Source organism: Cupressus sempervirens, chromosome 5, assembly GCF_028749045.1.
Source record: "Cupressus sempervirens isolate cs-2001-9-10 chromosome 5, ASM2874904v1, whole genome shotgun sequence".
NCBI lineage: Eukaryota > Viridiplantae > Streptophyta > Pinopsida > Cupressales > Cupressaceae > Cupressus > Cupressus sempervirens.
In genome coordinates, this window is record NC_143122.1 from 200,596,386 (window position 1) to 200,668,474 (window position 72,089).

The following is a 72,089-nucleotide window of genomic DNA, read 5'->3' on the forward strand; positions in this document are numbered from 1 at the left end:
TCAGTCACTTTCAAACCACATAATTAGGTCAGTATATAGCTTATTCTAATCAGAGAAATCTTTTCACCCTTATTCAAAATTCACATCATACCCATCATATATGCATGTGAAACATATGAGATAACACCATAAGAAGTTTATAATGTGATATTATAATAAAAAAATGCAATGTAGCACCATAACTCAATCATCATAAGAAATTTATCAATTACACATTAAAAAATATCATGGAAAATCATGTATTCAACACATCCGATAAGTAGGGTGAACGATAAATGGTCACAAAATCAAGTGTATGAAAACAATATGGACTAAAAAATATATATCTAGTTACTTCTAACGTCATTGAGGCAACAAGAAGGTTTAATGAAGTAATTGCATCTGCTAGATTTTCAATTCAAATAACTAGGAAGTAATCTCATTTCCTTTTCTTAATCAAGCAAGAAATTAGCAAACCTAAAGAGCACATTTCCACTAACAATTTTCAGTCTAAGCCATCTCATACACGTGAAATCAATAACAATATCAAGAAAGTTGTGATGTGCTACTAGAGACACCAATTTGATAATGACATAAAGTTACAATTATAACTGAATGTTGAAAGGATAACTTTGTCCCCATGTGCTCCAATAATGGTATGGGCATTATAGAGTTGAAAATTAACACTCTAATAAAGAAGTTAAAATTTAACACTCAAGATTGGTTCAACATAATACAGAAAGATTATTTTTCAATTTTCATCTAATTTCACCTTGTTTTCTTTTCAAGAATAAGTAGTATCTCCTATGAACAACATAGCTATAGTATTCAAAGATTGTAATAAAGAAAATCAATTTTAGAAATGTGTTCATCTATACTCAGCACACTTCATAGAATAATGAATGTACTAGTTTAGTTTATAAATAAATATGAAGTTTCATCATATATTAGGATAGTAAAAAATTGTATATGAAGTCTTATTTTATATAAGAAATTAGTGGAAATGTATCCATAATAACAAGGACTATAGAGATTATAATTACAAATTAGTACCCAACTATCAAGGCTACCATTCCACCTATTTAAGCATTTATTCACTGCATTAACTCCCACAAATGACATCCAACAGTTGCACTATGGGACTCGTATTTGCTATCTATGCCTTGCTACTCTTGTGTTCCAAAACAGAGAGTTTGTCAATAGAGGGAAACAACACAATAGGCATAAACTACAAGAAATTAGTAGACAACATACCTTCACCAATGAAAGTAGCAGAATTATTATAAGGAAACAAGATGAAAAAAAATGAAACTGTATGACTCAAACTTAGAAATTCTTTAGGCATGCGCCAAGAAAGACATACAACTATGGTTGGGCATTGGAAATGAGAATGTAGTAGGGTTGATTACAACACAAGGGGTGTTGGCATGGCTAAATCAGAATTTGACTCCATATTTACCAGATACAAAGATTTTTGGTATTTTTGTGGAAACAAAGTCTACACTGATTCTAATGCATAGCTCAGTGTTAATCTGGTGCCAGCAATGTCGAACATACATTTCGCACTTTTTAGCCTCAGATTGGACACTTCTATCAAAGTATCCACTGCCCATTCTATTGGTGTTCTTGGTAGCAGTTACCCACTATCTGTTGGTGCTTTTAGAGAGGACTTGCAAGCCTTATAACACCACTCTTGGAATTTTTGGCAATAATTGGTTCCCCATTTTGGATCAATTCCTATCCATTCTTTGCCTACAAGGACAACTCAAGGAAGATTTTATTGGACTATGTGTTTTTCAAGCCTAACGAAAGGCTAGTACATCATGTTTACAAACAAAAACATCCTGCTATATACTCTTCAAACACACCAAGATGACTGAAATTTTTAGAGGAGCTAAACATAAGCCAAAGCACCATCAAAATGCTCCATTCCTAAAATTATTCAACACAAAATGGACATCCACAACTAAAATTTCAACATATTTAAAACCCAAATCCAAACAAAACCCAACTCAAATCACTATAAATTTTCACAAGAAAACCCAAAAAGCTACAAAATTATTTGTTTGTCTATTTCTATCTAGATTAACCAATCAAATGGCTAGGTACACAAGGAGTTACTATTTCTTGAAAACAATCATCATAGTATTTAGAATAGCATGAACAATTGATAATATTTTATATGAAACACAAGACCAAAAACTAAAAACTTTTCAATGCAAGAAGCACCTGGTAATTCCAATGATTTCTAATATTTCTTCTAGATATACCTTTGGTCATCCAACTTGCAATCATTCTCCCTTCTTTTAGTGTTGTCCCCTCATGTATCTTAACCACTTTAAGAAGTCTTCCCCCCAAAACTCATGTTGGGATGGTATTAGGAAGAACTCCTACAAGATGGGGATGGTAGCTCTGTAATCATCATCCATCATTTTGATTTGTAACCATCACAACCCTAAAATTCTTGAATTATTCATTTAACAATTTTAATTTCTATTAACCAAAGTAAATTAGTATCTAGTAAAAGAGCCAGGTGGCAGCACAAGCATCCCTTTATTCGGGTATGGGAAGAGCGAGCTGTAACAACTTGATGAGTCCTTTGGGGAACTACACCACCTTTTTTTGCACATTTTAGGCTTTATCCACTTGTGCCTTCTATGATGTGTTTTTCTCTATTGGTGGTTTTTAGATTTCCAGGCAGTTTGAAGTCAATTATGAGCAGTGTTTTGACCACTTTTGGTGGGTTCAAGACTTTGGGACAGAGGTTTCAAAGGGGGATGTCTTGTGCTTTAACGATTATTTTTATAATAAAAATCTATTTACCACATGCTATTCTATTAAGCCATTTTGTTTTTTTCTGTTGGAGTTATTATTGGTTGGGAGGAAACATTCCTTTCTATAGGGTGTGCACATTGAATTCCTCGATGTCAACACCCTTTAATTTTGGTGCCCTTTTTAGGTTTTGCAAGTTGTTAATTGGAAGTTGTCTCACCCGCCTTAGTTTTCCATACTTCAAGAACATGATTGGTGGTCTTCAAATGAAAATGGACATGTTGGCCCACCACTAGGCTCTCCCTACTCCATCACTCTACATCAACAGCATTGAAACCATTTTTTCCAACTTTTTTGGTGGTTTGGCCATGAATAATGGTTTTGGCACTTCTGAAGGAGGCTTTGAAATTTTGAAGGGGATATTGGGCCCTTTCACTTGCATTTTTTCCTATGTATGCCTTTGGGGATTTTATTCTACACATGCTTGTCTTTGGCACATGTGGATTTATTATCTTGGCCACTAGTTATTTTTACTAGCTCCAGCATGTTTCCCAATGAAGTTGACTTTCATCAACCTTTTTTGCTCATTTTTTGGCTATTGGATGATTTTCTATCTTTTTTTGTAAATTGGATTTTTTTTTGCCTATTAGATCATTTTCTAGCATTTTTTGCCTTGATGGTCATTTGAACATCAAATTTATTCTCGTCACATGCTGACATCTATAATACATCAGCATTCTTATTTTCCCTTCAAGATTTTTTTGTACCTACCTTCATATTTTTGCTCATATCTTTAGCATGCAAACTCTAGTTTGTGAAAAGAAGATATCTTGGATAGCTGGCTCTGAGCATGTCTTAGTGGCACATGTTTTTTTTTTCAGTTTTGATGTTTTCTTTGTGGTATTTTCTACTATCTAAGTTAGGGGTACAACTTTGCACTTTGGGAGACATATCTTGATCATCCAATCTCCAATTTGGGAATTCTATATATCATTGGAAAGGTCTTTCAGAGATCATTATAGTGATGTTGATTGTTTTGCCATATTCTTCTCCAAACACATTGTATTCATTTTTTTTGCATTGTTACATTTTGGTGGATATCTTAGCTATTTCAAGTCTAGGGATCAATTTTCTTACTTAAGGTATTTTTCATGAATTGTATTATTTGTTTTATTAGCACTATGTCTCTTTTGGTCTATTTAGACATCATTTGTATGCATTCTTGCAAATGGACTAAGATAAAGTGCCATATTCCATCTATATTTTTGTTTTAGTTATTTTGCCTTGTTTTTCCTTCTAATTTGAGCAATGTCATCTGAGGACGCTCATATATATTACTATAATCTAAATATTCACCATATCTTATGACTTATTGTACATGCACTACTCTAATTAAAGTGCCATGTGGGGTTGAATTTTTGCCTTTGTTTGCCATCTTCCTTTTTCTATTTTATCTTCTATGACATTAGCCACATGATGTATCTAAGATCGATCACCCTAGTACACACATATGTATTCTTTTATGGATCTTGACCATCATTCCTTGACATGCAATTATTTTGGCCCACTTTTCCAGTTGCATGTCACTTAACCCTTGTCAGTAGTATGGGGTGTTATGTTGATTCTATTATTTTCTTAGTTCGATTGAGTGAGCTATGTATTCATTATTTGATCCTATGTACTAGGAAATTTTAGTGTCTAGATACCTATGTATTTCAGTAAGGTGGATCATTAACCACATAGACATTCTTTCATTCCCATTTTTAGAGGCCATGAAGATACCTTCCATCTTTGATTGATTAGCTCTACAAACTTAGTCTTCTCTACTTGGTCATGTTCTATATAGTGGAGGTTCTTCAGATCAACATTTTGGTAGTGTTTACAACTTCATGATTTAGTAGTGTTCTTCATGATCATCTTTTGTTCCTATCTTCTCAAAAATTCCCTAGTTTGGAGGCTTCTTTAGTCCTTTGCTAGTTCTTTTCAACGTTATTTTCATTTCTTTTTGGAGTAGGGTTTTTCACATGTGGTTTTCCTTTATTTCTCCTCTTTTTAGAGATTTGGTTGTGCTTGCATATCTCATGAGGCTTTGTTAGCAAGACCTAAACTTACTTTTAGTAGTAGTTTCTAGGTTTTTAGCTGCTCTCTAAGTTTATCTTAAAGGGTAGTGTTAAAGTAATTAGAAATTTCCTAATTAACTCTAATTTTCTTAAGATAAACTTTAGGCATCTAATGTTTAATTCTTTTATTAATTATTATGATGTAACATAGGTTTCAATATCCTTTATAAGGATGATCCCTCATTATAAAAATTAATTCAATTTTGATAATAGAAATCTCTCAATTTTCTCATCAAGAATATCTCATCTATGGATTTGAAAATTCCAGCCTTCATAGCTTTTGCTTCTCTCTTTCTATGATAGGTGTTTTCATACTGGTAATTCCTAGGAGTTGTGGGGTTGATCTTTCATCAACTTCAGCAAATATTCAAAGCTTTTAAAACTAGACACCAAAGTAAAAAATTTGAGCCATCTTTAACAAAGTGATATAGTGGAAGCAAGCATTTCACTAGTGTTTCCAATTTTATCTTAATTAAAAAGGACATCTTCTTTCTTGTGCATAATATCAATATAAATAAAATACCTTCACATCTTAGCTTCCAATAAAAATCAACTAAAAACATAATTTTTCTTTTTGTTGAGAAAAATTGATTCCCAAGTCTTGATAAAAAAAAGTCATCATGTCATACATATTTTATTTTAACCACTTAAAAGTATGCTAAGTCATTATGAACAATCTAATATATAATTAGTAATGTGTTGTCTCACAAGTTGAAACAAATTAACCCTAAAACATATTTTACAACATAATATATACTAGATCAAAATAAAATAAAACCCTTCATAATATATATTATCAATTTTAATCATCAATTCTCAAGTTATGGATGCATAGAGATTGTATGGAAAAGGTAAACTTACATGAAGAACTTCAATGGAAATATCTACAATGGATTTCATAATAACAATATTCATTAGGAAAACCATTACACAAGGATTGGAGCTGAAGAAAAAATAATTAAAATAACAAGTTTTAGTGCTGCAACTTTTTGTTTCCTACTTGATTTATTTTTTGAATTTGGATGAGTTTGGAGACTCTTGATGGGCCAAGCCTAGTCTTGAATCCCTGCCTAGACCTGCATCTTGTTTTGACTATGACTGTGGTTACCCAAGGGAATGTTGATGTTGCTCATCCTATTGGGAGGATGCTAGTAGAGTCAACAACTCTGTTTGGGGGCCAAGAGTTTCAAACAAGCCATACAAGTGCTCTGTTGGTGGGCCAGGAGATTCAAGCAAGTCATACTAAGGCTCTAGGTTGAAAGGAAGTTGTTCTTGGAGAGAAAGTAGCTAATACCTTCTTGGAAGCTCCTAAAGTGATCAGTGGTGAGGAGGGGGTGGAAATAGTGATACTAGGTAGTTTGGTTGATAGTGAGTCAACTAATTTGAATCTTTGCCTCATAGGTAGATTTGTTTTGTTCCACCCATTGATTGAGATGGTCAGGAAGTGGGTTAGTTAGAAATGGAAGTTGAAGGGGAGTTTAATGGTTTTGGCCATGTTGGGAGGCCTATTTTTCTTTAAATTCAAAGCAACAAAAGACATGACAATGCTAATGGTTGGTTCTTGGTCATATGGTAAGCATGGCCTAGTGGTAGCAAAGTAGCATCCAATGTTGGACCCAAAAAAAGAGCTAAATAAGATGGCTCCAGTTTGGGTCAGGTTACCAAGCCTTCCACTCATGTTTTGGGATGAGAGGTTCCTAAAATCCATTAGGGATTCCTTTGGGCACTTTGTAGCTATGGATATGGTAACTTTGCAGAGGTCCTAGCTAGTCTTTGCAAGGTTTAGTGTAAATATGGCAGTGGGAACTAACTTACCAAATTCTATTACATTAAGCTCAAAGTGGGTAACAAGATTTAGCTCATCATTTATGAGAATGTAAGTTTATTTTGCTAGAAATGCTTACCATTGGGGCATTTGATTTTAGATTGTAAGAAGCTAGATAGGTTAGCTAAGGAGAATGTTGAGGGTGTTATAGAATGGAGGGATCCTCTCAAGACTCAAGGGTAGAGGGTATTGGCTTTCTTGATCATGATGGCAAGGTGGTGATTCCCCCTCCTAGGAAGGAGCTAGAAGTGAAGGTCTCTCAAGAGAAATGGAAAAGAGGTTGTATTCCCTTACTAGGAAGGAGCAAGAAGATAACCCTCATGCCATGATGGGGAGGGTTAGGATGGAAGAGTTGGAGGGGAAGTCTAGTTTGGTTTGAGACCCAGAGACTCTTTGCATACAAGAAGGAGAGTTGGGAGGTTTGGAGGACGGGGAAATTTCTTTTCCCTTTCTACAAGGTATTGAGGAGCTCCTTAGTACCCCTTCGAGGAACTTGGTGATTGAGGAGGTTTATAGAGGAAATATAGATAAGGCCTTGGGGAATAGCAAGGAGAACAACTTGAACGTGGAGGAGGTCACCAAGGTCCTTTGTTGAAATGAGGATGAGAAATCAAACAAGATTGTGGATTATCTAGCCCAGCTAGACCATATGGAAGGGAAGTACCAAACTCAAAGAAGAATGAAAAGAGTTTCAAGGAAACCTATGATGGTAGTGGAATTGAAGTTGGATGTAGGGAAGTTAGGAAAAAAAAATTAAAAAAGTGAAGCAGATGGCAAGGGAGGTGGCAAGTGGTAGGTAGACCACTTTGGAATCCTTGTCAAAAGGTAGAAAATGATTATTCTATTATGGAACATGAGGGGGTTAAACAAACCTCATAAGCAGTTTGACTAAAATAGTAGATGGAAAACCAAAAAATTGATATCTTACTCATCCAAGAGGTTAAAATGACTATGATTAATTTAAATAATATTGCAAATTATGTTTGGCTAGGAGAAAATCTTTGCTATAGTGAAGCAGAAGGTCCATCAGGAGGTGTGACTACCTTCTAGAACCTAGATGCTGGTAATGGAAGTTTAATCTATAGTTCTAAGTTCTATCTTATAACTAAACATAAGATGAGAGATAAGACTTGGAATATTGTTAATGTGTATGCTCCCAATACTAGAAGTGGAAGGCACAGCTTATGGGAGGAGCTATCTATTTTTCTCTCTCAAAATAAGAATACCTTTTGTATGGGAGATTTTAACTCCCCTCTATAGCTTTTGAAGAAAATTGGATTATGATAGATTTTTATGATAGTATGAAAGACTTGGCTGATTTTATAAATAATAATGACTTATTGGATATGGATATGCATTCATGTGGTCGAATAATAGGACGGGTGATGACCTCATTCAAGTCAAACTAGATAGACTTTTGGTCCTGGCTAGATGGAAAATATTAACTTCCTCTTCTCTTTCGGAACTACTTAGGATAGTCTCAAACCATGCCCCTATCCTTTTTAGCTAGAAGGAAGATCCCCTGGGGGAGCCAAGACCCTATAGATATGAAATAATGTGGCAATCCCATATTGACTTCAGATCTAGGGTGGTTGAATGGTGGGGGATTAGAATTGAAGGAACGACAATGAATAGACTCTCTATTAAGCTGGAGAATGTAAAATGAAATGTGCAACCCTAGAAGAAAAAATATTTTGGTGATATCTTCAAGACTAAGGTTGAGGTGGAAAGGAAGTTAGTCAAGCTCTAGAAAGTTATGGGGGAAGGCATACCCATGGACAACATTATCCAAGAGGAGGATAAATACAAAAAATTGTGGAAGGAAATGATGGTAAGGGGGGAGACTTATTGGAAGCAGAGGTCTAGGGTGTTATGGCTCAAAGTGGGTGACAAGAATACTATGTTTTTTCATAGATTTGTCTCAATTCAAGGTAGAGAAACACAATTGATAACATCAAAGATGACACTAATGTGAAATTATTTAAGCCTGAGGAGACAAGGAGCTAGGCAATGGCTTACTTCAAAAATTCTTACCTGGAAGAGAAAGAGACTTTAGAGTAGAGGATAGGCAATGGCTGATCGATTTGATGCCCAACATGATATTGGTTGAAGAGAATGAGGAGTTAGTACAAATGGTGACTGAGGAGGAAGTCCATAGAGCAGTTTTCTCTATGAAAGCTCATAAATCCCCGAGACCAAATGGTTTCCCACTAACATTCTTTTAGCACTTTTGGGAGGTTATCAAGTTGGACCTCCTTCAGGTGACCCATGATTTTTTTATAACTAAGAAGCTTCTTAAATGACTCAATGAATTTTTTATTGTACTAATTCCCAAGGTGAAAGACCCAAAGGTCCTTTTTGATTTTAGGCTAATCAGTCTATGTAACACTACTTACAAGATATTCTCTAAAATCCTGGTGAATAGATTGAAGCAAGTACTGCATAAGTTCATAGGAAAAACCCAAAGCAAGTTTTTCCTAGGGCGAAAAATCCTAGATGCTACTATAACAATGCATGAAGTCTTGCATTCTATGGAGAAAAGTGGTAATCCTGGTATGGCCTTGAAACTCAACATCTCTAAAGCTTATGATAGGATTAATTGGACCTACTTGTATAAAGTTATGGAAAGGATAGGCCTTAGTCTGAAGGTTATTAGAGTAGTGAAGTCGATGGTGGAAACTGTCAATTATTGTGCGATGGTTAATGGGTCATATTGGGGAAATTTTGGTGGGGAGAGAGGACTTAGGCAAGGTGACCCTATCTCTCCCTACCTATTTATTATGATTGCTGAAATCCTAGGTAGAGCATTTATGAGAAAGTTTGAGGGGGGATAATCAAGGCCATTAAACCTACTTCCACTCTACCTCTTGAAGTGATTCAACAATTTGTGAATGACACCTTTCTTAGTGGGGAGTCCTCGGTGAGTGAAGCCAAAGCTTAGAAGTTAGTGTTGGAGATATATGCAGTGAATGTAGTTCAAAAGATCAATTTCTAAAAAAGCAAGCTGTTCTTCTTTAATAACCCCCTAACCTACAACAGAGGATTTTTAATATTTTAGATTGCAACATTGTTGAGTTACTGGATATTTATCTTGGTCTCCCATTAACCATGAAAGATGTGAATAACTAATTTTAGAATGGGATTATGGAAATAATGGAGAAAAATCTAATTAGATGGAAGGGTAAAACCCTTAGTAGTGCAAACAAGTTGCAACTACTGATTTCCTCCCTCCAAGGATTACCAGTGTATTTCCTGTCCTTATTTAAAATTACTCAGTGTATGGTGAATAAATTGGATAAAATTCAATGTAACTTCCTTTGGTCTAGAGGGAATGAGAAGATTAAAATAAGTTTTGTCAACTAGGAAATGGTTTGTAAACCAAAACAAAAAGGTGGATTGCAAGTAAGGAGGATAACTAATTTGAACAATGTACTTCTCACTAAGATGGGGTGGAACCTAATGAAGGGAGAAGCTAATTGGTGTAATATTATGAGAGCTAAGTACCTTGGAAATTCGATGTTCTCTCACTACACCTAGAGAAATGATCTTCCTATGGGCTGCAAAATTTGGGGAAATATTGTGAGAAATAGAACCCTTTTGAAGGAGGGTGTTAAGTGGATTGTGGGGAATGGTAACCAAATTAATTTTTGGGAGGATCCATGGCTTATAGATAAATCTTTAATAAAAACTAAGTTTAGGTCTCTCATGTATTACCTGTAGGACTAGGGGGTGGAATGGTAGCTGATTTTATTTGTCAAGGAAGAAGGTGGAAAAAGGTGAAGCTACAACAAAATATAATGGTTAGAAGGGAGCTAATTGAAGAGCTAAATTATTTGTTGGAGAAGTACATAATCCTAGGAAGAGACAAGATTTATGAATTCATTTGGAAGGCTACCTCAATAGGAGAGTTCTTAGTTAAATCTACTTACAAATTAATGGTCGACAAAATCCTTGAAGCTAATGACTAGGGAAATGTTTCATTTAATCACTTAATCTTGAAGATCAATATTTTTTGGTGGACCACCATTTGTGGAAAAATTCTCACTATTGACAACTTGATAATGTGAGGTTTTCAATTATAAAATAGATTTCATATGTGTAAGATGGAGGAAGAAAATATCAACCACTTATTCTTGCATTGTAGGTATGCATCAAAGGTGTGGGAGAAAATTCTTTAGATGTTAGAGGTGAACTAGGTGTTTAATGTGGACATGGGGCAATTGGTAATGAACTGGCAAGGCCCCTCTACCCACCCCCTCCTTATTTGTCTATGGAAGATCATTCCCCCCCATGTATGTTGGGCTATTTGGAAAGAGCATAATAATAGGTTGTTTAGAAATGAGGAGAGAGGATGTTGTTGTGGTGGAAAGGATCTATAAATTGATAGTCAAGAACATTAGTTGCACCAAGTGGAGAAAAAAATCATTTCCTCCTTCTACCCTTGAGGTTAAGGTGGCCAAGTTCTGGTCATTGGTAGAAGGAATTATGGAAATCAATAATTCCAATCCTTTGGCTAGAAAAAGAACCCAGTGGAAATCCCCACCTACAAATTGGGTCATACTCAATTTTGATGGTGCAGCTAGAAAGGAGGGTTCAATGGGGGGAGGGATAGTCAGGGATAGTAAGGGTAGGATGTTGTTGGCATATACTGGTAAGCTAGGGGAATTTTCTAAGAATATAGCAGAGTGATGGCTCTATATTGGGGTTTAAAATTGGTCATAAGTGTGGGTTGGAAGGATGTGCAAATTGAAGGAGATTCTAAAATAATTATTGAGACTATCAAAGGTAATATGAGGGAGGGATGGGACATTAAACATGTGACTAGTGATATCAAGTACCTATTAACTTCTCTTAATAGGTTTGATTTGAATCACATCTTTCTGGAGACAAATAGTGTGGCCAATGAAATGGTAGTGATCAGATTAAAGGTGAAGGGGCTTAGATGTTGGAGCAATTTGAACACATTGCCAAAGTTGGTAAGGGAGTTAGTAAGCTATGAAGTGAGAAATGATGAGTCCTAGCTGGCTAATTTGTGTAATGATGTTGAGCTGGTGAGGAGGACATGTCCTCGAAGTGCAAGTGACAAAGTGTAAAGAATCAAGTATAAGTAATATTAATTATGCATGGCCCAAAAATTGGAAGTTTGAAATGGGGGATTTTTTATTTATTTCCCTAAATGTTTCATCATATGTTGTGCAGAGAAAAGAATTATTTTTTAAAGGTTTGATGTGTGTTGGGAATGATGGAAAGGATTGGGGGATAGATCATGGCAGCCAATACGTGATCTTTCTTACCAAGTTGGTTGTTTTTATTATTACTATTAATTGTTATTATCATCTCTACTTGTGGGTTTTTTTGCCTATGAGTGAAGTCTTTTTTAGAAATTGTGTCTAGGATTTGAAGAGAAAGAGAGGAGAGGTAAAAATTGCAGAGATGGGTGGAGATTTGATGTGCATTGAATTGACTGTGATTGATGAAAATATGAGGAAGCCCCTGGTGTGGTATATTTTGAAGGAGGGTGGTTTTGTCTCATTTATGGAGGCACTTAATGGGCATGATGAGAATTGCTCTATGCAATTTGTTAACTCTTGGTAGAACTATAGAGTTACCATAAATGGTATCTCATTTCATATTTTTGAGGAGGAAATTGCTTTGGTGATGGGCTTGCCCATGAGGGGTAGGAAATGGTATAAGGTGACAAAGGTGACTAATAATGTGAGCCTGCAATATTTCTTTATGGAAGATGAGGAACCAATTCGGCATAGAGTTGTTTTCATCTGGGAGAAACTTCCTAACCCATGGAATGAGGTTTGTTTGGTTTTAATGAAATATCTTACCCTAGAAGGAAGTTATGGAGTCTGTTACTACTATGACTTTCCTCTCCTTAATCATTTTCACCACCATGATTTCATTTCACTTCCTTTCTTCTTGCTACATGAGTTTAGAGGATTTTATTGTTGATGTGAAAGAAAAAATGAAAAAGGGGGTTAATTTTATAGTTTTACACTAGGGTTTAATTTTTAGGCTATATCAATTCCACCTCACCCTTGCCCCCCCTAAGATTGTGGAAATTGACATTCATGTCCATCTGAACCCTTGACTCCAAATTGTTCCCCTTAGGTTGACAAGTCCTAGAGCCCTTACCCCATAACCTTTGCCTAGTGGGTCCCCGGTGAATCCACCTAATGGGGAAGAAAGGGAGGTAGGATAAAGATAAGGAGAAGGTGGTGGTAGAGTTAGAGGATGAGAAGAGAGTGGGTAGGAGGAGGTCAAGGAGGTTAGCAAAATCCAATGCTAAGAGGAAGTTGAGGAGGAGTCAAACTTAGAGGATTCAGGATGCCCCAAATGGAGAATAAAAGAAAATGCGGTTAACTTTGGGGTGGGAGGTCTGGAGGAGGTAGAGGAGGAGGATTTGAAATCCTCTAGGTCAAATTTAGGTGAGGGTAAGGAGAATAAGGATGTGTCACATGTTTCGGCAATGGTTGAACTAGGGTGTGTGGACCTAACAAAGGATTAGTTCCCTAATATGATGGATAGGATGCCTTCCCCTGTAACTATCTCCTCCCCATTAAGGTTGCTTTTGAAAAAGATAGTAACCCCCTATTTGTGTAGGATACCACAAAGACTAACTTACTGATGTCCATCTAGGAGGTCCACAAAAGGTTGGTAATGAGATATGGGAGAGAATTTATGCAATGGAAGCAAGAATGGGTCTTTCGACCAAGTTCATAGTTAAGGTGACACATGCAGTGGCTACCACTCTGTACTTGCTCAAGGATGCCAATGGGGACCTACCTAAGGAGGACTCAAAGATGCTATTTTACTTCCTAGTAGAAGACTACATGAACATCTTCCTAGGGAGGAAGGAGGCCAAGAAATATTAAGGGCTCCCTCCTTTTCCTTTTTAATGTTGTTAATCTACAAGTTACTAGACTTATGTGTTTGTAAGTTTATTATGTTTTTGCTAATACTTTTTTTTTAGACTCTTAATTTTGATTACAAGAATTTTGTTTAAGCATGTTGATACTCTCTTAATTATGGTTGTGAATCTTTTTTCTATTTCTAGCAGCAATAGGGGTTAGTTTAGTTTTGATAGTAATCCACTAGTAGTTGATCATTTTTTTGTTATGGGCCAGCCCCCTTGTTTTGGCTGCTTTTAATTCAAAAAAAAATATTCATTAAGAATAATATATTAATTTGAAATGATTTTAAAATGTACAAATTTCTATATAGATAAAGGAATGAGGGGGAAAAATAGAAACAATGAGGTGCAAGGATAGGTACAAACACCCAAGAAACTCCAAGAAAGAGCCATGGAATAGTGAGCCCCCATGAAGGAGGAGGAAAAACCTAAAGCACCAAACAAAAAGGGAGGGACATACATAAGATATCCCTCACCATCTTAAGGATATATCTCCCTTGTAGATAGGTGACTAGAAAACCCAAAAAATAGGATCACCACCCACCTTTGACACAAGGCCAAATCCACTAGAATTCCACCATAAGGCCAAGCCAGCCAAACCAATATAAAAGCTACCTAAGAATGCATTAAGTTACCTCTCATACCAATCTAGGCTTTCATCAACATCCTCACCTCAATCGTTGGCCTCATCACCACAAGAAACCCTATCTGAAAGAGGACTGCCACTCTCATTCCTACCCATCAAAAGAGAAGAGTGTAACAAAAGAGAAGAGTGTAATAATAAGTTGATAATGGATATTGATACTCATATTATTCATTGTATATATCATGAAGGTTTTTCTTTGAGTTAGAATGATATAATTCATTGATCAAGCGGTAAGAATTATATTAATCATAATCTTATTGTTTGTGTGTCTCTAATACAGCATATTGTCTTGATTATCATCAATGAAAATTTTAAAATTATTATTTATTTTTTAAAATATATTAATTTCAATAATATAATTTTATTTTTACTTTTGATGATATTATTTCTCAAATACCAAATGTTGGAGAAATTTATTTTATGACTCATTTAAGTTTTTATTGTGGATTGGTCAACCTTCTCTATAATGCACCTTTTATTAAGAACATGTGATCAATAAATTTAGTTGTACTAATAATCTATAATTATATATTTTAGAAACTTAAAAGTGAGGGATCCTTATTTAGATTTCTTTGATAATTAAGAGGATAGGAGAGTGCAAAAATTGTGGTTAGTTGGTACAAATAAAACATTATTTTAGTATGAATAAATCATTATGGAGGGTTTAGAAACTTGACATGAGCCCACATGTGCACCTCTCTAGCTTAGAGCCAAGGATCAAGGGGAATGCACACTATCAAAATCACCCAGTTCATGATCCTCATCTCATGAGGTTAGAGCCATTCAACTTTCTCAATAGACTAATGAGATATTTTTTAAATTTATATATGAAGACATTTTTGTTGTAGTCACCAAACACAATACTTTAAAACATAAAATCTAAGGTGGGAGACATCTTTTAGAAGCTTGTAGTAATTTTTTATAAATAATTATAGTCATACAAGAGGAGGAAAATGTGAGGTAATAAATTTTTTTTTACAAAATCAATTAAATATTATTTGATACACAAATCATGTTTTAATAATTGTGAATCATCTAGCCAATACAATTTTATAGATAAAATTAAAGTTCCAATAAAATGTGTTAAATATAATACTATCATTTTCTACTATTAAGGATTAGGTTTTCTCTTCATGGATAGGGCTAAAAGATATATTCTACATAGATATGGTATCCCAATACTTTGTTGCCATCTTTTCATCCAAATGATGTAGGGATTCCACAACCAAAAAGGTTGGTTTTCTCAAGGGTTGGGACTTTTCACCATGACTTGGGTCCCTAATTTCAAGCCTCAACCTATAGATATTCAATTTTTTCTCTTTTGGATTTCTTTCCCTCTTCTACTGCTTGAGTACAGAGACCCTCAAATCATTGAATTTTTTGCTAACAAACTTGGGATTTTTCTTAAGCATGATCTTATCCCTTTTGACTGTTTGCATTTGGATGTTAGAGTTTGCCTTCTTTTAGGTATGTGGAAAATATTTCCTATTTAGTTTGCGATCAACTCTCAATGGGCTTTATGGAATAAGTCCATCAAGATCTAGGATGAGGTCACAATGCAAAAATTTCAATATAGACTACGTTGTTTCAATTCCCAATGTTAAGATTATGTGCCAAGCTCCATAGAAGTCTGTCTAGATCATAATTTTGATCTAGTATTATGTACTCATAAACTTTCTTTAAATCTTCATAAAGTTCATAATATCACCCTGCATCTTGAAACTTCACTAGGATATTATCAATTTTTGAATATTAGAAATCCAAATCTAATATTCTCCCTATTACTAAAATCAATCTTTCCTACCATTCAGAATTTTCTAATGAGTGTAAAAGGCTTTGAATCTCAAACTCCTTCAAGTTTCTCTATCTTGCCAATTTCAAAGACCCTTAGGCAGAAGTCTATCAACTTGGGACCCCTTCCTTCCCTTCATATTTTGAGGGGCTTTCTCATTAACACTCAACTTGCAGATTGGAAATCTCATTAAACCAATGATCAAATTCTATCAGAGATTGCATCTTCTATTATTTTTTGTAATAGCAAAGGAAGAAGGGATTATATTAGGTAATTAGAAAACTAGCTCATTTGATGAGTTGTTAAAAGAATCCCAATATTTGAACAATCAGGTTTCTTTAAAAATATTGAGTTCCTGTTAGATTTTAGAGATTGTGGAATCTACCCATGGCACTTTACTAGAACAACAACCAATGGTTCCCTCTCTTTAATATGGATTCATTGGGATTAGAAGAATGTATCTATCAATAGTTTCAAAATGTGACAGACAATATAGATTTTCAATGTTTGAATGTTAATATTGGTGAGACTGAGATTAACAATGCTCGACTTTCTAAGGATTCTAAGAGCTTTTCTTCTTCAACCCTTTTTTATCACCATCAAATCCTTTTAATTGCTCAATCTCCATCTCAATGCTAGTAGGTCCCCATAATGTCCAAATCTGGAGGTATGCCTAAAGACTCCAAGACTAAATTTGAAATAGCAATAGGTATCCAATCTACTTTGGATGATAGGTTTGTTGTTACCAAGTGTGTTACAAGGAGAACAAAAGGTTCTCCTTGTTAGAAATGAAGATCAACTCTTGGAATGTTAGAGGCATCAATGCCTCTGAAAAAAGATGTATGATCAAGCAATTGATTGACTCTATGAAAGAAGATATTATCATGTTATAGGAAACTAAGTTATCACAAGACATTTTTGCGAAAACACTTTCTAAATGGCCAAAGTGGTCTTCCTTCCACTCTCTTGGAATAGGAGCCTCAGGAGAACTTGTTGTTATTTGGAATCCTCAAACAATTTAGGGTCATCTTATTCAACAACATTCAAATTGGTAAATACTCAAGATGTTAGATTTTGACATTTCTTTTATCTTGATAAATGTTTATGGGCCTTCCTCAATGCATGAAAAATTACATGTTTGGAATAACATTACTCAATTGATCCAACTTCAGGATTCCTAGAACATCATTCTAGGGGGTGATTTCAATGCAATATTGAACCAATCTAAGAAATCTAGTGGGATTTTCCCTTCGATCAAAACTACTCATGACTTCTCTCCTTTTGTGGACAAAAAAATTTGATGGATATCCATCCTATACAAGGGTCATTTACTTGGACAAATAGGAGAGCTAGATTTGCACAAATTGTTATTCACTTGAATAGATTTCTACTCTCTCAAGAATGGAAACTTCACAACTTTCATATCCAATCAAATATTTTTTCATTGTTGGGTTCAAATCATTTTCCAATGTCTCTTTCTATCACTCAGATAGTTAATGGGGATAAAACTCAGTCTAATTCATCTTTCACGTTTGAAAGAATGTGGTGGATCACCACACCCTTTTTCCAAGGCTCCAAGATGTATCAATTTTCAAACAAATAGAAACATGTCAAGGTACTTATTAAGAACTGGAATCATCATGTTTTCAAGAATGCCTTTAAACATAAAGAGGTTGTCAAATTACAATTGAATGATATATATAAAATATCATTCAAAATGGTATGGGCAATGATAATTGGGTGACCCCACAGTAGTGGATGCCACTTTTTTGGAACAAACAAAATTTGTAATGCTAAAACAAATCAAATTTTGGTAGTTCATGCAAACCCTAGGATTTGTTTGAACCAATAAATTATGTTCACATGAGCCCTATTTAAATATATGTTCATGCAAACACAATTTATGGGTTCATGTGAACCCATGGGTTCACATGAACATCTAAATCATTATTTTTGCCTTGTAATTGATATCTTTTTTGATAGACATATTTGCGTGAATGCTTGTTCACACGAACATAGAGTATATGTTCACATGAACATAGTATTCACACAAACGTGTTTTTAAAAAGAAAAACTTTTTTCTTTTTCAAAAAAAAAAAGAAAAATATGGCCTTTTAACCCTCAATATTAGAATCAAATGACCTCATACTATAAATCTAAAAATTAAAAACTATGTTTCTCAAAGAAATCTTTCCAATGACTATAATTTTAATAGGTATTATATTCATTAAGACTTTCAAATATGAGTTTAACTCATTATAGGTTGATTAATGATTGAACATCAACTGACTTCAACACTTTGGGAAAAATTATAAATTGGATCTTTTTTGAAAAATCTCTAGGAAATGGATGAAAATGTTAGATTTCTATTGAAAAAAGAAAAATTTATTTATTCAATATACTGAGTTCAAGTTATGCTTCTCAAAATGAACGTGTGTTTGAATTACAATTAATGTCACTTTAAAACTTCATATACTATACAATATGAAACCAAATTGAATCAAACTAAATGTATCCTCTAGACATAGATATTAAAAATCCAACATCAAAAGAATTACCTCATTATCATTTGTAGAAAAAAGGTTATGCTTGTCAAAATGACTATCACTCTTTAAAAATATTGATTTTCATATGTACCACTTTTTGAGGGAGAAGAAACTTATTTACTTTTAAAGAAAAAAAATTAATTTTTAAATATGGTTACAAAGTAGTAACAAATTGCTAGAAATCACTACTCTTATTCATCTTCAAATTCTTAATACTTTTAGAGATATAGTCACTCGAATTGGAGGTTTGTTTTAAAAATATTGATTTTAGTGTCAAAATTGGTCAAAAAGTGGAACCCATTATTGTGGGCTCACCCTTTATGTTAGGAAGAAGAGCCTCCAACATGAAGGGGAAGAGTTTTATAATAGGGAAGAAGAATATTGGAGACAAAAATTTAGGGAATTGTGGCTTCAACAAGGTGATAAGAATACTAAATATTTCCATGCTTTAGCCAAACGAAAGAGTACTGCTAAAATAATTTTTCAAATAAAAGATGTTGAATCAAGAAACATATTAACCAATGCTCAGCATATTAGGGAACAAGGAGTTAAATTCTTCAAAAATCTTCTTGCCCCATCTAAATATCCAACACCTTTGGATTCTTAAATTAATGATCTCCTTGAAGCTATTCCTACAATGGTGTCTCCCTCAAAAAATTCTATGTCCATGGCCCCATTCTCCATTCTAGAAATTTGAAAGGTAGTGTTTTCATTCCCCCTAGACAAAGCCCTAGCACCAGATGGATTCACTACTCTTTTCTTCTAAAGTTTTTGGGATACTATTGTTTAAGACTTGTTAGTTATTGTTCAGGAATCCACAAAGAATAGAACCATGCTCAAGTATTTCAATTCTACCAATATTGCATTAATTCCAAAAACTAAGGATCCTAAAACCTTCACTAACTTCTGGTCCATATCATTGTGTAATTTGACATATAATATTATCACAAAAGCTATTTATTTATGATATTTGCATCTTGTCCCAAGAATTATCTCTCCTGAGCAAGGAGGTTTTTTTCTAGGTTAGGAAACTATGAAGGGAGCTTTAGTTGCTGATGAAGTTCTACATTCCATGAACACTTCTCAGTCTTCCAATTTTGCGATCAAACTCTATATGATGAAGGCATATGATAGAGTTTGTTGGACCTTTCCTTTTCAAGTTCTTCAAAAAATGGGTTTTTCAAAAATTTGGTGCAAATGGATAAAAGCATGCATTTCATGGGCTTCATTTTCAATTATCAGCAATGGGAAAGCATCAAGCTTTTTCTCCTCTTCACAAGGTATTACACAAAAAGAGCCCTTATTTCAAATTTTATTCATCATTATGGCTAAAGCTTTCAATAGGACCATCAAGCATCACAACTTGTTAGGCAAGTGAAAGGAAGAAAACATTCAAGGAACCTCTATATCCATTACTCATTCTTTATTTGTTGATGGTACACTGTTATTTGGTAGCTCACAATTTTCAAAGGCAAGATAGATTAAGCACATTCTACAATTATACTCTGATATTTTAGGGAAGAAAATTAATCCTAAAAAATCCAAAATCTTTCTCTTCAATACTAACAAAGTTATATTAGATAAAATTGTGTGGATTCTAGGATTTTTAGAGGACTTTTTATCTTCTAAATATCTTGGAATACCATTCTTCATGGGGTCGAATAAGACAAGTTATTGGACTTCTATCCTTGAAATAATTGAAAGCAAAGTGGTTTTATGGAAAGCTAGATGGCTCTATTTATTAGGCAGAATTCTACTCATTAAATTAGTACTTGTAGCTATTCTGAATTATTATTTAGCATTCCTTAAAGCTCCACCCTCAATTCTATTAAAAATTCAAAAACTAATTAGAGGTTTCCTTTGGATAGGTAATATTTTGGCAAATAAGAAAATCCCTCTTATATCTCTCCAAGATATGGCACATACTCCTATAGTAAGTGGTGCAGGGGTTCATGACTTATCAAATAGGAATGTTGCATTTGGTGGCAAGCTAGTTTGGCAAATGTATAGAAAGTCTCAGACTATCCGGTGTCAAATTATGCAGCAAAAGTATCTAGATAATAATGATCCATCAAGAATATCCTCAATGCTCAATCCTCCAAAAGGATCTATAATTTGGGATTTTATGGTATCTTCAAGAGACATTGTTCTCAACTATGTAACTTGGGAAGTAAATAGTGAGGACAAAGCTAGCTTTTGGAGGGCTCCTAGAATGGTCAACCACCTTCGATCAATTTTCCCAACAAAAAAGATCTACTATTAACTTCAAAATATTTGTGGGGGACTCAAGTTGTTCACTTTATATCTATAGTCTTCCTTTTTTTAAGGAAAATTATATGGAAGGATCCAAATCAGCTCCTGCTCTCTAAACAAGACCAAGATTATGTTTGATCCATATTAGATAAAAAAAAAAAACAAGCCTTCTTTTGAAAGTATGAAGATAAATTACTGTGGTCCTTAGCCAAGGATGGTGACTACTCAATCAAAGAGGGATATAAGCTTATCCAAATAATTAATTCAGAAAAGAGTCCTTCACGAGCATATTCATTATGTTGGAACAATGTCATACTATTGAGAGTTGGTTTCTTTGCATGGCTTGCAATCAATCATAGGATACTAACAAGTGATAGATTACATAGATTAAATATTGCTTTAGCCTTCAAATGTGTGTTATGTAATGATGAATATGAATCAAGTGATCATCTTTTCGTTTGTTGTCATTTTTCCTATCAATGTTGGATGTTTTTTCTCAAAAAGTTAAGCTTCTTTACCCCCCTTCAAAATAACATATGGGATATTTTTCAAGCATGACCAACCCTCAACCTTTGAGCCTTATTTGGAGGAATATGGAAGTATTCCTCAGCTTTATTCATATGGGTTATTTGGTGGGAAAGAAAAAAGTAGATCTTTAGAAAAGAATCTTCTTCTATTGATAAGGTGTTAGAAGTTATCAAAAAGTCAATTGCAGAAGTAATTACTGCAATCTTAGTAGATGCAAGATCAATCCTATTATTACATCTTGGGATGGAAATATCCTTCGAGAATGCAAAACATTATTTATTCCCCTAGGATGGGTATTAACTAGATCACAACCTAAAGTAGACTGGTTTGATGTCCATTGGCATCCCCCCATTATAGGATATGTGAAGCTCAACTTTGATGGAGCCTCTCAAGGAACCCTAGCTCAATCAGAGTTAAGGTCATGTATTAGAGATTGTAATGGGGAAGTGTTAGCTTTTACCATTTCCCCCCTACCAAATGGTACTAATAATCTAGCAAAAGCTCAAACTCTGTTCATTGGATTAATCCTTGCCAAGAAAGGAAATTTTCACTGATTATAGATTGAAGGTGACTCTCAGGTAATCATTAATGCCTGCATTAAAAGATAAACATATCTTGGCATCTTAAGTATATCATCCATTAGATTTGGAATCTATTAGACTAGTATCAGGATATATGTATTTCTCATACTCTACAGGAGTGAAACAAAGTTGTTGATTTCCTTTCAAATTTAGAGTGTGCTGGCATCATGATTTCAAAACATCATTTGAGTTTACTCATTTATCATTATGGGGAGCTACAATTACTTATCTTGAGTTAGATTTATTCAAGTGTGAGTAATAATTATCTCTCATTTACGTTTATATGGCACAATTTCTTTGGTTATATATCCAATAAAGATTTCTTATTTTCATTTAGTTAAAGCTACCAAGCTTTCTGTTAAATGGACATCACATTTTTACTTCATGTTCTCTTAAGGGATTCATGGTATAGATCACATGCAATGAAGTTAATTCAATTTCTGCTCAAGCAATATATTCACATGGTAGTTTGTCCTTCAAATCCTTCCATGTGTTGCCAACTGATGGAATTTACTCTTATAGATTTGTGCTTTTAACTATCATTGCCCAACTTATTATTACCTATCATGCTTCTAGATTCAGTGCATTACAAAGTTACTCACTTGAGGATATCGAATCCCATGGAGGTTTGTGTTAAATGTGATTCCTGTTCTCAGTTTGATGGGTAAATTCTAACCTAAAATTATAGGATTTAGCTCTAACCATTTGTGGATGAGAATGTTCTGCCACTGCATGTAGATGACTTTGTCATGGATGTAATGTTGTGTGTACACTCTCCTTCTATTCAGTGAGCTATTATGCATGTAATTGTTGATGATATTCTCTCCCCCTCTTCTAGGTAGTTTCTCTTTCCCTCCAATCTAGTGTCAATTTTCCTATCTAACACCATGGATTTGCAATAGGGTAAAAGTACAAAGGTATGTCACCTTTTAGGCTAACTCATTAGAATGACTCAACTTGAGTATTTTTATCCAAAAATCAATTTTTTTCAAACATATGATCCAAATAAAATCATTCTAGCTAAGTTATATATGGTCTTACACTTTTCCAATTGGAAATATCTATTAAATATATGTTTTATACTAGTTTGTATCCAATTACTAAAGAAATAAAATTATTCTAGAAAATAGGGATTTCAATAACTCTTACTATTTTAATGATTTTTTTTAGTAACATATAAACACCATTTTATAGAGTTCAAATTCAAGAATATTCATTTATAGAGTTTATAGTGTTATAATTAGATATAGTATATTGTAATTAAAACATTCTACAAGCACACATTTTAACACTTGAAAAGGTGTCAATTTTGAGAAAGGAAAAAATTATTAAATGATTATCAAAAAAATTTAAAAATCATGTGATGTTCTAGATGAGAAATTTCTCTTCTAGAATATATAATTTTTCTTCTTGTTAGAATATATTTGTTTTGAAAAATGTGGTGGGAGATCAAAACTATTGATTTTCAGTGAGTTGAAATTTGAATCATTATAAAAGAGGAAATATAGGTCTATAGGAAATATAGGTCTATACTCTATAACATAATCTAAGTTCAAACGGAAATAAGTTTGGGTAAGTGCAAGAAGTTGGGTCTCACTTTTGGGCAAAAAGTGGAAGTGTTTTTCCTATTTTTGAAATTTCTTGTCAATTGATGTCAAAATTTGAGGCATTTAGAGATTGACAATTAAAAAAACTTTAGAAGTAAAAATTTTTATGTTTAAAAATCTAGTTTTTGAATTTGTAATTTATATATGTACCCATATTATAGATTTTTTTTTTGGTATGGATCTTTAAAAACCACTTTTTCAAAATGCTTGTTTCAGGACCATACCACACTCATGTACGGACACCATAATTTTATACAAAAAAAGGGAGTTACTAACACATCTAAGATTGATGACACTATTTTTCTTTAATTTTTTATTATTAATTATTAATTGGCTATAAAGGTAAATTTTATAGCCTCTCATGTACGAACACAATAATTTGATCAAAATTTCACTTTTTTCAAAAATCCTTTTTTAACCTCAAAAGAATTGTATGTAGATTGATGATATATAAATTAATTTAAGAAAAATTATAAAATAAAAAAGTTATTAGAGTTTTAGTGAACTTCACTATTTTACATTTAGGTACCACCTTTCATTAAAAAATAATACAAAAATAGTAAATAAAATCATAGCACTATAAAATTTATATTTCTAAAATTAGAACAATGAGAGCTCTAATGGGTTTTTGTTTCATAAAAAAATTTGATCGGGAAGACCCTCTAAAGATTATGGCAAGGCATGAATTTGCCAGTTCAATGCCTTAACCAAATCTTGAGAGGTCAAGACATAGGCTTGGTCTCGCCAAGCCTATCCTGAACCAAAGTCTAAGGTAGGAGAAAACAATATCACCCAATGTTGTAAGAAATAGGTACCCATTATTTGAAATTCAAAAAATATGTAGTTGTTTTGAAAAAGTCAAATCGGCATAGAAAATTCCCCCAATAAAACAAAATTTTAAATTTTTAGAAATGGGTACCCATTTTTTAAAAGTAAAAACTAAGTACTAGTTTCTAAAAAATACAATTTTTTTATGCTTTCAAAAATGGGTGCTCATTTTTTAAATTTAAGATCGGGTGCCCGAGCCTAAAATAGGTACCTATTTCTAAAAGAGAACAATCTCAATTTATAGACTTCTATGGAATTGAGACCCAACTCCTTGCTTCTACTTGTTTATTTCCATATAGTTTTATGGTGGGAACTAAGCCTCTAATTTTCAATATTTTTCACCAACTAAAAAGTTATCTATAAAAATTAGGAAATTATATCAATTCTCATTCCAAATAATTATTAAAATTTATAATCCTAAACATCATCCATTTCTATACATTTCATTAGTTTACATATTTTTCAAATTCTAAGTGATAATACTAGTTTTATGTTAGTAAAGGTGAACAATTATACTTTTGTTAGCCTTTTCCTTTACAAAATTTTGACATAGGTTTGTGTTTTTACCCTATAGTCAGTTTCACTTTTGGAGATACTTGTTACTAAAGTTGTTCACAAACAATTTTGGGTTGAAAACAAGTTAAAAGTTTCAATGCAACATTATGATCTCTGCGCGGGTCATGCTTTGGTGCCTTTTTTTTTGCGATTTGAACTTCTTCAGAAATAGGAATTCATGGAAACTTTTGATGCACTCCAAAAATCCTTCAAAAAATAAAGCCTATGATTCATTAAATCCACTTTTCAAGTTACTATGAGGGCCTTGTGCTTGAAAATGCATAAGGCATATAGGGTTTTCACTACTGGACCTTCTGGAGGTTCCAAACAAACATTTCTCACAATTGTCCAATCGTAGGTTTTCACCTTGGTCGGCCCCTGATTTGCAGGAAGGTTCAGATGGTTTTTAGTTCATGGGTTTACCTACCTTGTAGGACCTGTAGATTGTGACCTCAAGTGTCCATGATGGATGCTACCCCAAAGATGGTCAGTTTCTTGAATGGCCACAATCGTTACATGGTGTTTAGGAGCAAGGATTGAACATGGATTATGATATTGTGCCTATCTACACATAGGATGCATTTCATGGGTTGGGATGGGGCTCTTCACCTCTACCCATTCCCGAATCCAATTAAGGTAGAGTTTATGTTGCTTTGAATACCTCAGTTTCATTTTATTGGTTTGAAAGTGTAGAAATGTAGGAGTGAGATTTCTTGGCTATTAATAGTTATCAGTTTTTGAAATTTTGAAATTTAGTCATTTAATACTCATAATATGTAATTGGAGGAAACATTATCTCCAAATTGTAAACAAGGTATCTCTGCTTCATCAATATGGAAATTTGTAAATACATATATTTAAATATTTTGTATTTATTGACGATTCTAGGTTTTCTTACTAATTCTTTCCCAGTTAAGCTTTTGAATCTGATTTTATTTAATAAATATATTTAGTGGCTTGCCCACTTTTGCCAAAAAATAAATTTAATAAAAAAATCTTATCTAATTAAAAGTCATTCCACATTTAAAACATAGTATGCCTTAGCTAAATAAAAAAATTCAAAACTTTAATATAAATAAATAAATAAATAAATAACTTTATTCTCAAGAGAAGCACTTTGAACAATTGGATTCAAGAACATTTGAAAAGCTATATTAACTCAACTAAATAATCTTCTATTATGAAAAATTGATATAAATAGTTCGCAAATAGTTTATTAGAAGATATAGAGGGACATTATAATAAAAATTATCCACAATCATAGAGTTAGAGAAAATATCCTAGAGAACCCATAGTTTCCTTGATAGCATGATTAGTTTTCCCTAACTTGAAGCTGGATGGGTAATCCTTTTCTTGGAAGTGGAAGAGGTTCACAAGCCATTTGCATTAAGAATTATCATAGACCATTTATACTTTGATATCAAATGATACACAAATATCTTCTACATGTATCCTTACAAAATCATATCCCACACAATGTCAAGCTCCTCCTCTAAATGACATAAAAGTATAAGGTAGGGGTATATTATCAAAATGACTTGGGTCAAATATTTTTCTCTTTAAATAAATCTCCATTAAAATGGGTAGTACTGATCTTCCAAACTAACTACAAAAACAAGTATTTATCAATTATTTTGTTATATTATAGTAAGAAAAAATCATATAAAAAAATAAGAATTTATATAATTCAAAGACTTGAATACTGGCTACAATATTTATATTTATTTTCTAATCAAAATAAATTTTACTAATAAAGACTCAAAGTATTGAAACCAACATCTATTTAACATTTAGAGAGAATATCCTAGAGAACCCATAGTTGCCTCGATAGCATAATTAGTTTTCCCTAACTTGAAGCTTGATGGGTAATCCTTTGCTTGGAAGTGGAAGAGGTTCACAAGCCTTTTTCATTAAGAATTATCATAGACCATTTATATTTTGATATCAAATGATACACAAATATCTTCTACATATATCCTTACAAAATCATATCCCACACAATGTCGAGCTCCTCCTCTAAATGATATAAAAGTATAAGGTAGGGGTATATTATCAAAATGACTTGGGTCAAATATTTTTCTCTTTAAATAAATCTCTATTAAGATGGGTAGTATTGGTCTTCCAAACTAATTACAAAAACAAATATTTATCAATTATTTTGTTATACTATAATAATAAAATATCATATCAAAAAATAGACAGTTATATAATTCAAAGACTTGAATACTAGCTAAAATATTTATTTTTTATTTGCTAATAGAAATAAATTTTACTAATAAAGACTCAAAGTATTGACATCAACATCTATTCAACATTTAGAGTAAAAAATATGATATTAATTAAAAAAATTGAAATGATACACAATGTAATATGAAGTTATCTAATTTAAAATATATTTTTTAGCAAACAAGAGCTCTGCAAATACCGAGTCCCTGCCTTATGCAAGGAGAGAGTAGTAAGAAGCAATAAGTGATTAAGCAAGAGCCTACAACACAATGGTAAATTGTGATCCTCTTATCAAAGAGGTCTTTGGTTCAAACCTACCTCTGCTTAATAAAATAATAATTAATAATAATACATAATAATTAATCTTGGCTTCGACCTCTTACCAATAAATTAAAAAAAGCAATAAGTGATTGAGGATATGCAAAAAAAAAATTTGAGAGATGAAAAGTTGGTAGAGATAGTCGTGTTCATCAATAGGGATCTAATATGATTTAACCAAATAAATAATAACTCTATGGGATATTGAACTATAATAGATATAGATAGGTCATATTTCATCGAATTAATTCATAATATTAAGCATACAATTAACACTTGTATGTGTAGGGATGTTCTACATTTTGATTTAATTTTCGAGATGAGATGTACAATGAGGGTGTTCCTTTCAAATACCCAAGAAATAAAACCACTTAGGAGTAATTTATTAATGCATCTAATGCTAAATTAATTGTAGAGAAAGAAATCTAGTTTTTTATCGATCCTAATGCCAAGAACTAGTCCTTCAATTATCATAATAAAGATTTGATTAAATGGGAAAACCTATAAAATATAATTGCAACAAAATTAGAGATAGAGATAGTAGTATACAAAGGTGAAGGATATAATATGGCTGAAGAAATGAAAGATAAAATATCTATAATAGGAGGCAATTTTGAAAGAAATAATTTATGACCTACCAAAATTTAGGATGTTGGGAACTGACAGTTTGCAAATCTTATACTAAATAATCCATCTAAGAATGTCAATATCATGAACAAAATTAAGGAGTATGGTTTCTTTTGTTTCTATTGTGGCTTCACAATGGCTTTACAATGCATGCCCTCTTTGATTTTTAGGACAAGAGAACCAAATCCCTAGAATAGGACATCTTGCTAGGCCACTCAAAGGATGGACCTCTTGTAGGTATAAGATAGGTCAAAGGTTAGGTTAGTCTACATCATTCAACATCAAAAAGTTAGGAAGTCAAAATTCTTCACTAAGGGCTAAAAAGAGAACATATGTACACTAGGAAAATGTGTGCAGTGTTTGCTAACTAAGGCATCGCCTTTTTAAGCACAAATGCATCGTAAGTGTATATACACACCCTCTCTAGATGTATTAAATCATCCTAATACCTATAAATTCATAGCCCCTCCGTTAGGCACTCACTTTTACTTATTAACTCCAAAGCTTTACTTCTTCATACCTACACCATCTCAACCTTCAAGCACCAAGGTGAGCATTCACCATATCTTGCACACCATTAGGGGTATGCATGGTGTACCATGTGTGTCAAATTCATGTAGACTCCAAGTTAAAGTATGTGCATCCCTATCTTCGTACATTACACAAATCATGAATGTGTGAATATGTGCAATTATGCATCGAATACAAAGCATAGCCCATTTTTCAATAGTCTTGTGCATGTTGTGCACATTATACATGTGTACATGTGTACATTTGCACTATTCATCAAAGAAAACCCCAAAACAATGCACTAGTTGTTGGTATCTCTAACCATTATTTTATGTTAGTGTTAAACACTTAATCATTTACAAGGAAAAGTTAGATGGTCATCACGCGACCAATCTACTCTTAATAAACTAAGTAATGCACAAAAGTGTGTATGTACCAAGCTCTATAGGAGCCAAGTAAGTGTGTGGTCATTGCATATTTTCTGTGCAAGCTAAGCTTAACAACAACTAAGCATTTTAGAGCATACATGTACCTAGTTACATAGTACATGTCGAGCACAATACAAACCAAGCAACAACAATAATGAGTATCAAAATATAGTAAAGACCAAGCAATGTACAACTTTTACAAAAATTAGGAATGGTACATATTTTAAGGTAAATCATTTTCAAGATGACATAGAAGGAACATTTAATATATGGAAGAGGGTGAAGAGGAGGTGGAAACTTAGTCAGTGGAGCCTATGGCTAAGAAAGAAAGGAGGTCAAAAGAAAAGGATGTTGAGGGGATTATAGATTCTAGGTTAGAGCTTCCTACTCTTCATCTTTCCCCTATTCATCCTCGAGAACTAGACATGGAGAAGAAAAATGGTGAGGGAGAAGAGGTGGTCATTAAGGATAGGCACATGGCTTGGAGAGACTTTAATGTAAGAACTTCCAAAATGGGTATAGTAAGAGAGGTAATGAACCCACAAATTTTATAAGAGAAACAGGGTCAGCTCTAGTTAGAGGATCTCATTGATCCAGCAATGGTAGCCATAATGGATAATTCAAGGGGTATTGGCATAAATTTGCTTAATAATGCTAAGAACAACATGATTGACAATTTTAGGTCAATCAAATGGCTTTACCATGAGTTGGAGTAGTTTAGAGAAAAAATAGGCCAGCTAGAACAGAAAAGGAAGATGCCAGATTGTGGGAATTTCAATGATTAGGGGGATCATCTTAGTTTGGCTAAGAAGAGAATCCACAATTTGGAAAATTACAACCATAATTTGGTAAATTATATGCTTACCATTCTAACCTCTATCAATGATAATATCTCATCCCCTACTAGAATGTTGAAAACAAGGGGTCTTCTAGATGAAAGTGAGGACAAGGATAGAAAGAGCTAGGATGGAAGAGGAAGTGACTACTAACATTACCTTCAATAGCATGGAGTAGGATGTTCAGAAGAAGTAGGACCAAGTAGCTATGGAGATTAACAAAGCCTATGAAGTAGTGGAAATGATGCAAGAGTTAGAGAGAAAGATAGAGGATTAACAATGGTTTTTATTTTCTTGTCTTTTAGAATGAATGATTAATGTAGTTATTTTTATCTAGTAGGTTTCTTAGTCTATTGTACTAGCCTTTAGGTTGGCCTTCATTCTCTATCTAGGCTTTTTCTACTTATTATCAGCCTTGGCTTTTTGTCTGTATGTTGAACTAGCCCTTTGGTTGGCCTTCTTTTACTAGTTGGGCTCTTACTACTTATTATTAGCCTTATGATGTGTTTTAACTCTTGGGTTTCAGGATCCCTATAAAACCTATTTTTCTTATCAAAAATATTTAATATATGTAGAGGTTGTTGCAAAGAGTGTTATGCATTTATAAAGTGGATCACAGATCCCTATTTTGTATGGTCAACAATTCAGATGAAGAGGAAAAATATGGTTCAAAATATAGAAAACTCTTTACGAAACTCTTTAAAAAAAGAATATCTTAACCTAGATCGTGTGTGAGAAAGAGTGTGATGATTATGATAAGGTGATGTGAACCAAGAGGAATGAAGTGAAAGATCAAGATCAAAGCAGAAATAAGTGAAAATGTTATGTTATCTTTTAACAGAGTAAGTGACCTATTCAAAGAAGTGAAGAGGGAAATAAAAGTATTATCAAATTAGAAGACTTGAAATCCTCTTACAAAGTATACCGAGAGTCAAGTACTAAATCAATTTTAACCAACTTGAATCAAGGTAAATCTCTTAACAAAGTGGTCTTAACTGATCTTTGTAAATCTCTTAATAGTATCCTTAATTTTTTGTAAGTGTTAAATCCTATAATTAGGTGAGACCTAAAAGTCTCTTAAACTTTTAATAGGGAAGCCTCCTCACAGGGTGGATCATATATTATGATCAAACATTGTAACCATAACAGGTTAACTTTATTACTACAATAGTGAAGATTTGTGGGTGTCATCCCCACCCTAGTTTTACCTTCACCTTGGAGGGTTTCTAGGTAACAAATATGGTCTTATATGTTTATTGTCATGTATGTGATAGATCAAATTTACATGATTATAGTAATTTTATTACTACAATTATTACATGCACAAGTTGATGAATGATTGAATTAATGAAAAACAAAAGTGCTTAAGATTTTGATTCAACCCCCCTTCCCTCTCAGTATCTTGCTATCCTATTTATACCTTCATCAATAAAAAAATTGGTATTAGAGGTTTGGTTCTTTGAGAGAAGTTTAATGGCTTGGATATTAGATCTTGGAGATGGAATCTTTTAAATTGGATAAGTTTATTAATAATCAGGTGATAGACACCTAACTCATACTATAAAAACTTGAGAGAAAAAGACAATATCTAAAGGAATCCCTAAAGAGGAGAAAGGAAATAGCTATCTAGATAAAACATTTTTCCTATGAAGAAGTTGAGACAAAAGGACTATTTGAATAAATAAATCCAAATGACCAAGCATTTTTAGATCTACCTGAAAAGAACAAACTCTTGAATGAAGAAATAAGAGAGCTGAAATAAGAACATGAAATCCAATTAGTAAGATTATGTGAAGTGACTGAACAAAAGAAAAAAGAAGAAGAAGAAAAGACTATGGTTGAAGAAAACAAAAGGGTAATGGCTACCAAACTTGAAGAAAGGATATTAGATGTGCAAAAGCTTACAAACACTCAACTAGACATGATAAATCAATTGATGTTTGTAAATTAGCAATTCAATCATAAGGATGTGGAAATTGTAAATATGAAATCATAGAAGGAGATACTAAATAATAACCTAAAAAGTGAGAAAGAATCTATGAAAATATTAAAAAATTCAAAAGAAGAAATCAAATACTTTGAAGAAGTCATCAAGTCATCTAGTAGTGTTGATGGATCAAGACATTCATACACTAAGCAAGGAGAATCATCCAACAATGGAGAACTAAGGAATGCAAAGTCAAAGTAAAAACAAACATGCTATCACTATGGAAAACTTGGTCATAATACAAACATTTTTTGAAGCAAACATACTATGAAAATCCTAAACAAAAGTTTAATGGTTACTATTTTTACTACAACAAACAAGGAGACCAAATATGTGAGTTTAGGTCAAGAATCGGAAATGCATCTACTACACCTAAATTTACAAGACATTACTATAATTGTCAAAAGTATGAACATAGAGCATATGAATGCAAACCACAAACAAAACCTTTTTTGACAAATTAAAGGAAGAATTATGCACCTAACAATGCATGTTCCAAATGTCACAAGTTTGGACATATATGCAAGAATTGCAGGACTCAAGTGCATACAATAAATCAAGAAAAAGAAAAAGGAAAAGGAAAAGTAAACATTGAGAAAATAAATAAGGAGATGAATAAAAAAATGGAAAAAGAAAGAAAAAGATGGAAATAGTAGAGAAAATGATTCAAAGGTCACCCAATCCAATGGAGAAGGTGATCATATCATCTCAAATTAAGCAAGAGAGGTATGTATGGAACTATATGGTCAAGTGATATTTCATACATCAGTTCCTTACATAAAATGTGCCAAAGTTCATATTTTCATATATAAAGATGCATAATTTGAATGGATTTATTAAAGATTGCTGAAAATTAGTAAATATTATCTATGATGATTGAGAATTGCAACATGGACCAAGTACCTCAAAGTGAAATGGTAGAGACCGTGTGATATGGAAGGGACCAAGTTGTAAAGACAAGACCTAGTTCAAAGACACCAATATTGACCGAGATAGATGGCTTCCACCTACCTAAGTACATAACATTATTGAAGACCTTAAATCAATAAAAAGAAGGTATGTATCAAATTTTAAATACATTATCTCATACCTTGAATATAGATTTCAAAATTACAGAGTGAATTGGCATGTTGAGCAATTAGAAAAATATTTCAAGATAAATTTGGATAAAAATCTTGAGCAAGTAAAGATCTGAACTATGTTGAGTAATTTAGAGGAGAAACCCTAATAGAGAATATGGTAGCTTCATATACTTTTGGAATGATTCAAGTGGTTAGTAAGTTTCAACTGGTGAAGAGTGATTCTTGTCCTCCACCAAAGTTTTGTGCTATTTTAGAAATTGCAATGAAATGAGATTCAATGGGTGCAGTATCCTTAATACCACCCAAAGTTATTATGATCCATGACATTAGGATTTGATACATGTGTAAGATCAGAGAATTAGGAGAATACATGAGATCAAAGAAGCATATGAGAAGTTGTGTAATGATGGTATCTTGAAGGATGAATTTAAAGTTGTTAAAGAAAAAGGTTAACTTGTGCCCTAGAATTTCCAAGAAATTTCAAGATCAAATGGATTAAAATTATTTTGAGAAGATGTCATGATATGAAGTATTGGCTATAGGATGGACTCATGGAGATCAGAAAGAATTCAATGTGTAAGTTTGGATCCCTCATTGTATGTATTTTCTTTTATATCTATAAATATTTTCCTAATGTTGGTGATGTTGTTTGGGAAAAAAAAAACTAGTGACTAGATAGATAAGAAAATATATTACTCAGTTGGTAACAAATTTTGAGAATGTTTTGATTAAGTAAAAATGGGTTTTAAAGGACCCAAAACCTTTACATCAACAAATTTCTAGAGAAAATCATGAGAGAAGAACAATAGAGAAAAGAAACCAAAAATAACATGAGGTCACACAAGATAAAGCTAGAAAAGATAGCAAAAGTCCAGCAAAGGAACAACAATCAACTAGCTAAGGAGTATTTATCAGGTTCATAGCCCACTCCACTAGATTATGCATGGTTTCAGTAGCAGCCTTCACCTTGTCTTTCTTACTAGTTTCCTCAATCTTCTTTGAATGGGCCCAAGTACATTTTCTTGGTCCTTGAGAATCAACCCCTAGAGGGGAATCCTGGCCCTTATTTGCCTCATTCTTCTTTAGGAAAATAGTTACATTATCCACTAGTTATTTAAGCTATTTATCCATGTTACCCATCATGGTTTCAAGTTTGGACACCTTCCCCTAAATGATATTGATATCCTTATCCATGACCCTTTTCTTAGCTTCCATCACAAGGATCTTATGCATTAGGTTTTTTACTTCTTATGCATTAGGTTTTATCCATGACCCTTTGAGAATGTTATGGATGTTTATTTTGAGCAATGTGAGTAGAGAATGAAGATGAGGATGAGGATACTTGAAGAATTGGTCATAAGGTATTACAATGACATATGTTTTCTTGTAGACATAGATAAAACATTTGGCCTAGCTATAACTGTTTTACTATGAGATTGATATTATATAGTAAGTGCAAACATTGCTCTAATATTGAAGGAAGAAGTTGACACTAAGGCTGAATCTCTTGGAAGATATGAGGAAGAAAAGGTTAGAATAACTATAAATATCAAAATAGCTTCAAAAGAGAAGAAAAGGAAAAGAATGAATGAAAACCTAGAAGCTAAACTAGGCACACTAGGAAAGGGGAAGGAACCATTATAGTTTTTTGGTGCTCAAAATTGCCTTCCCGATTTTGAGCACCATTGAAAAATCAAGCCCTTAAACGCTTTTAAAATGCATATGTGCCTGGTTGTACCCAGCTGTCCATTTGAGACCCCTAAGGTGTTTAATGCTTCTAGCACCTTTCATTCAGCATGCCTAAGCACTTTGTGAAGTTAAATTGAGTGTTTGATTCATTTGGCAAAGTCCCGTTTCAAGCATTTGTCAAATTTACAATTTTGCCCAAAGTGTCAAACAGCGACAGGAGGATGTGTTTGCATTGGAATATCTCATACTCAGAATTGTTTCAAGACTTACCACTTTGGGAGTATCTAATATCTATACCTGAGAACCTATGTTTCAAATTTTGAGTTGTTTTGAGTCCGTTTGAATAGGTTTTGAATCCCTCAAAGTTGGTTAGTTACTGTTTTCATGCTTTTGCACTTTGCACACATTTTCGAGAAGCCTTGTTTGACGTGCTATAACTTTGACCCAATTGAATAAAATGATAAATTTACTTTTGCATTGCATGGTTGACGTTAGAGACTTCTTATGTTTAAATTTTTAAGTCTTGACGAATTCGTTTGATCAGTTTTCAAACGCGATTCCAAACACAATTTATGACTTTTTATTGGTGTCAGCACTTGCAGATTTATCAGTACCCCTGTTCATGGCGTTATAACTTGAAATCTGTGATTTTCAAGATCAAATGGTTTGTTCCCCTGTATTGTCCACTAAAAATACTACAAGTGTGCTAGTTTTTAGAACTTGATGAATCCGTCTTCACACTTTACCAAGGTCATTTCATTCACAAAAAATGATATTTTACTGATGTCCTATGTCCTGCAAATCTAGGTAGCCTACTTTGAACATCCCCCATTTCTGCCCAGTTATTCGTCATAAGCCTAAATCGCAGATTTGTATTGTCCTCATGACAGAGAACCAACACCTCCAAGAATAGCATACCTTATTTCCAGAACTAAAGGAGATGGGCAGAGGATGAGAAGGACTTTACAGGCTCTTTATCATCTGCAAAATCATTATTTGTTGCATTTAGATCTTGAGGCCCCTCCAAGGGAAAGGATTGAGCTAGAAAAATATGTAAAAACTGAGCCTACATTCATGGAAGCAAACAATGTTCATGTTGTAGGTAAGGCTAATCTTGTTACATATAAAGGACCGACTATGATAGCTTCTACAGTGCATGTTGTGGCAATTCTACTAAAACAAAGTAAAGAATGGGATAGGTTTATCAACCTCAGTGCATTTGATTATCCACTGGTTACACAAGATGATTTACTTCATGTCTTCTCTTACTTGCCAAAAGACCTAAATTTCATTGAGCACACAAGTGATATTGGATGGAAATTGTATCAAAGAGCTAAACCTATCATTGTAGACCCAGGGTTGTACCAGTCAAAAAAAAAAATCGGACATATTTTGGGTTACTCAACATCGGTCCATTCTGACTGCATTCAAGTTGTTTACAGGTTAAGCATGGGTGGTTTTGACACGTAATTTTTTGGAATTCTGTATATGGGGTTGGGACAATCTCCCTCGAACAGTGCTAATGTATTATACAAACTTCATCTCATCACTAGAAGGCTATTTTCACACTGTTACTTGCAATTCTCAGGAGTTCCAAAATACAACCATCAATCATGATTTGCACTTAATAAAGTAGGATACTCCACCCAAGCAACATCCCATAGTCCTGTCCTCTGAACATTTCGATGAAATGGTGCAAAATGGTGCTCCATTTTCTCGTAAATTTCCCAAGGATGATCCAGTTCTAGATAGAATAAACAAAGATCTCTTGGGTCATTCTAATGGGCAATACACACTTGGGGGATGGTGTATGGGGACAGACAACAGAGATCCATGTCAAGTGAGAGGCGATCCAACAATCCTTAAACCTGGGCTTGGTTCCAAAAGACTAGAAGGCTTATTGGTGAAATTGCTTGCTCCTAAAAATATTCGTGATAAGCAATGCAAGTAACCCGTCTACTAAAAGGTGTTGCAAGGGATTATTAAGCTAAAACGTCTCCTAATTCAGAAGAAAATGCCCATAGCAAGTGAGGAGCATTGGCAGTCAGTGCCAAAGAAACAAGCTCTCATGCACGCTGAAGAAAACCATCACAAAGTGACCTCGCACAAGAAGCACAAAGCATCTGCAGGGAAGACAAGTCATATTTAAATCCCACATTGAGTGGGAAATAGGATTCTTAATACTTTAAATATGAATCAACTTAATATGTTGGTTGTATTGAGAAAGAGGCTTTTGGAAGCCATGATGCATGTCGGTCCCAGACAGATGTGTGGTGACGTCAGCAGGGTCCATGAGATAAAATTTTAACCGAAAACATAGCCAAAAAATGATGATGTCAGCACAATCGAAAAACCCAAGAATTTTGCTAGTCACTACCTCGCTAGCCAGAAAATCTTGGCAACTCTGGCTAGCGAAGTAGTGAGGTTGTCGAAAAAACATAAAAAATTGGCGAGATCCAAAATGTTGCATGGGTTCAATAGCAGTGTTGTCAGCGAATCGTATGTTGACAAGTGGCAGTGACAGAGTGATTGGGCAGTGATGTGGCGGGCAAATGGCAAAAGTGCACCAGATTGTGCCACATGGCAGATTTGACAATTCGTGTTATCTCGCTAACCAAAGTTGCTCACCGGTTAAGCATGGCAAAGTAGCGAGGAGATGACGCATGGCAAATGATGTAGATCAGTTGTCCAATCAGAGTGCACCATGTGGCATTGGTCAAACCTAGAGTTGACTCAAATTTGGAAGGGCTAGGAAAAATAAAATGATTTTAAAATTTTCATTTTAAAATTATTTTTCCAACAAACTGACGTGACATGCAGGGTCTTCTAAATTGAAATTTTTATTTCCTAAAGTTTAAACTTTAAACTTTTTGAAATTATTTTAAATACAGACCTAAACAATCTTAACCAGAGGAGTGTTTTTCAAATCAAGATTCTGGGCATTTCTGGAAGGCAAAGTATGCCTTATCATATATTGCTGGAATCGGGAGAAGACAAACTTTCCAATTCTGGAGTCAATTTTTGCACAGGTATCAATTAGTTTGAGCTACACAAGGTTTTCCATCAGGTACCTGAAACGCAATTATATTCATACTAGGAAGTTCAGTTTTGATTTTTTGTCAAGATAATGACCTGGATATGCATAAAAGATGGTAATAATGCAGTTGGGGTTGAATTGGTTACATTAAAATTAGTAAAAAATTCATAATTTCACCAAAATTGCATAAGGTTTTAGATATTTTAGATGCAAAATAATTTCATCATTAGGCAGAGATATTTCAAAGCAGTTGCAATGTAATGATGAAACAGAAAATCAAATCAGATGGGATGAAAGAAGAAAGAGGTTACTTAGTTGCACATGATTGAATTTCAAGTGGACACTTGTCATCTTAAGAACAGATCCGAGAATTCTTTCTCTTCTATATCTTTCTTTCTTTCTTTCATTATGGGGGTTCCAGTTTCTGGAAAGAAGAAGTTCATTGCTATGATACCATTAGGGATTCCAGTTTTTGCACTGTGAGACCATTGGTTCCAGTATTTTGACATGTTTCCATGACTATGACACCACTTTCTTCAGTAGAACTCTCATGCGAACAACATTATAGAGATAATATAGATAGTTCTGAGTTATTAGGTTGTTTCATGTTTCAATTTTATGCATCTAAATGTATAGTTTCAAGGAAATGAATACATATGAGCAACAATTTGACTAGTTTTGTTCTGGTTCTTGTCTCCTGTCTCAGCAATCTGTAAGTCTTATGTGGTTTTGGAACAAATATTTGAGACCCATTTGCATCCCTTTCAAGTTGTATGTTTGATGTATTTTTCTGTTGGACCAAAGGGCCAAGTAAATGCTCGATATGTTTAAACAAGGTTACTGGTTGTTTGAGAAGGATATTTTGGGAGAAAGAGACCTGAATAAACAATGATGTCTGAATCACAAGGTGGTTGGATAGATCTGATGTATGGGTATATAAGATATGTCCTAATGTCACAGATGTATGTTTTGAATTCATGGAATTGCCCAATGGATTAGGCACTGATCAGTTATAGGATCACTGGTTATACTGTTGCATTTTTTAGGTTTTGTTGAATCAACATCTTTAATCAAATGAATTTCCCTTTCATGTTGAAGAGCTATAAACAGAATGCCCTCACTCAGCTTATGAATTTCATTGTTTTGCATCTAGCTACTACAGATATATGTTATTTCATAAGTTATTAGGAGAAATAAGGGTTTCTATCTACTTTGTATTAGATTCAGGGATATGTTTTGCACTGGTATGGTATCAATTGAATCTCAGGTCTACCTGCCTAGGTTTTGCAGAGCCTGAAGAAGAAGAAGGGTCTAGCCTTATAGTTGGCCCAGTGTTTGAAGTGATATGTTGATGATGGGAGTTAGCTGCCCCTAGATGCATCAGTTTCTCATTGGGATAATTGAAAACCTTCCAGCATTTTCAAACACCAACATAGTTAACACAAGGTCTTGGAGAAGATGAAGAACAAGAAAATAGTGATGAGGAAGAGGAAGAAGAAGAAGGTGACAAGAGTAAAGCCCTAGTTGTTTTTACTCCACCAAGAAAGAAGGATCAAGGAACCAAAAAGAAGCCAAAAGTGACACCCCTCTTTTGTTCACCACCATCTAAGACACGGACCAGGGAAGCTACTAATGTTGAGCAATCTACAAAGAAAATTGTAGTAGAAACTATAGAGCTTAGTGCCCCTAAATCTAAAAAAAGGAGATTGGTCAAAGAACCACCCATAAGGAAAATAAAGTCTATTGAAGAGGTATGTCCATATCTAAGAAAAGCTTTAGGATTATCCAGCTTTAGATTTATCAAATATGATACACTAGATAATACTTGTAGAACCAAAGTTGAGGAGGCTATGATAGACATGATTGTAGATCAGAAGCTAGCTCTTAGTAAAATTAAGAAGAAGATATCCAAGCACTTATATGAGAGATTAGAAAGAAGGTGGTAGAAGGAAAAAGAAGAAGAGAAAAAGATAAGGAGTGACACATTAGTTAGAGTCATGCCTGATCTATGCCAAGATCAACAGGAAACATTTTTGGTAAAGTATAGGAGCACATTTGTTCCTATAATATAGAATATTTTTTAATTTACAAAATCAAATGGAAGTTGTAGAACAAAAAATTTAATTTCTTTGGAAAAGCATTTTTGAGGTATCAACTAAGGGAGCAGAGATAGAGAAAGAAATTGTGAACATCAAAGATGATTACGGAAGTAGAGAAAGTTTAGGTATGCCAAGTCTGCAAGGTAGCATGTCACTAGTACATGTTGACACCCATGACACTCTAGAGGTCAAGCAATCAAGGCTCATAAGTACTAAGATAGAAACAAAGGTAAAAGACACATGTATAGATAGGAAGACTATTTCAACTCCTCACATTGAGGAAACTAAAGAAGTAAGTAGAGTTAAACCGAGTACCATTGTTGTCTCTAGCACTTAAGCACAACATGAAACTCTCTCACCAACTCCCAAAGTAATGCCAAGTAGTAGCACTCCTTCACTGAGCAAGAGGAAAGCACTAAAGGATGCTTCACCATATATCAAAGTTAGTCTAGAAAAAATTATTGAGATTTCATAATTTGATTTAGCAAATCTCACCTTGGAAAAAACAATTTTGTTGCAAGTGGTTTTAGAGAAGAAGAAATGAAAGGAAGAGCTAAGAAGAGAGCATAAGAAAATGTAGGTACTCTATATTGTGAAAAACATTTTTGTTGATACTTTTTGATATTCAAAATTTTGATGAAGAAGCCCCAATCATTAGCCATCTTGTAAATATTGTTGAACAAGTGAATGTTAGTAATATGGAAAAAATGAAAAATTGATGGATTGTTTAGCTAGAAGATTTGAAAATAAGGTTGTGGATAAAGTGTATTTAACTATTACAAAGAAAAAAGTGCAATTACAAGAGAGTGTACAGGTTATTCAAGAATTTATTTAAAAAGTATAATATTTGTACAATATTTTGTTAGATGTGCCAAAATTCATAAATAATATTTAGGCACAAGTACACAAGATTCAAGTTGAGATGAAGAGATCCAAAAACATTATTTTCTAGTCACCAAGTTCTACTATTGATCATTTCAATAATTTCATGAATGCTCAAGGCACATTGGCCAAGCTTTAGACAAATGAAAATAACATGAGATCAAAATTGATCTCTATTCAACTGATTTCAATACCTGTTATAGAGGTCATGCAAAGGGAGCTACAATCTTTCCAAGATCTTATCAAAGAAGATCACAATCTTTTAGTGGATGGTAGCTTAATTTACTTGGCTCTAAGAATACATCTACAAAATCACATTTTGGAAGTAGCAAGAACCACATGGGATCATGCATTGACCATGATTACCCATATTCATAAGACATCCATTGATAAATATGGATTTCTTCCACCCATTTAATCCCAATAGCAACGACATGCTTGTTAAAAAAATATGGATGAAATAGATATTTTTGAAGGTGGAAATAAATTTGTTGTATATTGTTTATTCATTATTCATTTTTGTAAAATCCATAAGGCTTAGGGGGAGAACTTGTTGGAAATCTAATTGAAAAGCTCATTGATGAAGATCAAAGAGGGAGATTATTGCAAAGAAGAAAGTTTGTTGTTAACAGAATGTTTTCAATCATTGTTTTGTCATTGATGTCAAACCTGCTATTTGTAGGAATGACATTTTCTTATAAGATTCAAGTACTATCACTTAGTTGGTTGATGAAGAAGATTTGATTAACAAGATGTAACAAGAGTACCTAAGGGAAAGGTTGAGTTATAATGTTGTAATGAAATGCAAGGATCGGTTAAGACAATGGTTAAATGATGTATTAATAACATACCCAAAGATAAAGATGTTGGTCACACTTAGAAACATTGGAGGAATAAGTTGTAACAAGGTTGATTGCAAAGCTTAAACTAAGATCATTAATAAGTGCCGAGTAAGTTAGTTGAAGCCAATAAAATTCTTAGTTGGAGTTGAGTATCAAGAAATTCTAGTGTGTTCTGAGTGATCTTTAGGTGTTAAATGAAGTTTAGGTGTTGAGCATCAGAAAATCTTAGTTGGTGCCAAGTGATCTTCAAATGCTGAGCATCAGGAAAATACAGTTGATGTCGAGTAACACAATATGTGCCAAGCACCAGTATTTTAATAGTGCTGAGCTACTACATTATTTTAAATAATGAAGATTTTCCAAATCTAAGCCAACAAAGTGGTTGCCTTGAATTTTGTGAACTAGTTGGAAGATAAGCATGATGAGTTGGTGGCACAAAATTCTATGTAAACCATTTTTGGGTGAATTCAAGAGGATTATTCAAGAAGTTTCTAGAGGAAACAAAATATGGGTTAGATACAATGAATCCTACCTAATCCATATCAATTAAAATAAAAAGGAAGGAAGAATCGAGTAAGAAAAGGAACTCCAAGACTTCTATTTAAGGAGTCACAGACCAAGAAGAAAATGTTGTTGATGCTACTAGTACTAAAGAGCCAAATTATGAAGTGGTTAGAAGGGTGTCAAGGAGAAGACATCTAGAAGAAGAAAGAGCACAGACACTCTACTTCTACAAGTGCTCAAGAAGAGATGATTGCACTGGTACATTAAGCATGGAGACTCAAGGAGACTAAGCTTGAAAAGGAGGCCAAGCTGTTAGAGTTGCAGAGATTGAAGTCCAGGCAATAGTATGAGCTGAGAAGTGATCTGAGATCTACAAGTTAAGTTGTATGTTGTAGTCAAGTCAAAGATTTTCTAATAATCTCTAGCAATTGTATTAGATATGGTAATCCTATGGACTTAGATTCATTTAATAGCCATTTGTAAATCCTTTAATAGGGTGGCATTCCAAGTGAATGTTCTAAAGTCCTCTAACCAAGCCCACTTCTAATAGGGTGGTTAAATCCTCTAACAAGGTCACATTCAAAAATGTGTTGTAAGCCTTTAATAGGGTAGGCCTTTCATAGGGAATCACTTTAGAAGAGTGAGAATTGAGTAGCATGTTATTGGTGGTTTTTCCCAAATTGGGTTTCCATGTAAATCACTGTATAATGTGCTGATTTTTTATGTGTTATACTTGGATGTTGATTTACAGTAACTTGCTTATTACAAAAGTTAATGCTTGGATGAGTGAATGGTTGAATAGGCTCATTATAATTAGTGAAAAAGTTTGAATAGGACATTTGGACCTTGGATAACTGATCCACACCCCCCCCCCCCCCTCCCCTCCCACTTATTGTAAAGCATTTCTCATAGAACTCAATATTATATGTATTTGTAATGATGTAAATATGACAAAAAGTTTTTTTCCACTAATATCAAAGGGGATATTATTGGTATCTCTAATCATTATTGTTTGTCAGTGTCAAAAACTTAGTCATTTACAATGCAGAGTGAGACGGTCATCACTGCGATCGAACTACTCTATATAGGTTAAGTCATATACAAAAATACATATGTACTAAGCTCTATAGGATCCAAGTAAGTGTGGTCACTAAGTATTTTCAATGCAAGCTGAGCTTAATAGCGACTGAGCATTTTAGAGAACACATGTGTCAAGTTACATAGTATGTGCCAAGCACAATACATATCGAGAAACAATAATGTCAAGTATCAGAAAATAGTAAAGGCTGAGCAATGCAAAGATCTCATAAAATTCAAGAATGATATAGATTTTGAGTTAAATCATCTTCACGCCAACATGGAAGGAAAATTTAATATATGTAGAGGTTGTTATAGAGAATTTTATACATTTATGATGTGGATCACATATCCATATGTTGTATGATCAATGATTCAGATGAAGAGGCAAAATATGGAAGAATCTAGAAAACTCTTTACAAAACTCTTTAAATAGAGAATATCTTAACCTAGATTGTGTGAGAGAGAGTGTGTGATGAGTATCATAAGGTGGTGTGAACCAAGAGGAATGAAGTTAAAGATCAAGATTAGAGCAGAAATGAGTGAAAGTGCCATGTTATCTTTTAATAAAGAAAGTGACCTATTCAAAGAAGTGAAGAGGGAAACAAAATTATTATCAGATGAGAGGAGAGGATCAATTCATAAGGAGAAGATGCAAAATCATCTTATAGACCATATTGAGAGTTAGGTACTAAATTAGTTTTAACCAACTTGAATCAGCTTAAATTTCTTAATAGAGTGGTCTTAACAAATCTTTGTAAATCTCCTAATAGAGTACTTCCTTTTTTGAAAGTGTTAAATACTCTAACAAATTGAGACCTTATAGTCTCTTAAGGTTTTAACATGGCAGACCACTCATAGGGTAGACCATATGTTATTATCAAACATTATAACCATAATAGGTTAACTTTATTACTGTAGTAGTGAATATTTTTGGGTGTCATCCCCACCCCAATTTTACCTTCATCTTGGAGGGTTTGTTAGTAACAAATATTGAGTTATGTGTTTATTTTCATGCATTTAATAGATTATATTTACATGATTATGGTAATTTTATTACTACAAGTTTTATATGCAAAAGTTGATTGATGAATGATTGAATTGATCTCCATTAATCAACAATAGGTCTGCAATGTGCACTTATGCAAGAGCATAATGTGTTCCATGTTTACTATTGCACTAAATAATTCTTTTTTAAGTTCCCTCAATTCTACTCATTTTTCATCTATTTTCATTTGTCCAACTTAGTTACATTAGGTGTCATTGTGATTTCCTATATGTGATGTATGCCTTTTATGTGGGTTAAAATGGCATCCTTGTCATACTCCATTGAAGTAAAGATCACATCTAATATATTAACATTCAAGTTTCAAGGTATACCAAAGAAGTCTCAATTCATTGACAAGCATTCAGAAGTCTATGACATAGAATTGGAACACATAAACTAGAATTCATTCTTGGTCCTATGCAAGAAGTCATGGGAGAGATCATAGATGATCTCATCCTTGATTCTATGTGGGTTGGTAAACACATCCTCACATCTTGTATTAATACAATCCTCTAATTTGACTATGGTAGTCAATCACCACTTCATGCCTAAGGAGAAGGTAGCAAAAATAATTACTCAAAAAATCATCCTGGACATCCACCAAGATAACATTGAGAAGTTTTTCCACTTACCAATCATACATAAATATGAGAAGATAACTCATGATTTAGTGGGTAGGGGGTACTTACACATGAACAAGATGCCAAAGACTTGTTGCAAGATAAATGCCTTCTCTCAAGACCCCCTCCAAAAAGAAGAGATGGGTAAGTGGACATCACCTGTGGGTATATGATAGACAAAATTTTCTACTATATAGTCCTTCTATGAAGAATCATGGTTCTCCTTGTGAAAAGTCATTTGGAGACATGGATGGTCCAATTTATAGAGACTATAAAGAAGAGAGTCATCTAGATTGACTGGATCACCATTATCTGCAACTCTCTAGACAAGAAGCTCATTTCAGTGAAATTGGATCCTCAATTTTACATAAGCTCTTATGCGGTCTACTTGCTAGTAGCTCAACCAACCACTAATACATTTGAGTTCAATGTTTAACCTTTACTTTTGACCAAGACTTTTTGGCTTGATTGATTTTCTTTTGTTTATGAGCCTGACTTGTTTAAAATTTTGACCAATGTGCGCTCATAAACACAAAAAGGCTTAATGTCATTTGATATTATTTGGGTATTGTGGGTACGAGGATTGGAGGTTTGTGAAAGTGGGAGAATTTGGAAGTGAGTTACTTTTTGTTGGGGGTTCTTCAACATTGTCCCTTACCTTGACACTTTCTTTGAATTATTTGTTGCAAGTTCTTACACTACAATGGCATTTTGACACATTTTTGGGAAACATTAATCCTTTTTTATCCCCTAAACATGTATGTACTCCTTATATACTAATGTAATTTTGTCTTTCATTTCTCTATTTGGTATTTGACAACTCATTTTTATCTTTCATGCGACTAGGGTTCCATGGAAACATTCTTATCCATTCACTCATTTGAACAAAGGTTAATAATATAGCCTTTAGTAATAACCAAATCATAATCATCTAACCTTCACTAATAATATAGTGTCATTGAAATTAGGATATTTGAGTCTCAAACATTGCAATAAGAACATTTATGAATCCATGACACTAGTATAAAGACTTTGATGGTCTCAATCTAATTACCCAATCTTAGGTACAATCATGAAGAAGTAAAATAAAGGATCATAACTATCTTATTTTTACATTGCATTTGAATGCACCTTGATAGTTGAGATATTTTTTTTTGCTAAATTAACATATTTTTGAAATATGCTCTACACCCATCCTATTATCCAAGATCCATAGAACCTCTCATCTTGTGCAACATCTTCCATAAACCTCTAGTGTAATATACTCTATTTTTACTTGAATATATTACACTAATATCTTTATGGAACCCTTTTTTTAAATGTATTACTAAGTTCATCTTATATAAATTATCATGGCTTGCTGGACATAATAGTCTTCATCTAGTTTAATTCCTCTCCAACCCCATATCTTATGTTGTTGTTGATCTTTTGTCTAGCTATACACTTGTTCTCCTACTTCTCAATCCTACCATGATATTGTCCAAGGTTTTCTTGCTTCCTACAATTTAGGAGGACATTCATCTCTATGTTTCCATCATTACTATGTTTGTGCTCTTAATTTCAAGAGGAATCCTTCCATCTAAGGAAATCATTAATAAACAGTTGCATAAGAAAAAAAAAAATAGTTTCATGGTTACATTTTTCTCAAGGTTTCATAGGGATGGGGGTACTTGGGGTACTTAAGGTACTGGTATGGGTATGGGTATGACTATTCTTCATAATAGGGGATGGGGGTACTTGGGTTTTGTCAAAGTTTATTTTTAATTTTAATTTTATGTTTATAGAAAATATAAAATTATGAGTCATGAAAATGGTTTTCCAAAACAAGAATAGTAATAAAGTTTGCAAATGTAATGTATTATTTTCAATTTCAGATTTTCTATATGTTTGTAATAATAATTTATGATAAATATTTAGATTCATAATAGAGAAGACATACTTTAATCATGAACAAGATGATCATAAATCATAGGACAATGACATATTGCAAATTATAAAATTTTGGCTTGATTAGTGATAAAGTTTATTATTAATCAATACTGTGTCAAAGTTTCAAAGTATTTAGGTATTGAATTAAGCTTGATAAACAACAAGTTGATACACAAAAAAAAAACCCAAAAAAAAAAATCTTAATGAAGGTCCTTAGCTATGATTCTCTCCACTGAGTACCTAGTGTAATATGTATTTTAGATTCACATTACATGCTAATCAATCCAACTATCTTGAGTGATGTGAACAGATCCACTCTGTTAGTTTAGGCCACTATGCCCAAACTAAGCAATGGCTTCTCTTGAGCCTATAGGGTTGCTTCCTATCCCTATTCCTAAGAGAATACCTCCCAACTATCCTCTTTCTTAGAACATATTCACAACAATTGATATTTTCAACCTCTATCACTCCAAATCTTGAAATGAAGGAATTTTCCATTTACTCGAAAAAATAGGGCACAAAATCCAATGTAACATCTAGGTCTATCACTTGATCACCAATATGATGGTTCTTAACTCCTCTAACCATTGCAAGCTTAAACTCTTAGACCCAAATAATAGAGCTCTATTTCTTGCTAGCAAAACCTCAAATTTGACCTTCTCCTTTCATACCAAGAATCTCCACACCTTCCTCCTTCTAATCAAGAAGAAATTTGGGCCCAATGTATGTAACATGGATCCAAATCAAACAAATTTTGACCTTACTAGCCCATAGCTAGTTATCCTTTACTCTCCTATGGCATCCAAATCAAACAAATTTTGACCTTACTATTCCATAGCTAGGTATCCTTTACTCTCGTAGGGCATCATGAGAACCTTGAAAAACTTGCACATAAGACCTTTCAAAAACCATATATATAGATATTTAGGAGCCTATTTACATTATTTACAAATAAATCATAGGATCCATCATGTGGATGTTAGCATGAATGTAGAATTATGGGTAAGATGTCTTAAATCAATGGCATTAGATCTTCAATGCCAATCTTTAATGGATCTTAACATAGGAAGAGGCATGGATGAATGTGAATGGAGAAATCTTCAACAAGAGGGCTCCATAGAGATTGAATCTTTCAATATCTAACAATGGATCTCCTTGATGAATTTCATCTTGAATACTTGAATTTTTGAATCCTTGATAATGGATAATCCAAAATAATGTCTTCTCATGAAAAGTAGATAATAGATAGATGTCAAAACTTCATAGTAGGAGGCTTCCTTGTATAGTGATCTAGGGTACAAACTTCAAGAGAGGCTGACATTGGAGAATTAAATCCAAATTAAGATTAACTCCTATAAATTATCCTACCTTAAATTTAATTTAAGATTTTACCATGCTGAAACCCAAAACAACTAGCCTAGAAGCAGGAAAATGAAACTTTTTGAAATGCAGTATCCTGAAACATCTAAAACTTGAAATTTGGACCTAGGGTCAAGGTCAAGGTAAAATCTACCCTAGGTCATGTTTGAGGTCATCCTTGACCTAGGTCAGGGTCAAGGTTAACCTTGATCCTTTTGATCTTCATTGACCCAGAAAGTCAAATTTTTTAGTTTCTTAAAGAAATTTGTCAAAAAAAAGGCTAGAGATAGAGGAGAAAAGAAGAACAAGGGGAAACAACCAAATCTATGCAAAGACCTATTCAAGGCACTTGAGATGAACCCAAAACACTTATTTAGAGGGATATACAATCTTATCATGGAAGTTATTACATTTTAGGATGATACAATATTGAGCAGCCTAAATGTTTTCCTCTGATCGAAAACAAAGATATGGTATGCAGACTAAAGAAAGCTCTATATAGTTTGAAGCAAGGACCTAGAACCTAGTATGCAAGGTTGGAAAACTATTTGGCAAGCTTGGATTTGGTAAAGGTATGATATATTGTAACTTGTATGTGAAATAAATTGAGAATGGTTTGCTGATAATAGTAATATTTGTTGATGGCATCATATTTAGAGGTAATGATGAGGCAAGTGATAAGTTTGTTGAAGAAAGAAGAATGAGTTTGTAATGAGCATGATAGGAGAAATGAATTTTTCTTAGGATTATAGATTTTGTAGAATAGTGATGGTATTTTTATTTTACAAGCTAAGTACTTGAAATACTTGTTTGAGACATTTGTATTGGAAAGTTGTAAGCCTATTGGTACACCTATGATAACTAGTCACAAGTTATCTAGCAAAGATGAGACACCTACAATTGAGAAGAAGAACTATAGATCCATGATTGGAGGTTTGCAATATTTGACTCACACCAGACCAAATATAGCAAATGCAGTTGGGATTGTAGCTAGAGTTCAAGTTGATCCTAAGGAGTATCATTATGCAAAAGTAAAGAGGATATTTAGATATTTGAAAAGAACATCTGACTATGGAATTTGGTATGAAAGATTCAGTGATTTCACTTTATGTCTATATCTTGATGCAGATTAGGAAGGCAATATGGATGAAAGAAAGACCACAAGTGGTGGAGCATATTTCCTTAGAGGAAGATTGGCTTCTTGGCTCAGAAAGAAACAAAATTGTATTTCTCAGAGTACAACTAAGGTAGAGTATGTTGTAGTAGCAAATAATTGCAATCAAGTTAGTGGATGAAATAGATGCTAAAGGATATCATAATTGAGTTTGTAAAAACTATTATTATATACTGTGATAACACAAGTGAGTATGTCTAAGAATCTTGTATTGCATTCTAAGACTAAGCATATATCTATTAAGTATCATGTGTTGAGATAGAAAGCAACAGAAAAGGAGATCAAATTAGAGTATGAGTACTAAAGATAAGATTGTAGTTATCTTTACAAAGCCTTTACCTAAAGAGACATTTGATTAGTTGAGAGCTATGCTTGGGGTTATGTCATTGCCTAGTTCTGAGTAGATGATGTAGTGAGTGCATCAGTGTAGTAGTATAGAGCACTATTTTTAGATTTGATTGAATGTTGATGCTTCCCATATGGGGGAGTATCTGTGATGAGTTGAATCATTGAGGAATCTTGGTATTTGATCTTGAACAATGTCTTTAGACACTTGAGATGGTTGAAGACTTGGAGTGGTTAATTGACATAATGAGGAATTTTTCATCGATGTTAATGGGGGAGAGAATATGTATGAAAAACATCTCCTAAGTATATATAGGGGAGATATGTACATGAATGGGGGAGAGATAGTTATTAGGGAGATTTAGAAAGATTCATGTAAAGAAGGAGGAATATTGGAGAACCTTGGTATATGGTGAGTTGCTTACTGTGGACAACTATTTTTTATCCTAATAAAGGAGAATAGAGAAGTGTTCCAAAAGATTTTAGATTTGATTGATGAAGAGGATTTGAGAAGATGAGAATAGTAGTAGTAGCAGCAGTAGAGTACTATTTTGGTATTTTTCATCTTTGTTTCCATTAATTCCAAAGGGGGGTATTTTTAGCATGAATGTCGATGATACTACATTGGGGGAGTACCTCAAGCATTGGAGAGTATTGATATGTTGCATTCATGACCATGTTTTTCATTGATGTCAACATAGCAACAAGTCTATGGAGACTAGCAAAGTAACAAAGAGAGATCTTAGATGTATGGACAATGTTTTTCTTATCTGATGATGCACATTCATGAACATGTTTAGTAAAATGTCCAAATGATGAGCTTCAATGCACAAAATGTTAGATTGTGGTGACTAATTAGGGAAGTATTGTAGATACTCCATAATTCCTCAGGGGATTGGGGGTTGGGCCTAGCCTCAAGCAGGGGTTTGGGTGTGGCAACCCCCAATAGAGTTGGGTTCGTTAGGCATTGGCTATCTAGGAGTTTGGGAGTAAAGCCCCCAAAGAAAAGAAATTTGGCCCTATTTTATCAAGATTTTGGGCCATCATGTAATTATTAATTATAACTGTGAAGTAGTAAAAATACATGTATAGAAGGGCTTAGGGTTAGGGATTGTTTCAGTGTGGTGATGCAAAAATTGGTTCTTGTGGTAGTATTGAGTTGCAAGGGATTACAGATTGTAATCAAGTTGTAATCATTATATTGTAATAATATTAGACTTGTTGTTTAGTGGACATAGCCCAGGTATTGGGTGAACCATGTTAAATCTTGGTGTCTTGTGTTCTTTTCTGTGTGATCTATTATTTTTTGATATTGTTTATATTTGCATGTAATTGTTATTTCTATTTGTGGTTTAATTCTAATACAAAACATAAGTCAAAGATGTATTGAAATTGTACCTAATTTATAGAGAGAAGTTTAGAGATACAATACTTGGAAAGCAGTTTCTAATGTCTATATTATATCTTTCATCTAAGATGTAAAGAGAAGATGCATGGTCAGATAGTAATAGAGGATAGTTGGATGATGATGTTAGTGGATGCATAATCCCTAGTATCACACATGTGAATTTTTGTATAGACTATGAGCCAACAGTGCTATTGTAATTGTAATTAATTAATTATTTGAGTGTAATTAATTGGGAAAGCCTCAAGGTTGAATCAAGGAATTATTTTGAGGATATGGTATAAATGAAAGAAGATTTTCTTGTTTTTAATGTGTCATAATAATTTTATGAAGTGTGAATTTTGAAAAGGAGTAGAGTGTTTATTGAATGCGAGCAATCCAAGAGATTATTAGTTGTGATTTTTGTGATCTAGTTACAAGATTAGAATAAATAGAGGTCCAATTGATAGAACATAGGAAGGAAGTACTATTCATTTTTATTATTCTACAAGGAATAATATAGAGATCATTTGGACAATGGGTTCATTGGTCTTTCCCTTAAAGTTGTTTGGGTAGTGGATCCAGCTATCTTGTAGAACTCCTAATAGGGTTGGAATCCCCTAATTAGGATTCAAATTCTCCCTACAAGGACTAATATATACTGAATGTTGTTATTTTTAGTCTCAAATTAGTTTTGACAATTGAATGTCAACACACTTAACCAATTCTCAAGATGATGTCAAGTATAATATAGATGCCAAGCTATAGTATATGTTGAGCCAAATATTCAATAGGTGTCAAGTGAACTATAGCTATTGAGAAAAGTATTAAGTGTTGAGTGATAAGTGATGCTGAGTCACTATAGGTGTCAAGAAAAGTATAGATGCCAAGTGAAACAAAATTACTATAGGAGCTAAGTGAGACAAAATTCCTATATGTGTCGAGCATCAGCAATTAGTAAGTGTCGACTAACACAAAATCAGCATATGAGTTTGTGTCTTCACAAACTCAAATCTAAACCATTATTTATTTGACTTAGGATGAATCTCGAAGGATCTTGAAGATAAGACCAAATATTTTGCATTACCTATGTAATTAGCATGCAACCAATAAGAAAAATGGAGAAAGCATGCAACTAATAGGAAAAGTGAAAGAATTGAGTGGGAAAGGAAGAATGAATATTGATTGTAGATTCATACCTAATCCTAAGTCTTCAAATCCTTTAAAAGGAGGATGAAACCCCATTGTGTGTGCACATGAGTAAGAGTTTATGGGAGAATTTGAGCAAAGTGCAGAGGGGTGTAAAGACTTAAAAAGTAGAACAAAATTGTAGATTCCAGTTCATCAAAGAACAGAGTATTAGAACTTTGAGAAGAGACATATCAAATCAAGGAAGGATCAAAATTTTGAGAAGAGCTATATCAGATCAAGGAAGGATCAGAATAGATAGAGGAGAATAGGGATCTAGAATTGGCAATTGAAGATTGCAAGTCATCAAGTCAAGACTTTCTAATACTCTTTATCCATTGTATTAGGAATGAAAATACTATGATGATAGGTTGGTTTAATAGCCATGTTGTAATCCTTTAAACAAGGTGCTAAATCCTTTAACAAGGTAACATTCCAAGTGAGTGTTTGTAAATCCTCTAACCAGGTCACTTTAAATAGGGTGTAAAGTCTTTAATAGGATAGGCCTTTCATAGGGTAGACCATTGGAAGTGGTCAAACTTTGTAACCTTAAATAGTTATATATTGATGCAGTGATACTTTGTGGGTGTCATCCCCACCCCAGTTTTACCTTCTCATTTTGGAGGGTTTTTGGGTTACCAAAATCTTGTGTTATCTATTTTCAAGCATGTCTTTACTTTCATGTTTATTAGATGAATTAGATGCATGTGAATGATTTCAGCTAAAAAGTTTTTAGAGATTAAAAATTATTACTTCTAATTCACCCACCCCCCCCCCCCCCCCCCCCCCACACCTCAGAAGTGAATCTTCTCACTTGTAAATTCCAACAATTGGTATCAGAACCAAGTTATCACAAGGAGAAGCATTATAGCTTGGAGAAAAGATTTGGAAATTGAAGATTACAAACTTGGGAAGGTTATAGAAAATTAGGTGATTGATATACAACTTGCTTTACATACTTTGGAAGAAGCCAGCGAAGAACTAAGAAAATATCTAAAGAGAAGAAGAGAGATTGCCATAGCTTAGAATGATACACAATACAAGGAGATTTACACCTCAAAATTGTTTGCAAATGGAGATTCCAAAGAGTTTGATGCAGCAATAGAAGACCTAATGGAGAAGAATAGAGCTCAAGCAGAAGAAATTAGAACTGTCAAGATTGAACAAGAATCAAAAGCCATGATGCTTTGTGAGGTGACTAAACAGAAGAAAAGAGCCATTGAAGATAAGGTCATGCTAGAGGATGACAAGAGAAATCTTTCCAATAGACTAGAAGAAAAGTCAATTGAACTTGTAAGAATTTGAAACATGCAGCTAGACATCCTAAGCCAAATGATTAATGCACATCATAAACTGATTGTCAAGGGCATTGAGATCTCCACACTGAAGATGCAAAATGACCTGAAAAGAGAGAAGGAGATTGCAGAGAGCTTCAAAAAACCAAATGAGGTCATTAAGTACTTTGAGCAGCTACTGGAATCACCAAGGGCTAGCAATGATACTTCAGGATTAGGATACACTAGCATTGAAAAAGGAGAGTCATCCAAGACTACATAAGAAAAAAGTAACAAAGGTAAGAACACTAAACCTACTTGTAATTTTTGTGGCAAAAAAGGACATACCTCTAATGTGTGCAAGAGCAAGAATGACCATCAGCATGACAAACCTAAGAATGTGGGTCACTATCATAAGTGCAACAAGCAAGGACATCAAGCACATGACTATAGGACTAGGACTATCAAAACACCAAGATTTGAAGGTCACTGCTACAATTGCAAGAAGTATGGACATAGAGCTTTTGAGCATAGATCAAAGCCTATGTGGACACCTAATCAACCAACAAGGGAAAACAATCATGGACATCACTGCAATTGGGACTACAACACTAGGTATAGATTTCATTACTGTCAAGAATATGGACACATTCCTGAAAATCACATAAGAACATATTTCAATGGAAACTACAGCAAATGGTTAAGTCAAATCACATGTTTTAGTTGTTTGAAGATTGGTCATATTAGCAGGAATTGCCTAACAAGGTCAAAGGTACCCAATTCAAAGATCAACAAAGGAAAAGAGAAGGTGGATTTTGAACACATTAGAGGAGAAATGAATAAGACATGGAAGAAAAAAAATGAGAGTAGTACATCAAATGAAGGGATCACTTGGTCACACTTCAACCAACTAAGCAAAAGAAGGCATTTGGAACTGATTTACAAAGCTTTATCATACATTAGTTCCTAAACAAGAAAGTACTAAAAGGAAGAGATCAAAATAAATAGAGATGCAAAGTTAAATTCTCAAGATTTCATAAGTATTGTAGAGTTGTCGTCAAATGCCAATTAAAATTCCAATACAAGCAGAGTTGATTGCTAAAGTCAGTAGAAGCCAAATGATTAATTGCAGTTGAGTTGGTAGTGGAAGCCAATTGAAGTTGAGTGAGGGAAACTTTAGTGGATGCTAAGTGTTTGAAAATCAATGGAAGCCAAGTAATGAAGAAATGCTTAAGAAGCTGAGTTGACAACTGTAAATGCACTAAGCATTAAATGCTATAAAAATAGGGTATATTTTCACTCCTTGAATCATTTTTCTTCATCGTGAATGAAGAACAAAGATGAAGAAGAGTGTAGAATAATTTTAAAGTAGAGAATCCATCATTTGAGAAGATTTCAACAGTGATTTAGCACAATTTCATTTATTCAAGTTATTTACACTAGTGCTAAGATACACAATTTTAAATTTCTTCATTATTAAAACCCTAGCTAGCACAAATGGCCTCTAGTTCTAGGAAACCATAGGAGAAAGAGCAATTTGAGGTTCAACTAGTGTCAAACAAAGTAAAACAACCTAATTTTTGGCCAATCCCAAAAGTGGCATACAAAATGATCCAGCCAGAGCCTTGTCTATTATACCTCCTAAGGTAGTTATGGTCCAAGATGTTAGAAGGTGTTATAACTACAAAATTGGAGCCATAGGTGATATGGAGATAAGGGAAGCCTATGAAAAATTGTGTGAAAATGGAGTCTTGAAAGAAGAATATCAAATCATTAGGAAGAAGGGTTTGATGTATGCCCTAGAATTTCCCACAGTTTTCAAAACTAAATGGATCATGATAGTGCTCAGCAAGATTCATGATGGAATTTTATGGTTGGAGGATGATCCATTAAAAATTTCAAAAAGTATTGTACATAGATTAATAGGGTATCCAACCCTAGATTAGCCAAAAACCCTTAGAAGTGATTCCAAGGAAACAATTGAAAAGAACATAGGTGCTAAATGGAATAAGAGAGGAATGAAAATAGACAATATCCAAGACCCTCTTGTTGACTTTGTTGTTAGAGTTATTTCTCACAAATTTGATCAATCTAGCAAACTTAATAGTGTACCATGCATTTGTAGTGGATGTTCGTTACAAATTAGTGAAAAAGGATCATACGTATGATCTTGCAGAATTATAATTATAACAAATCAATGTGAACTTAGCAGCTATAAGGAGAACCAAGGGAGCACAATGCAAGTTTGGTGCAATTTTGATTTGCATATTTTTCTATGTACAGAATGAATTTCCTTCCTTTGGTAAAGTAAGCTAGATAACCAATAGGACTATAATAGCTCAAGTGAATGAATATATAGAACAAATGGGAGCTAACTTTGAAACCATTATGACAAGTTATTTTGAAGATTTTAAGAAGTCCATGAAATAGAGGCTGAGGATACCTATTTCATTGGTAGAACAACATGTAAATGATGTATGCTTTCTTGTAGATATTGACTATACTTACATGCAAGCAACAATACCAAGGGTTAGATTGTTAAGACCTCTTGGCTATGAGATAAACATAGATGAGGCATCTGTAGCTATAACTACATTATTAGCAGAGGAAGTAGACAAGAGTGCACCACATTTTGTTACTTATGATGTGGTGAGGTCAAAGGTGGATATGGAGTTTAAGACTACCTCCACATTAAAGAAAAATGACAAACTAGTAAATAAACTTAAAGCCAAATTTGGTGAGGGCACTGTAGAAGAAGATGATGATGAAGAAGCTAAAGATGATGAAGAAGAACAAGGATAGGAGACACTTGCACTAAACCAAGGCATGGCTGACAATGTAGAAGAAGAAGAAGGTTTCAAGCAAGAAGCACCCAAGGCTGAACCTAAGAAGAGAAAAGAACAAGAATAGCTTTTTGCACAACCCAAAGGGAACAAGAAAGCAATAGAGTTGAGCCCAGCCAAGCCAACTGCAAGGGCAAACACTAGGGCAACAAAAAAAGTGGCAAAGGAATAGGAAAATTAGAAAGCCACAAAGCAAGGAGGGCCAGAACAAAAGAAAAGAAGAAAATATGTTGCACCCCTAGAATTAGATGAAGAGAAGACAAAATTTGACAATGATCAATTCAGAGTGGTAAGACATTCCACTAAATCTAATTTGGAAAATGTCTGTGATAATATTAGAGATAATGTAGATTTAGCTAGTTTAAAGACCATTGATTTTAATAAATTTTCAAGAGAAGAAAAAAATATAGTGGAAGAGTCTATCTACACTATGATGGCCAAGTTCAAGACTACCCCACTTGAACTTGACAATTCTATGCCGAAGGAGCTAAGCTCCATTGTAGAGAATAAATGCAATTACTGCCTAAATATGGAGAAGGAAATAAGGGAGTCAACATTGGCTTGTGTGATGCCATACCTTACAAAAGGTAAAACAAGTAAGGTGAGTAAGAAATATGGGAGAAAATTTGAACCCAAGTACAAATCCTTTAGTATTTTATAGAATAAAATAGAAGATGTTGTAAAGAAATCTACACAAATGTGGAAATTGGTTTATGGATTAAAAACTATCAAGGAAGGGCAAGAAGATCCCTTTAAGGGAATAAATTATGAAGAACAAGAGGATAATGAAAAGGAAGAAGGAGAGAAAGAAAAAGAAAAATAAATAGTGGAGAAAGAGACACATAAAGGTGATGAGGCAACAACTAAGGAGCAATAGCAAGAATAGAGTGTCCAAGATATCCAATTGCCACCACCAAGTCCTCCACATACAACACCTACATCTCCAGAAACTATAATTGTCAAGGATTTTCCTAACACCTTAGGTCAAAACATCAATCCACTAACTACAAAAGATCTCAAAAAGATCCTTCACCAAACAACACTGCAATCACAATTGTGTACAAATCCTATTTTGGTGAGTGTAGAAGAGTTACAAAAAGTTGTAGCAAAAATTACCAAGGAGAAGTTGGAAAAACAAGAAACACCTTTACAATCTCCCACATTAATAGATGATCAACCAAAAGAGCAAGTAGCATAAGACACAACTGCTAAGGTTGAACTTAGTGATAGTAACAATAACTGCCAAGGAGTTAGCAAAGGAGTAGATAGGACAAAATATTTCTATAGCACAAAGCCAAGGTGCACCTCCTCAAATCATTTTCATTGATCAAATTAGAAGAGAAGAAGACAAGGAAGAGGAGAAAACCCCCAAGGAAAGAGAGAAAGAGGAAATATAGACACTGGTTAATCTACCTACTATGGGGACTCCTACCAAATAGCCAAGCACTGATATAGTACCATTGCAAGTTTTTACACTAGGCTCAAGCTTCACCAAGGTAGCAAGGGTACTTCACTATGGAGACCCTACACTTGATGAAGAAATAGTCATACCAAGTTATGACTTTAAAAAAATGAACCTAGCACAAATAAATGAAGTGCAAGAGGCACTGGAGAGAAGGAAGAAGCATGAGATACTCAAAAAGGAGTATAGACAGAGGCAAGCATTAGTATAAATCAAAGACATCTTCCTTGATGCATTTAGCTTGCTAGTACTTGATGAAACAAAGCCCAACATGGAGCAATTGTTGAACATAGTGGACTAGGTAAAAAATGAAGACCTTGATACTAATGTCAAATTATTAGAATGGTCTGAAAAGAAATTTCAAATGGAGGTTAATGAGAAGATATCCAATGAGATGGCACTGTCACAAGTTGAACTGGCCAAAAAGGTTGAGAAAGTTAAAATAGTACTTGAGAACATATTCTCATTGTACTCCAAATTGTGTGATTCATCATATTTCACACATGAAACTAGCCAGAGAATACTGAGCTTGGAGAGGAACCTTATGATATCTAGCACACGGCTACCTAAGGATCCAACTCAAAGTGAGAAGCATTTTTCCACAATGCTTCACACTCAAAAGGAACTAGCTATATTAATAGCAAAAGAGGCTAATTTCAAAGCCAAACTAATACAAATTCAATCTACAATCACCTCACATCTAAAAGTACTACATAAAGAAGTAGCCTATGTAGAAAATGTTTTATAGAAATACCCTAATCTTTCTACATTAGAAGGCCTTGTACATCTTGCAACAGAGACAACCATCCATCTCAAAGCACTAGAAATTTCCTTAGATAAATGGGATCATTCTCTAAAGATGATAATGGAGGTAAATAAAATATATTTGGCTAAATATTCCATTCATTCTTAGGACCCTTTGATATAAGTGTCAAAAAGGGGGACATATTCATGTAAGGGGGAGATATAATAAAGATAGGAAATGATAAGAATGGATTGTGTAAATAAAGGGATTAATACTCAAAGGGGGAGAGATTCAAATTTTGAAGAGAGATAAGGAAATAAAGCCAAAAGGAGAATAAAAATTAAAAGAAGATGTGAAAGGGGGAGCAGAAACAAAGGGGGAGTACAAATAGACAAGAAACAAGGTACACAGAAATAGAGGCAAATGAATGATAAATCAGATAATGGAACCAACATGAGACAAATTCAGCTTAAGGGAACTTTTGGTTACAGAAATGGCACATCAGCTCAGAGGGAGTTACAAGTTTTTGAGGTATAAAGTCTTCTACAAAATTTTGAACAAGTTTTCAAAGCTTTGTATATATGTCAAATAGAATGTGTAGTATACTCATACAAACCAAACTCATAATGCTTAAGTATAGTATTTTTGCCACTCATCAAAGAGGGAGATTGTTAGTCTCAAATTGGTTTTGACAATTGAGTGTCAACACACTTAACCAATTCTCAAGATGATACCAAGTATAATATAGATATTGAGCTATAGTATGTGCCAAGCCAAATATTCAATAGGTACTGAGTGAACTATAGCTACCAAGAAAAGTATCAAGTTTTGAGCGATAAATGATGCTGAGTCACTATAGGTGTCGAGCAAAGTATAGATACTGAGAAAAATAGAATTACTATAGGAGCTAAGTGAGACAAAATTCCTATATGTGTCAAGCATTAGAAATTAGTAAGTTTTGAGTAACATAGAATCAGCATATGTAAACCATTTTTGAGCTGACTCAAGATGAATCTCAAAGGTTCTTGAAGACAAGATCAAATCTTTTTCATTACCTATGTAATCAGCATGCATCCAATAAGAAAAATGGAGAAAACATGCAACCAATAGGAAAAGTGAAAGAATTGAGTGGGAAAGGAAGAATGAATATTGATCATAGATTCATACCTAATCCTAAGTTTTTGAAGCTGTTAAAAGGAAGATGAAACCCCATTGTGTGTGTGCATGAGTAAGAGTTTATGGGAGAATGCTAGTGAAGTGCAAAGGGGTGTAAAGACTTAAAAAGAAGAACAACATTGTAGAATTTAGTTGATCAAAGAATAGAGTATCAGAAATTTGAGAAGAGACATATTAGATCAAGGAAGGATCAAAATTTTAACAAGAGACATATCAGATCAAGGAAGGATCAGAACAGACAGAGCAAACTAGTGATCTCAAATCAACAATTAAAGATTGTAAGTCAGGTCAAGACTTTCTAATACTCTCTATCCATTGTATTAGGAATAAAAATCCTATGATGATAGGTTGGTTTAATAGCCATGTTGTAAGCCTTTAAACAAGGTGCTAAATCCTTTAACAGGGTAACATTCCAAGTGAGTGTTTTTAAATCCTCTAACCAATTCGCTTTGAATAGGATGTAAAGTCTTTGATAGGATAGGTCTTTCATAGAGAAGACCATTGGAAGTGGTCAAACTTTGTAACCTTAAATAGTTACATATTGTTGCAGTGATACTTTGTCAGTGTCATTCCCACCCCAGTTTTACCTTCTCATTTTGGAGAGTTTCTGGGTTACCAAAATCTTGTGTTATCTATTTTCATGCATGTCTTTACTTTCATGTTTATTAGATGAATTAGATGCAAATGAATGATTTCAGCTAAAAATAATTTAGAGGTTAAAAATTGTTACTTCTGATTCACACCCCCGCCCCCCAACCCCCCCCCCCCCCTCCCCTTCAAAAGTAAATCTTTCCACTTGTAAATTCCAATAGTTATAGACTCTTAACATGGTCCATCATTTAACAAGGAATATTTAAATATCAGTACATCATCTTGTGGGTACCATCCCCACCATGGTTTTTCCTCTTATCAAGGGTTTCGCTAGTTAACATATCTAGTGTTATTGTGTATGAGTATCTTGTTATGGTTTTTAATTATATTACTCATATGGTTAAGTTTTTTTTAAGTTCATAATTGTGATGTTAGTTGGATAACTGATTATATATACTAACAATAGATTCCTTGGTAAAGAAAAATATGTACAACCAACTCTGTCAAGGACAACGGATTGGTAAAACCAAAAAACATTATAGACAATGAAAAATTCAATGCCAAGATGCTAAACTAAAAGATTTTATTTAGTGTTCAATTCTCTTTCAAAACAAAACCTTTAATTGACCATATCAATCCATCAAAAAGGAAATAAGGCCATGTTTTATCACAGTCAAGCATAAATCACCCAAATCTTGCTACAATCCATACAAATTCTTCCTCTCAACCTATGCTTGGGATTGATAAGGTATTTTTCTCTCTTTTATAGATGTTTTTCCTATTGGGATAATGTTGTAACACCTAGGTTGTTAAGTTTTCCCTTAGAATGCAAAGTTGTCATGAGCAACTTTTGCAATTTTTACAAATATTTGGTTTTAGGACTTCAAACACCCCTAATATATTAAAGAAAGGTATAATATTTCCAAAGAGGACAATTTGACTCACTTCCACAAATTTTTACACCCTTTGATCATCCTTTGACCGAGATGGACCTATGCAAGAATCTTTGACTCAAATGCACAAAAACATCCTAAATGACCTTGCAACTTTTACAAACTTGTGAAATCAATCAAAACTATTGACCCAACACTAATGGAACTTTATTCTAGTGCTTAATTACACCATATATCATGCATAAAATGTAACATGTATATAAAACTATGAATTGAACAAAATCTAAAGAGATCTTTACTGTGGATAATTCTAGATTCAAAGCCTACTGTCTTGGCTTCATTTAGTCTAATCCAAATTTCCTTTCTTTAAATCATCCAGTATAATAGTTAATACAAGAAACTTACAATATTGGAACAATCACAACCTTGGCCTTAAATAGGCCTATAACATAATTTTTTATGCTTGTAATTGGTAACAATAGAATGATGATTTGATTCATGGTTATTTATGGTACTTGATCAATGGTGGCTGATTATTAATGTTGACATTATTGTTTTTCAATTGAAACATCGACATGGTGGTGTATTTTACTATGTTTACTTAATATTAACATAGTGGTCCATGAGCCTATTTGTTGTTGCATCTATGTGTTGGAAATGTAGTATAGACTGGGTGAGTAAGAGGGCGGTTGAATCAGGAACCAATAAAACTTATACTTTTAATTCACTAATTAAACCATTATCACATAATCTAATCTAATTGCATGCATGAAAGAATGAAAGAAATAAAACATTCATAACATTAGACACAATATTTGGTAACCCAGAAACTTTTCAAATAGAAAGTAAAACTAGGGTGGGGATGATACCCATTGGCTTTATTACTCTAGTATAAATTTATCTTGTTAAAGCTTACAATTTATCACTTCTGATGATCTACTTTGTCAGGAGCAATAAGGACTATTAGGTCCACCTTGTGAAAGTATTTACAACATACAATGAAGTATGCACTCTTTTAGGAGATTTGGAATGAGAATTTTAAGTTCGCCTTGTTAAAGGATTTGGTTGATGCACCTATTAGGATGAATTAGTGGCTGATCTCTGATCTGTAACTTGGTTTGCTAAATGAGATTCATTTGAATAACAATGATCACTTGACTGTGATAGATAAGTCTCTACTTTTCCTTATACTTCTTGTAGCCTTCTTTAATTTGCACTCATCTTCTTCTTTCTTCTTTGATATTATTTCTACATTGGAAATGAAAAGATATATACATATATATATAAACCAATCCAATAAATTACCCTCTAGAGTTAGCTACAATATTTAATTCAAACAATCTTCACAAAGTTAGCTCACTATTGTAACTCAGAATCTAAAGACCACTTAAGTGATGTTCTGACACTTGGCAACACTTGTCAACACTCAAAAAACTCTGGCACTTAGTCGATGTAAATTCTTAGTTCACATTCATCACTTGGGGTAATAGGAACTCGGTCAACACTAGATGACTCGGTGAACACTGAAGAACTCAATAGACTTAGTTGACACAGAATGGCCTAGTCAACACTACCTTTGTTCACTTCATTAACATTGCTAGCTTGGTAGAAACTATAGAGCTTGGTTAGCACTATACTTTGTCTCAGATGCTTAGTAGACATTATGAAGTTCAACATGAATTACAATCAGACTATTTGGCTCGGTAGCAATGTAACCAACTGACTAAGTGTTAAGTCATTAATAGAAAAATTATTTTACCATCAGGTCAACAATCTCCCCCTTTTTTATTAGTGACAAAATAACTTATCATACGAAAATACTAAATACTCAAAATGCATATCAAAACTCCCCTTATCAACATGTATAGGTCTATAACTCATTTTGGACTCGTGTCTATGTGTTGCTATTGCTCAATAACCTCTGACTCTATTTTTTGATTTTTCAAAAATGTTTTTGTAAACACATTTTTTGCTATGTATATACATAATTTATACTATACCTATATACCTCCTTTGTATATACAATTTTTCTTTATATATGATAAACATTCTACATTCCCCCTTTTTTGACAAAAATGCCAAAAGTGCATGACTACAAGGTAACACCAAAATGTGAAAGGAAATCACTATGTACTTCCAAAACTATGGACATTGACTTGTCCCAATTCTCTTGCAAAAATTTTGATGCATGTAAGGCTATCTAAACCTCTGCTAATAATTCCATCATCTCATCTTCTATAACGAAATTATTGTCATGGACTAATGCTTTTGAATTGCATCCATATTGGGAAGGATCATGTCCTATATTTCTACTAGTGTGACCCTTATCCTGGCTTTTTCCCTCAACAATTCTGCCTAAAGATCCCTCAGATATCTTATTTTTATAAAATGTGTAGATTTGTAGCTAGGATCAAGTGCCAACAAATGTGCACTTTCTATTGCATGTCAAAATATATCTTAGACAATCTCTCTTTTATTTCCTTAGTGAAGTTATATGTATTGCCCAATTTCACAAATAAGGAAACAACATTATTTATAGAATTTTCAAATGTAGCAAGAATAGTAGATAATTCTACTTGATCAATAGCTATCCTTTGTGCTACCTTCTCAAAAAAAATTTTCTCAAATTTTCTTTATGCCCTCTACAAAATTTTTTCTTGTCCATCCATTTCCTCATTATATCTGTGAACAATGTCAACAAGTTGATCCAAAATTGGTTGTTTATCATCAACCTCAATATTGAGTGCATCAACAAATATATTCTTGATATCTACAAGAACTTGATTTTTATTTTTCTTCTCCTTTCTAAGCTTTTCTATTTTTCCCTCTTCTTTCATAGCTCACCAAGGGTATCCATTTGATCAGGAGTTATATTGGTAAGATCCCAATCTAGCATTACAAATTCCTCCTCTTGATTAATATCTTTAATAGAGGCTTCTACTTCTTTACCATTTTCCTTATGAATAGTTGAAGAAATAATTTCCTAATATTTCTTCAAAACTTTAGTACTTGGTTGAGGCTTGACCTCAACTATCATTGCACTCATTGTAGATGTACTTGGTAAAGAAATAATAGATAAAGTAACAAGAATAGAAATAGTATCAATCATAAATATGATAGGAAAACTTACTGGAGTTGGGTATGACACTGATGTTGGGATGATTTGAGCATGTTTCTTAGTAGGTGAAGTGATGGAAACTTCACTCGTCATTACACTCATTAGTATTGCTCCATTAGTTAGTTGGGTGCTTGGTGAAGAAATTTTTACCTCAACTAACTTAGTATCTTCCTTCTCTAAGCTAGATTATATTAAGGATTTTCTTGGAAAGAGAGGGGGCGAGGCCATTACCTCTATTGCTATCTTTTTAGGATTTGAGTCTTCAATACTCTGCATTTTAGGAAGATCACCTCCTGATGCTTCTTGATCCTCTTCATCCTCTACATCATATCCTTCTAAATTGTCAAAATCATCAATTTCATCATCATTTATTTCTTCATCATCTTTCTTGACACCTTCTTCATCATCAATTTGCACAACTTGTTCACTAGGCTTGTGCAACCCATAGATATTCTTCCATTTTATAGTGTTATATTTCACAATAGATTCTATGTCCTTTGATAGGATCAGTAATGCATTGAATTTTGGTGTAAGCTTCTACTCATTTTTCTTCAATGATTCCATTACTTTTTTGTCTAATAGATTAGGCATAAGTTGCCTCAAACTCTATTCTCTAATGTCTTTTGCAACATTAAGTACATTCTCCCATACATGTGTAACACCTTCAAAATATTGTTAGGAACTTTCTTGGTCAGGTCATTTGGAAAGTATTTCCACTTTGCCATTTTTGCCACTAGGGCATCTTCTATTTGTTTCTTTTCCTCTACACTCCTATTGTCATAATTAAGAGACTTCAAAGATGTCATAGCTCCTCCTTCTTCTAGTCTTTTCAATCTTTCTACAAAGAGAGGGGCAATCTTTTGAAATATAACTTTATCTTATTCATCTACTTTATCATCATCACCTAACTTTAATTTCTTCCTTGATTTTAATGTTCTTGTAGTGAACACAATAGGGGAGGAATTTGTAAGTTTGTTGATTATGACCTTCCCTTTCTTCTTGGGAGGCTCCTCTTCTCCACATTCCTCTTCCTCTGCATTTTCTTCCTTCACTTCTTCTTCCTCAAGGTCATCTCATTTGCCTTCAGTTAGCATAAGAGGAGAATTGGAAGATTTTCTATCCTTAATTATTTTCTCCACTTTCTTTCTTCCTCTTTTCAAGGCTTGAGGTAGTTTGATTTCTAATGTAATTCTAACCTTTACTTCCTCATATGTGCCAAACTATGGTGCTTTGGGGTCTACTAGATCGTTAATGAGCACTTCAATTATATCCTTTGAGTCATCTATGTTAACCTCATATCCTAGAGGCTTAATCAATGCCACTATTGGCTTTACTCCCTAGATATTCACTTTATTGCAATCCACTAGAAAACAAATGTCCTACTCATAATCTTCTACTAATTTCTTAGGGATCCTATATCTACTTTTCATTTTTTCTTTGAAATTTTCAAAGTATGCATCCATTATAATTTCAAAATTGTCACCCATCTCTGCTATAAAATCATTAATCTAATACAAAAATGGGGTATCCTTCTTCTACACCACAATTCCTTTAGAAGGAAAGAAATTTTGCACATAAAAGAATGAAAAATTCAACAAAGATCTGAACTTGCTTGGATTTTTCTTTGAAATTTAGATGATGTCCATATTTTTACTAAATTGGTTCAACAACAACTCAGTAAGGTCAAAAGATAGGTTACTCTTCACCACCTTCTATGCTAGGTCGACAACTTCATAGGGAACATTGTTCAAATGGCTTGATCTATAAATCTTGTGTGCTATAACATGAATGAAAAGCTTTATCTACATGTTAGTAACTACATTCAATTTCATGTCTCTACAATCCCACTTGGTAAGAGTTCTCTTTGTCAATTCAACATGACATAGGGTTTTTGTGGTCTTTTCCTTGTTTAGAATTGGCAACCCTATTATGTATATAATCTTCTTTGTAATATGAATGGGATGGTCCAACCACAAATGCATGTCATGGACTTGGCTTAAGATAAACCTAACCCATTTCCCTTGTAAATCACTCACCATATGTAAGATATTTGTTAGAAATTTTGTCTGTAGATGCTTGTGCTCAGGTTTCAAGCTCCCATCCACACATAACTCATTGAATTCCTAGTTCATTTCTAGGGTTCCTAGATCTTGAATTGAAAAGTTGTAAAATAACTGAATATCATGAATAAGGAGCACCTTGTGAGGAATTCATGACTTCTCTCTAATGGGTTCAAGTCTTTTAGCAATTGTCAAACTTTGTTTGAATGCTATAGCTTTACAATAGATTCCTCTAACATCTCTAAACCGTTATTTACTTTGCTACAATAGGATGCCATTCTTCTTGGTAAAACTTCAAATATTTGAAAGAACTATGACAAAATTTCTATAAATTTCTCAAGGGCTCTAGAATGCTCTTCACTCTATTTCCTCTAAAAATTGTATCCAAACAATAACCTTCAATTCCCACTTTTAATGTAATTCCCTTCAAAATCACGACAAATGCATCCTACAATAGTTCACTTAGTGATAGGTTCTCCTCCACTTGGCTAAGTCTTTAACGCTCAAAAGATACCTTCAACTTGGTAAGAAATTCAAACTCAATAGAGTCATCAACTTGGTAGAGTGTTCAACTCAAAAAATTCTTTGACTCAACATGAACTCCAATCTTGCCATCTACATCATAACTCAGTGATCCTTGTGCATCTTAAATGCTAATATGGATCTTATGCTTGTTAACTAGAAATAATATGAGATATCTCCTTTTGAGTCATAGTTCCAGTAACATCCTTAAATAACTAGGTTGAAATGGGTGATCACCCAACTCATTGAATTGGTTGTCAACACTTTTATTTGCATCATTAGAAGATTTCCTTACCCATTGCTGCCTCATCTAACTTTTGATATTGTAAGCCTTTTCTTTCATTTCATCTTCAACTCATCCTCAGTTAATACAGTTCTTGTCAAGATGTCCAAGTTCTATACATACAAAACATTTCTTTGTAGTGTTTGTCTTCCTTGTGTGATGTTTTATGCAAGTTGCTTTAATGTGCTCGAACTCACCACAATAGTGACATTTGCACCATGTATTGTAATCCCAACCAAATATAGAATTGACAATTTGTTTTGCATTCTAGATATTTGTGTCCTTGTTTGTTGCAATTGTGACACTTTCCTTCAAACTTAGGTTTCTCTGTGCATTCACTTGTTCTATGTCCTGACTTTTTACAACTATAACACTTTCCAATGAACTTTGATTTACCATTGCTCCAACACTTTTTTGATGTATTTCCTACCTATCTACAATGATTGCAAGTAGGCCTTTTGTTCTTTTGAGCTCCTTGCTAAGATGATTCACCTTCTTCCTTGCATCCTAATCCAACTTTGCCTGTGTATAAATTGAGTTTCTTCATTCAATTGGTTCTGTTTTCATGAGATTTAGCCATCTTCTCATTGGTTTTCTTCTCTATACTAAGGTCATTTTGTAATATTTCATTCTCTATCCTCAAGTTGATAAGTTCTTGATTCATATCATTGAGTTGATCAATCAGATCTATTTGTTGAAGACATAATTGATGAGTTTAATTGTCCTTTTCTTCTATTTCTTCTTTGTCTTTGTCTTTTTTTTCCATGAATTCACACATTTTGACTGATTGAATTACATATTCTCTTTTCAACTTTCTGACTTCTTCATGAAGAGTAAGATTATTTTCAAGTAGATCTTTAATTGCTAAATTAGCTTCATCTAAACTACTTTCTTAACAAATATCTTTAATTCTTTCTTCAATATAGAGATTGTCATTCATCTATGCTACAAGATCTTTTCTTCTTTTTAGGGATTCAAAAAGCTTCTCCTTCATTCTCTAGAATTGATCCATGGCTAATTGCAGATTTAGTTTTTCATTTTCAATGGCTTTCTCTAGTGTATAGACTTCCATTGAATCTGATCTTTTCTCAAGCTACTAAACTTTTGTTGTGAGAATCAATGCTCTAATACCAATTTTTGGAAATGTAATATAAACTAGGTGACTAAGAGGGGGGTTGGGGGGGTGAATCAAGAACCTATAAAACTTATGCTTTTAATTCACCAATTAAACCACAACCACATAATCTGATCTACTTGTATGCATGAAAGAATGAAAGAATGAAAGAAATAAAATATTCATAATACTTGCAACAATATTTGGTAACCTAGAAACATTTCAAATAGAAATTAAAAATGGGGTGTTGATGATACCCACAAGCTTTATTATTGGTGTATAAAGTTATCTTGTTAATGCTTACAATTGATCACTTCTGATGATCTACCTTGTTAGGAGCACAAGGATTGTTAGGTCCACCTTTTGAAAAGATTTACAACATACAATGAAGTATGCAATCTATTAGGATATTTGAAATGAGACTGTTAAGTTCACCTTGTTAATGGATTTGACTGATGCACCTATTAGGATGAATCAGTGGCTGATCTCTTATCTATAACTTGGTTTGTTGAATGAGATTCCTTTCAATAACAATGATCACTAGACTACAATAGATAAGTCTCTACTTTTCCTTATACTCCTTGTAGCCTTATTTAATTCACATTCATCTATTTCTTCCTTCTTTGATATTATTTATTGAATAGAAAGAAAATAAGGTTTCCTTTCTTAACCCTAATTTTCAATGTGATGATCCAAATTGATTAAGCACAAGAGCATGATCAATGCAAAAATGGATTATGTGTTGACAAATAGGGAGAAAGGAGGTTATATAATATTTCTATTATGGGGGAGTATGTGCTTAAATTTTGAAATAGATAACAAAAAAATGCTGACCTTAAAATAAGATAAATCTGGAAAGTGTTATTTTTGATGTTTGTATGTAGTTTTTAGAAAATTTACTTGATCCATTCCAAACTAGAAATGTCGAGAAAAAGAAAACCCAAAAATATTTGGTCCTTTTGAAGGGAGGTCAACCTTGACCTACACTGCTCTAATGGATTTTTTCACTGAGCTCACAAGTTCAATTAAAAGGGTATCTGAATCTGCTCTTCAATTCATTGTTCCACACCTGTATCTGCAAGAAAAATGTTTTCTTTTTCTAGATGAGGGGTTTGCCTTAGTCAAACTCTGATTTGGAATCAACTTTATAAATAATGGAATTGAAATAGACAATGCTAGCAAGTAGTAGAATTAAATCTAACAATGAAGCTATGATACTTAATAGATAAGCAATTATATTTGAAATGTAAACAAGTATATTGATATGAAAGATTGAACATAACTTTAACAAATGTAAATCAAAACCTCCATGATTGTATCCTTAGAATCCACCTTTATAAAAGAATGAATAGATCTTGAAGATGAACAAAGGATCTTGAAGGAAGATCACACCACCATGATGGCTAGATCTAGGGTCTTGAATGATGAATCTTGACTACTTGAACCAAATCCCTTCAAAGGCTTGAATGCTTCAATTCTTGATCTTCAATGGAAAACTTGAATTATTGAATGAATGCTTGATAATATATCCTTATGAATAGTAAGTAGTCACTCACAGATCATAGTTATTCATGTGTGATAGATCCTTGATGTCAAAAGAAGGAAGAAGGTTTCCTTATATAGAGATCTAGGGTACTAACTCCTAGAGAAGGCTAACATGGGAGCATTAAATCCCATTTAACCTTAACCCCTAAGAATGTACCTAGATTAAATGTAATTTAAGAGTATACTATTCTGAAACTTGAGATTTTGAAGCTCCCAAAAATTAAAAAAGGGACCTAGGGTCAGGGACAAGGTCGATCCTGCCCCAGGTTAGGGTCGAGGTTGACCTTGACTAAGAAGGTCATCCTTGACCCAAAGGCCAAATTCCTTAGTTTCACAAAGTTCTTTATAAAAAATAGGCTGAAAATAAAGAGAGAGAAGTAGACTAGGGGGAAAACATCCAAATCCATGCAAAGGCCCATTCAAGCTGCTTGGCATGACCCAAAACCACTTACTTGGAGGGCTAAATGTTCTTAACATGGAATTTGTTCCATTTTAAGATGATAAATTTCTACACTATATATCAAAACAATCTTCACAAAGTCGGCTCACTACTATAAATCAAGTTCTTAGACCACTCAGGTGATGTTTTGACACTCAGAAACACTTTTCAACACTCAAAAAAATTTGGATCTTGGTTGATGTAGGTTCTCAGTTGATACTAATCACTTAGGGTAATAGGAACTCGGTTAGTACTAGATGACTCAAAAAACATTGAAGAACTCAGTAGACTTGGTTGACATTGAATGACTCAGTCAACACTACCTTTATTCACTTCATTAACATTGCCAACTTGGTAGACACTACAAAGCTCAGTTAACACTATACTCTTTCTCACATGCTTGGTAGACATTACAAAGATTGTCATGAACAACAATAAGATTGATTGACTTGGTAGCAATTGAAACACTTGGTTTGTACTGCTAGCAATATGATAAGCTTAGTAGCAATTGTAGAGCTTGGTAGCAATGTAACCAACTAACTACTAGTTAAGTCACCAATAGACAAATGATTTGACCATCTAGTCAACATTATGTACATATATATACATATATTTAAAATCATATATTCTTGTATAGATGAACCCAAAATGAATTCGAAGCCAACCCCTAAAAAAAATGAATGAATATCAAACCCAAATCAATACCCAAATCCAAACCAAAAACTTAGTGTTGAAAGGAGATTGTTGAAATGAAGAAGATTGATGAAACCTATCATGGAACAATTCCTATTTTTTCACTGATGTCAAACCTACTACTTGTTGGTAAGACAATTGCTTACTTTGATCTAAATGCTATCAATTGATTGATTGATGAAGAGGATTTGAAAAGAAAGGATAACAAGAGAACCTGGAGAAATATTGAGTTATATGGTGTATAAAAGGAGAACTAAGACCAAGAAAGACATTGATAATATAGTGTATTGTTTATCTACTTAAGGCTACACTGAAAGAATACTTGAGAAAAGACTAGAAGGAGGCTAAGTAAAGAAATGCGTTTGCCAAGTCTGACTAAGAAAATAGTGTAAGCCAAGAAAAGTTAGTACAGGCTAAGAAGAAAATTAGCTAAAGCCAAGCAGTAAGTTTAGTATGAGTTGAGCAAGAGAAATCTAGTTGGTGCCAAGTGAAGAAAGTTAGTATGTGTGAAGCATCGGTATAGGCTTAGTGGATGTTGAGCAACCTAGTGTTAGCTAAGCATCAGAAGACATTGTTTGCCAAGAAAATAGAGTGTTATTTTTGAGTGCCAGTAAAATGAGTTAGATCAAAGATTTAACAAATCTGAGCCAACAAAGATGATTTCTTGAATTGTGTGAAGCATGTGGAAGATTACTATGATGAGCTAGTAGCACAAAATTCAAGATAAATCTTTTTAAGGTGAATTCAAAATAGGATTTTGGAGAAATTTTATAGAAGGGAATAAAATATAAAGATGGGTAGATTCATTGAATCTTACCTAACTCTAGAATCAAAAATTGTGGTTAAGTAGGAAAATATCTAAGTTCTCTATTTATAGAGATAATAGGCTAGAAGAAATAGTTGACATGTATGAGAACCTAAGAAAGACAAGAAGATTGGGGTGTTGCTTCATATGGTGGATGAATAGAAGAGTTTATAGTTGGCATAAAAAGAAAGAAGGCTTAAGCTAATGAAATCTTGAAGGGTGAACATGTTCTTAGAGATGAAGAGGGTGAATTCCAAGTAGAATGGAGAACTGAATGTGAGATATGTAATCTACAAGTGAGTTGTTATTGTTATTAGATCAAGTCATGCTATTACTCTCTTAAAACTATATCAGTTTGGATAAATCCTTTGGACTAACATA

The 72,089-nt window shown here is 33.6% G+C and overlaps 2 pseudogenes; both read left to right on the forward strand.

Annotated features, from left to right (window-relative positions):
- The first annotated feature begins 1,094 nt into the window (after positions 1–1,094).
- On the forward strand, positions 1,095–1,855 carry LOC149555103 (glucan endo-1,3-beta-glucosidase 11 pseudogene; annotated as a pseudogene).
- A 10,274-nt stretch (positions 1,856–12,129) lies between these two features.
- On the forward strand, positions 12,130–36,608 carry LOC149555104 (beta-glucuronosyltransferase GlcAT14A pseudogene; annotated as a pseudogene).
- The last annotated feature ends 35,481 nt before the right edge of the window (positions 36,609–72,089 follow it).